The sequence below is a fragment of the Pinus tabuliformis genome, chromosome Q (genome assembly GCF_031772625.1).
Source record: "Pinus tabuliformis cultivar Carrire ecotype Pingquan chromosome Q, CPIR1, whole genome shotgun sequence".
NCBI classification, from domain to species: domain Eukaryota; kingdom Viridiplantae; phylum Streptophyta; class Pinopsida; order Pinales; family Pinaceae; genus Pinus; species Pinus tabuliformis.
This window is the reverse complement of record NC_142296.1, coordinates 254,788,770-254,860,858: the sequence shown is the minus strand read 5'-3', so window position 1 is coordinate 254,860,858 and position 72,089 is coordinate 254,788,770.

Genomic DNA, 72,089 nt, shown 5'->3' with positions numbered 1-72,089 from the left:
TTATCATCCAACCAAAACCTTAAACAAACCTGAACTTATAGCTAGCCTAAAAACACCATCAAAACAGAGACAAATCATAAAGAGAGAGCCCTCTCTGATTACAGTTTGGCTAGGAACTGTGATCCAAAGATTGGTTAGTGGTTACCCCGGCCGTATTCCCTTGGGAGTCATAGGGAACAACCTGGGTGTTAACATATGTGTTTGGGTTGAATATCTCATGAGGGCTAGATCTGGTCTAGATCTAAACAAGGCGAATCTACTGATGGACCGAGATCTCTTCGGCGCATGTTCAGATCTGTAGATCTGACTGTCTGGGTTACTTCTAAAGTCTTGAAATCATCTATGCCCGGGGGTATGTAGTGCAGAAACAGGAGATCTGCGTCGGTACGCAAAGCAGACACAGGAGACTTGCGTCGGTATGCAAAGTAGAAGAAGGAGAGCTGCGTCGGTACGCAGAGCGACTAAGGTTCAGGTGCGTCCGCATAGTAAAAGTACGCGGCGCGATAGTATATTTGGGTGTGTCCCTGCAGTAATAGTACGCAGTGCGGTTAAAGGAACAGTGCGTGGGCACGCAGGCCACAGAAGGGAAAACTGCGTCCCTGTCTTAAAATGTTCTGTTGATTGAATCTTTCTGTTGATAAGGTGTTCTGGGTTAGTTCTGTTATTTCTGATCTGATAACTGTAGTGGACTGTAACCTTTATGTACTTGATGATCATTTGATGCTTTATGAAAAGAAGTAGGGGGTTGTAGCTCCCTTCCAGGAAAGACTGGAAAACGAGAGAGAGTTGTAGCTCTCTGCAGGTTGCAGCCTACGTACTGGTAAAGGACTGCACCAGTACAAAACCATTGTAAAAGGAGTTTCTAATTTGAAAGAAGATAGAGACATATTGCAGCAGGTGGTTTTCTCCCACATTGGGTTTCCACCTTACATCTTGTGTTCTTTGGTGTGACTATCTGTTTTCTTTTGTTCATGCTCATTATTTTATGGTACTGACATGCAAAAATAATTCAAAGAACAAACAAAGAAGATCTATTAAAAGAATTGTATAATACTGATTCACCCCCCCTCTCAGTATTATTTCCAACAATTGGTATCAGAGCAGGTCCTTCAGAGAAGCTTGATCGCTTGAAGGTAGATCGTTCATCATGAGCAACTACGAGAGAGAAGCATCAATCAGGCCACCGGTTTTTGATGGGACAAACTTCAACTATTGGAAGGTAAGAGTTACTGCCTATCTTCAATCTCTTGGTACAGAAGTTTGGGACATTGTAGAGACAGGCTATGCTTTTCCTTCAGCTACTCCTACAGATGCAGCCGAGAAAAAGAAGTATGAAACAAATGCGAAAGCAGTCAGTACTCTATTAGGATGTATATCTCAATCAGAATTCATGAAGGTAATGCACTATAAATCCGCAAAAGAGATATGGGACAAAATTGTCACGAGCTATGAAGGAGACGAACAGGTAAAGCGTGCTAAACTTCAAACTCTCAGAATTCAGTATGAGACTCTCAAAATGTATAATGATGAAAGTGTGGCTAACTATTTTCTTCGGGTAGATGAGGTTGTTAATTGTATGAAAAATTTGGGTGAAGAAATAAAAGAGGCTGTTGTGGTTGAAAAGGTTCTAAGATCATTGTCCCCCAAGTTTGAATCTAAAGTATCTGCAATAGAAGAAAAAGAAAACCTACAAATTCTTACTATGTCTCAGCTACATGGAATTCTAACTGCTTATGAAATGAGAAAGGGAGGTCCATCAGACAGAAGAGAAGCTGCTTTCAAGGCATCAGGCAAAGGAGATTATTATGAAGCGAGCCACGTCCCAGAAGAAGAGGAAGAAGAATCAAATTTTGTCAGAAATCTTCAAAGGGGTTCTGGAAGGTTCAGAGGTAAGTTACCTTTTAAATGCTTTGCTTGTGGAAGAGTAGGTCATTATGCTGCAAAATGTCCTTATAAGGATAAAGGAAAGGAACCTGCTAGATGGAACAAGAAACAGAATGCAAATAAGAAAAGCTACTACACTCATGAAGATAGTGATGGTCTATCAAACAGTGATGAAGATGAACAAGGTAATGAATATAAGTTGTTAATGGCATTTGAAGATGATGATTATATGGATGCTATAGATGTGGATAACCTTTATGATGAAATTACTAGACTCAAGAGATGTATAGAAGAAAAGAACATGATCATTGATACTCTACAATTTCAAATTGATGAAAAGGAAAAACATCTTGAAAAATTAGAAGGTGAAATTGTTGGTCTTAGAAAAGAGATTGAGAAAACAAAAGCTATTAATCTCAAGTTTGTCAAAGGATCTGAAACTTTGGATAAGATTATCAATGTGCAGCGATCTCCTCTAAACAAGACAGGTCTAGGCTATAATGGAGAAACCTCTCAAGCATCCACCTCAAAAAGTTATCTTGTATGCAGATTGAAAAAGGCTCTCTATGGTCTCAAACAAGCTCCAAGGGCTTGGTACTACCGTTTGGACAAATATCTTCATCAACAAGGTTTCTCAAAAGGATCAGCAGATAGCAATCTTTATATAAAAGTTGAAAATGACAAATTGCTAATACTTGTTGTGTATGTAGATGACATTATTTTTGGGAGCAATGAAGAAGCTATGAGTCAAAGCTTTGCCTCGGTCATGCAGAAAGAATTTGAAATGTCTTTGCTAGGAGAATTGACATATTTCCTTGGTTTGCAAATCCAACAAAAAGAAGGAGGAATCTTTTTATCTCAAACCAAATATCTCAAACAGATTTTGAAGAAATATGGTATGGAAGATGCAAAACCAGTATGTACACCCATGGTCACAGGATGTAGCCTCAGTGCAAATGATGAATCTGCAGTAGTACATCAACCAACCTACAGATCTATGATTGGAAGTTTACTTTATTTGACAGGTACCCGACCAGACATCATGCATGCAGTTGGAATAGTTGGAAGATTTCAGGCAAATCCGAAGGAGACTCATCTTCAGGCAGTGAAGAGAATTTTCAAATATCTTCAAGGGACTCAAAATTATGGCTTATGGTATCCTAGAGATACAGATCTTACACTTCATGCTTATACAGATGCAGATTGGGCCGGAAGCGTGGATGACAGGAAAAGCACAAGTGGTGGTGCGTTCTTTATGGGTTCCAGACTGGTATCTTGGTTCAGCAAGAAACAGAGTTCGATTGCCTTGTCTATAGCTGAAGCGGAATATGTTGCTGCTGCATCTTGTTGCACTCAACTCCTTTGGATGATGCAGACTTTGCAGGATTTTCAAATCACTTGTACACCACCTATCCCCATCTTATGTGATAACACAAGTGCAATCAACATCTCAAAGAATCCGGTTATGCATTCAAAAACCAAGCACATACCAATCAAGTACCATTTTCTCCGGGAACAAGTACTTGAACAGAAGGTCAAGTTGGAGTATGTTCCTTCTAAGGAACAAGTTGCTGATATTTTCACCAAACCATTGCCCAGGGACACTTTTGAATACCTCAGGCAAAAGCTGGGGGTTGTTGATGCATCATCTTATTGTTGAACCTTTTCTAATTGATGGTACAGGTTTAGGGGTAGCATATAATGCATTGTTGGCATTATGGAGGATGGTCAGAAGGAGATCTTGGAAATAGCTGCAATATGTCTCTATCTCTTTCATGGTGGATTATGGTTCTTTGCTGCAGATCTGGTTCATTTTCAGGGGGTGCATGATCTTAGGGGGAGCATACCCCTTTGCCCTTGATGTCAAAGGGGGAGAATGAAGCTGAAGTTTGTGAGGTTGCCATCAAGTTCAAAGGGGGAGATTGTTGGCATTATGTTTCTGGTATGGCTATATGTTACAGATGTTGTACTTGATGGCAACTCCCGTGGCAAGGCTCTCAATTTGTTGAAAATTAAGAAGTACGCAGGTAATCAGTTCAGAAGGTGCGTACCCACAGGTACACCATGCAGGGACCGCGTCCAGGCACGCAGGCCAGCCGTTCAGGAGGTGCGTCCCCCCAGTGCACACATTTCAAGGCAAAGAAATTCACATGTGGGGTTTTCTTATGTGTTACTCTTGGTATTTAGCCGACGGTATTGGGTTACTATGGTGTCGGCTCGTGGTATTATTCCATGATTTTAGGAGGAGCTTGCCTATATAAAGCAAAGGAGATCATTTGGCTTGAGTATGTGTTTGGGTTGAATATCTCATGAGGGCTAGATATGGTCTAGATCTAAGCAAGGCGAATCTACTGATGGACCGAGATCTCTTCGGCGCATGTTCAGATCTGTAGATCTGACTGTCTGGGTTACTTCTAAAGTCTTGAAATCATCTATGCCCGGGGGTACGCAGTACAGAAACAGGAGATCTACGTCGGTACGCAGAGCAGACACATGAGACTTGCGTCGGTACGCAGAGCAGAAGAAGGAGAGCTGCGTCGGTACGCAGAGCGACTAAGGTTCAGGTGCGTCCGCATAGTAAAAGTACGCGGCGCGATAGTATATTTGGGTGCGTCCCTGCAGTAATAGTACGCAGTGCGGTTAAAGGAACAGTGCGTGGGCACGCAGGCCACAGAAGGGAAAACTGCGTCCCTGTCTTAAAATGTTCTGTTGATTGAATCTTTCTGTTGATAAGGTGTTCTGGGTTAGTTCTATTATTTCTGATCTGATAACTGTAGTGGACTGTAACCTTTATGTACTTGATGATCATTTGATGCTTTATGAAAAGAAGTAGGGGGTTGTAGCTCCCTTCCAGGAAAGACTGGAAAACGAGAGAGAGTTGTAGCTCTCTGCAGGTTGCAGCCTGCGTACTGGTAAAGGACTGCACCAATACAAAACCATTGTAAAAGGAGTTTCTAATTTGAAAGAAGATAGAGACATATTGCAGCAGGTGGTTTTCTCCCACATTGGGTTTCTACCTTACATCTTGTGTTCTTTGGTGTGACTATCTGTTTTCTTTTGTTCATGCTCATTATTTTATGGTACTGACATGCAAAAATAATTCAAAGAACAAACAAAGAAGATCTATTAAAAGAATTGTATAATACTGATTCACCCCCCCTCTCAGTATTATTTCCAACAGATGGGTAGCTATCTTAGAAACAAACAATGAAAGCTTTTCAAGAGTTCCTTTAAGTGTGATAAATGAGAGGGAAGAAAAGAAGACCAACCTGGATTTTCCGTTTTGATCCTAGCTTGATTTCTCCTTTCCTTGATAGAATTTTCCACTCCTCTCCTACTTGTCCCACTTCAAAGAGTACTTGTAGAGTCAAAGTAATAGCAAACCATCAAAGCATCTCCATCTAAAATATCATAAACAATGCGGAATCAGAAACACATTGACCATACAATTGCATTCATAAACACACGATTATATAGAGGAAAACTCAAAGAACTTTATTAATAGTAGTGAAAGAGAGGATTACAACCCAGCTGTTTGGTCCAGCATCATCCTCCCAGTGTAGAAGCCCTCTTCACCTCATGAACAAGCAAATCACCCAACAATGCAATGTGTCTTCTCACCAACAAACCAACAACACTTCCTTACAAAATACAAAATTCCCGCCTCTAGATCTCTCAGATGAGGGATCCATTTATAGATGTCTTGCAAGGGTGTGAGTCAGCTCTGGGTTTTTGATTAGTGTCATTCCACTGATATTTCTTGGTTCCACTTGGAGATTTCATTGATCTCTTACTCATCCCTGGGCGAATTCAGAGAGGCAAGTGTCACAGGAGAAGTTTCTGGAAGATTCCATGATCATCCACTTAGAAAATTGTCTCTGTCATTTGTATATTCTCGCTAATCACACCCCACAGAAGGCCATTTCAGTATGCATCACACCTGGCTAGTTTGGCAGCCAGTATGCATCGCACCTTGCCCATGGAGCAGTCTGTATGGTCCAGTTTTGGCCAGTTTTGAATGGTTTTTTAGGTGAAACTTCTGGGAAATGATGTAATCAGTTGACCATGATCCTTTAGGGTATGAAACAAAACTTTTAGGGACTTAAGGAGCCCTTAGTTTATGGACATATGAGTTTTGGGTTGCAGTGCCCAAATATGTCTATAACATTGTAGGGATTTGTTTGGCAAACTTAACTCTCAACCTGGGTCAGGACCCACTAAGCCAACAAATGGTTCTGTTGCCGGGACCGAGATTTGAATAAAGAGATGTGTGATGTCACATCACTGGAATCCAACTAAGAAGGAAATTGAAGACTGGCTGGATAGAAAGATCCACGAATTTGTAACAAAAGAGAATATGAACCCACGATTGACGAAAGAACACTAGTTGGACAGGGAAGGTGGAGGCTTGATGGTCCATAGTTTGGACCCCAGAGTTAGTGCAAATATTGGAAGCTTTTGAAGATAGGATCACACACACCGTCTATCACTGGCTTGATCGTATCCTTGGAGGGTTTGTGATAGAGTTTTTGGTCGATACCTTGGTTAGCTACAGTGAAGCAGAGTGACGCTTCTTCAAAGGACCGTGAGGTAAGTATTTAAGGTCTTTGAATACTTGAATTAAAATGATCTTGTGTGAAAAATGGGTTATGCAATTACCTTGATGTTTGAAGCTACGTGAAGTGGAAAGTTATTCAGGGATAGAAAGGGAACAAGTCCTGAATATAGCACGCTCATTGAGCCTCCTCTAAGTGACAATGAAGAAGCAGCACATGCTTCTCCACAAAGTGCTGTCTAGTTAATAAGGCGAGGGTTCCTGTGAATACCCCATCCACCCACACCACCTCCATCCTCACCTCCATCACATACACCTTCACCCACACCGCCACCACCTCCACCATCATTCAATATGGCGAATTCAGTAAAATTTCCTGTTTTCAAGGGCTTGGGGAATGAGGACCCGGACTAGTTTTGGTTCATTACGAAGGCTATGTGGGAAGCCTAGGGCATTACAGATGATTATATGAAGAAAGAAACATTGGTTATTGCTTTACAGGAACGCGTGCTAACGTGGTACATTAAGTACTGCACTGATAACCTAATGGCTGTGTTAGCGGACATTCAGAATGCGTTAAATAAGGAATTCAGCAGGCCAAAATCTAAAGTGAAATCAATCATTGGATTCAAGGAGATCATGATGAAGCCTGGTTAAACACCCTTGGAGCTAGATCAGATATTGAAGTGAAAGATCCGCGAAGCTAACATGAATCTTATGGATGGGCAGCACTCCGAACGATTTGTGGCTTCACTCTTGCCTAATCAAAGGGTTGCTTTATCACAACAAAATATTGGGACCCAGGCGGAGGCCCTGGAAATTGCGATGAGATTGCACGAGACACCAATTCAAGATGTTTTTTTGGGAGTTTAGTAGATTCATGTGGAGTTGCAGAACCTTTTCTTAGAATTCCAAAGTTTGAAGAAGGATAGAGCGGCTTGGCCAAAGGTGCACGAAGAAGTTTGGTGCTTGAAATGTAAGAGTTAAGGGCATGATAAAGATCATTGCCATGTCTTCGCGAATTATTTTGTAGGAGGAGGGCCGATGCCTCTAAGGCTGAGAGCCCAAGCAGGGCCAAGTACAGGGCCCATAATGTGGTGTGTTATTTGTCAAGTGGCCGGAAAACATGCGACAGATAATTGCCTCTTGTTGCAGAAATTTGTACAGACACCGCAACAAATCTTCTGAAACTTCTACCAATCAGTTGGTCATGATGAGCATAATTGCTGTAGTTATGAGTTAATGATGGAGAGAACACTCGCGTATTAGATGTATACAGAAACTCGGCCTTTGGATCAAGGCGCTGGGGGCCGCAAAGAGGATATCAGGGGCGTGGAAGAGGCCAAGGCGGAGGAGGACCAGTGAGAGGTTAGGGGCAAGTTATTTGCTACAATTGTGGGGGGCCAGGACACTACGTGCAAGAATGTATGAACCCGATGTGCCTGTCGTGCTAATACTGTACTCAGTTTGACCACGCAACAGAAGACTGCCCTGTATTAATAGCTAAAATGCGCGAAAAGGGGACACAGCCTCAACAACCTACATAGAACCTACAAATGATGATGGTCGAACCTCATGAAGAGGATCCCAATGTGAATATTGTGCTGCGAAGTGGAATGACGACTGGTAAAGATAAGGGAAAGCAGCTTGAAGAAGGTGAATGGGTCCACAAAGCTCTAGAAAAGAAGGTTGGCTTTGATTTGGAGCGCATGAAGGAAACCTTCATGGAAGCGAAGAAAAGCTTTGCTGAAGCTTCTACTTTAGGAAGTCAGGGTAAGCAGTCTGAATAAATGGACCCATCCATGCTTACTACCTTTTTGGAGACCTGTATGAAGCTTCTACGTGATAGCAAGGTCGTAAAGGGATTACATGAGTTGATCAATAAGTGTGCTAGTAATTCTTTTGAGGGACCACGTGTGGTCAGGAAAATTGGTAAGCATAAGGCAAGAACAGGGCATGAGATGAGGCTCACCACATAGATAGGAGAGTATGAAATGGACCAAGTTATTCTGGACCTTGGGTCAGATGTGAATGTCTTGCCGAAACAAACATGGGAGAGAATGGGGAGACCGATGCTCTAGTGGTCTCCTATTCAATTGAGGATGGTGAACAAGAAAAAGATTATCCCCATGGGAAGATTGTAGGGAGTCACAATATATATTGAAGGCACGAGCGCATTGGCAGATTTCAAAGTGATAGAAATTGTCGATGACAGCAACACCTACCCCACGTTCCTTGGGATCGACTAGGCTATCGACATGAATGGGGTGATCAATTTGAAGAAATAGATGATGTCATTTGAAAAAAAATCGCTCCGCGTAGTAGTACCTTTAGACCCTGCAGAAGGACTGTGCTATGTTGAACCGGTCCGTGATTATGAGAGTGACGATGATTTGGACAATATTTATAAGATAACAATGCGAGATCAAGATTGGGTGAATCTGATGGCTGATGGACATATTGCATTGGACTGCAAGAGCTCCTACACATCAGATTCAGATGAGGAATTGGAACACTAGGAGAATCGATTACACGAAGTATCTACGCTACGATGTAACATGGTGACCAAGTCGCCGCGCTGGTATCGCCAGAGGTAATAAGTCTACCTTATTATGATGGTTTAACTGATGTTGATAAATTTTTGGATGCATTTGAAGGGGAAGCGCTAGAGAAGTAGCGCTTCCAAGCCTTGGACTTGGCGGTACGTGTTACACCCACAAGATGGTGGGGTACGCATAAAGACAATTTCGATGAATGGCGTGAATAAAATATGACTAATGAGGGTACAGTTTTGTCACCCAAAGGTAGTTTTGACAGAGAAATATGATGGAAGGAGTGATCCACACAATCACTTAGCAAAATGGACTGATTCTTATGGAGCAGAACCGCAACCAGAGTGGGTGCATATGTTCTGTCACACCTTGGATGTAATACCAATGAATTGGTACTTGGAGACAGAGCTCCACCACGACATGGACAAATGGGATATTTTGAGGTGGGGATTCCTGATGACATTCAGCTTTGAGGATGGATTCGAGTGCATTGATGAAGCACTGTAGGAGGTCAAGGCAACGATCTTCAAAATCCCACAGGATCCCTTGGATTTGATTCAACCATATTAGACCACCCAGCTGCGCCATGCGCTGGAGTGCTACAATGTGACTGCTGAAGAAGAAGAGGAGGATTAGTGGAAGATTACTGTCCCAAAGACAGAAGGTCACCGCGAAGTTGAAGGGCCACAGATAGAGAATCCTGATATCACCACGCCATTGAAAATGAGACAAGTGAACATTGGGATAGAGGCATAGCCAAAGTTTGCAAAGATAGGGGACTATTGGGATGATGCTATGGTGGATAAGGTCGTTGAGTTGCTCCGAGAGTACCAGCAACAGATCCACCTTCTAACATCTTCATATTAAATAAATGCTTCATAAGAAATACCTTATTTGAGGCTGAGGATTTTTTCATATAGTTTGGCCAATGCCGACATTAAACCCTCTGTTTTTGTTTCCTTTGAAATATTAAATGCTACTGATGCTGCTAGGCACAAATATATTGTTCCAAGTTCCTTTCTGTCGAGACTGTCCCATTCTGTGTCTATCATCCTCGTCGGCTTCTTTGTCTTTCCACTCAATGGTAGGTACATATCTTTTTGACACAGATAATCTTCCATATGCATCTTCCACAACAAATAGTTTGGCCGTTAAATTTTTCGACCCTAAACTTACCATCTTCCGCATTTTCTCCCACTCGAACCAGGAACCCTTCTCTCCTACGGGTTTATCAGCCACATAGACCTTCGACGCTGATACTAGTTATTAGAAAATTATATATTACAGAGCAATGGAACACATTAAATATATTGTAGAAATATAAATACAGAAAACACATAAAACAAGAGAGACACAGATATACATGGTTCACCCAATTTGGACTACGTCCACGGAGAAACAACTAGTCCTTCCTTTTATATTATACAGCAAAATGAAGAGATACAACCTACAATAGATACGCTGTAATTCCCTCTTCGCTCTCACACAATCTCCTCTCTCTTTCTCTCTCAGAATACATATATATATAGACGCAATACAATTCCCTTATATATAGCAAGGGGTTTCCTTCTAGGGCAAAAAAGCCTAAATTAAACATAAATTCTACCATCAGATCTTTGCCTAATGAACGTCCCAGATTGACTACGAAATTACAACATTTTACAAGGAAATTTTACATCTATTTTAGCTTCGTGGGTGCTGCCCCCAATCCTTCGCTGGGTGGGGGCTCCAAATAATCATTGTCGCCCCCTGGACCCCCCTGGCGGTGTACATTTTAAGGGCAGGGTTGCCACCACATTATGAAATGGGGTCCATTGCAACGATACCTCTGAATAAGGAAGATAATCAGACTACACACCCAACAATCTCCCACTTGGAGACTGATTATAGCAACTCCACTGCTGCTTCATTTGCTGGAAAATGACTTCACTTTAGACCTGGCTATTTCTCATCTTCATCATCATACTTGAAGGCTAATTGAAATTGAGCAGAATCTCAGTTTCTTCCTGATTACAACATTTGTTAACATATCTGAAGGATTCTGGCTAGTGTGTATCTTTTCTAGCTTCAACTGTCCATCTTCCAACGCTGATCTTATGAAATGGTACTTAAGTTGTATATGTTTAGTCTTGGAATGAAATGCAGAGTTCTTTGCAATATGTATGGCACTCTAGCTATCACTATATAACCTGCCCAACTCCTGATTCTTACCCAATTCATCTAGAAACCTTTTTAACCAAATCATTTCTTTGCTAGCCTCTGTAGCAGCAACATACTCTGCTTCCATAGTTGAGAGTGCAACAACACTTTACAGTTTTGAAACCCAACTGACAACTGTTCCACCTACAGTAAACACATACCCTGTGGTTCTCCTCCTATTATCTCTATCACCTGCCATATCTGCATCAACATATCCCTGTAGCGCAATGTTTGAAACACCAAAACATAATGCTTGATGTATGGTACGTCTCAAATACCTAAGAATCCACTTCACTACCATTCAATGTTATTTTCTTGGATTGTTCATGTACTTGCTTACAACTTCCATAGAATGTGCAATATCAGGCCTTGTGCAGACCATTGCATACATTAAGCTTCCAACTGCTCATGCATATGGAACTTTATACATATAAGCCGTTTCTTCCTGAGTCTTGGGACACACCTCCTTACTTGGTTTGAAATGGCTAACCAAAGTTATACCACCTAGTTTTGCATTCTGCATATTAAATCTTTTCAATACCTTTTCTATGTACTCACTCTGAGACAACGTTAATTTTCGATTCTTCCTGTCTCTATTTATTCTCATACCAAGGATTTTTTTTGAAGCACCCAAATCCTTTATTGCAAATGAGTTTGCCAATTTTCTTTTGAGAACATTTATTTCCTGCATGTTAGAACCCGCAACAAGCATGTCATCTACATACAATAACAATATAATATAGCTGCCATCATTTTTCCTTTTGAGATAAACACAATGATGATAGTGACATCTAGTATAACCTTGTTCAGACATAAACCTGTCAAATTTTAGATACCACTACCTTGGATCCTGTTTTAAGCCATACAAGCTCTTATTCAACCTACACACTAGTTTCTTCTTCCCTTTTACCTCATATACTTGTGTCTACCACATATATATCTCTTCCTCCAAATCTACATGGAGAAAGGTTGTCTTTACATCTAACTGCTCAAGATGCAAAGCTTCAGCTGCTACTAGACTTAAAATAGTGCTGATTGAAGTCATTTTAACAACAGGAGAAAATATCTCATCAAAGTCTATACCCCTTTTTGTGAAAACCCCTTCACCACAAGTCTAGATTTATACCTTTCTCTACCTCCATCTTCTTCCTTCAACATGTAAACCCATTTATTCCACAATGATGTTTTACCTGTAGGCAACCTGACTAAGTCCCAAGTCTAGTTATGTGCTAAGGAGTCCATCTCTTCTTTAATGGTTTTCTCCCACTTCTTCCTGGTTTCTACATGCACTGCTTCTTCATAACATTCTAGTTCACCATAATCATTCAAAAATACATAATATAATGGAGAGTAATGTTCAGGTGTTCTACTTATCCTGGTAGATATTCTAACACCACTTTCAGGTGTTTGAGGTGCTTTTTGCTGTTGTGGTTGTTGTTATTGTTCTGGATGTTGATCATTATGATTTTCAGGCACCTTCACTTTTTCTGTGATGTCTTAAAGAACTGTGTATTCTTTGTTTTTTTTTCCTGCATTTGATCCTTATACAAAACCTTTTAATTGAATATGACATCTCTTCTCCTAATGATTTTGTGTTTTTCATAATCATAAAAGCGATAACCAAAATCATTAACACCATATCCAATAAAGGTACATTTCTTTGATTTTGCCTCAAGCTTTGTTGTATTTTCTTTATTAATGTGGACAACGGCTTCATAACCAAAAGTCTTTAAAAACGAGTAGTTTACCTTTTTACTTGTCCATGCCTCCTCTAGAATACCACTCTCCAAGGAGCTTGGAGGCCCTCTGTTTATTAGATAAACAACAATATCTACAACATCTTCCCAAAATTGTAAAGGAAATCCTGCATGCAATCTCATGCACCTTGCACGCTCCATGATTGTCTTGTTCATCCTTTCCGACTCACCATTTTCTTGTGGTGTTCCTGGAATTGTCTTCTCTCTGTGAATTCCATTCTCTGAATAGTACCTATCAAACTCTTTGCTGCAATATTCACCTCCATTGTCTAATCTGAGACACTTCAACCTTTTTCCTATCTCATTTTCAACCAAAGCTTTCCATTTCTTGAAAGTATCAAATACATTAGATTTATTTCGAATACAATAAATCCAGGTTTTTCTCATTGCATCATCAATAAAAGTAACATAATACCGAGAGCCACCGAGAGATGATACCCGAGAAGGTCCCCATACATTTGTATGCACAAGCTCTAATTTTTTGCTCTTCTTTTCTTTCCCAACTCTGAGGAATCTGACTCTCTTCTGTTTTCCATAAACACAATTCTCACAGAATTTTAAATCAACATGCTTCAAACCTGGCAACAAATTTCTTGAGTGAAGAATCTGCATCCCCTTCTCACTCATGTGCCCAAGCCTATGATGCCACAATGCTGCATCTTCTCCTGTAGAGGTTAAAGCATTGACAAAATTAGAAATACCATTTCATAAATACAATGTACCAACCTTTTCTCCTTTTTCTATTACCAGGGCTCCTTTAGTGACCTTCTAGGTTTTATCTGTAAAAGTAGTCACACAGCCTTCACCTCCCAACTTCCCTATTGAAATTATATTTTTCTTCAGATCTGGAACATGCCTTACCTCCTTCAATAGCCATTTATTTCCATTCTAATGTTTTATGAAAACTGTACCCATTCCAATGGTTTTATAGGGTTTATCATCACCCAATAAAACCTATCCAAAATATCCTTGAACATAATCATGAAAATGTTTCCTATCATGTGTCGCATGGAATGAAGCCCCTGAATCTACCACCCTGACATCAATAATATTTTCTAATGAAAGAATCAAAGCATCTTGTAACACATCACCTGTCACATTCGCTTCATGACTGTTTTCTTGCTACGCGTCTCCTTCTTTTCCCTTCCGAGACTTGAATTATTTCTTCAGTTCTTCTTTCTTCCCACATTTGTGGCACACTATCCCCAATCTGGACTTGGATCTACCTTTCCTTGACTTATTGCAATATCCTGGGATCTTTCCTCTTTCCATTTTTCTTCCCCTAGTCTCTGCAGTCAAAGCATTACGTAATGTCTCACTGAGATTTCCGTCGCATTTCCTCACTAAGGATTTCACTGACAACATCATCAAACTTTAAAGTACTAGATCTAGAGATAGAGTTACTAAAGGCGATAACTAAACCATTCCAACTTTCTGGAAATGAGCATAGAAATAATAGAGCCCTAAATTCATCATCAAAAGTAACTCCTACAGAGATTAATTGACTGGTAACTATATTAAATTCATTTAAATGATCAGCAACAGATCCACCTTCTGACATCTTCATATTAAATAAACACTTCATAAGAAATACCTTATTGAGGCCGAGGGTTTTTCATATAGTTTGGCCAATGCCGACATTAAACTCTCTCTTTTTGTTTCCTTTGAAATATTAAACGCTACCGACGCCTCTAGGCACAACCGTATTGTTCCAAGTGCCTTTCTGTCGAGAATATCCCATTTTGTGTCTGTCATACTTGTCGACTTCTTTGTCTTTCTACTCAATGGTAGGTACATATCTTTTTTATACAGATAATCATCCATCTGCATCTTCCACAATTGGTAGTTTTGGCCGTTAAATTTTTCGATTCTAAACCTACCATCTTCCCCCTTTGCTCCCACTCGAACCAGGAACCCTTCTCTCCTGTGATTTTATTAGCCAAATAGACCTTCGACTCTGTTACCAGTTGTTAGAAAATTATATATTACAAAGCAATGGAACACATAAAATATATTGCAAAAATATAAATACATAAAACACATAAAATAAGAGTGACACAGATATACATGGTTAACCCAATTTGGGCTAAGTCCATGGAAAAATAACCAGTCCTTCCTTTTATATTATCCATCAAAATGAAGAGATACAAACTACAACAGATCCGTTGTAATTCCCTCTTGGCTCTCACACAATATCCTCTCTCTTTCTCGTTCAGAATACAGATATATATAGACGCAATGCAATTCCCTCATATATAGCAAGGGGTTGCTTTCTAGGGGAAAAAACCCTAAATTAAACATAACTTCTATCGTCAGATCTCCACCTAATGAATGGCCCAGATTGACTGCAAAATTACAACATTTTACAAGGAAAATTTACATCTATTTTTAGCTTCGGGGGCGCTGCCCCTGATTCGCCGCTTGGGGGGGCTCCAAATAGTCGTTGTCACCCCCCTGGACCCATCTGGCGGCGTACATTTTATGGGTGGCGTTGCCACCACATTATGAAATGGGGTCCAATGTAACGAAACCTCTGGATAAGGAAGATAATCAAACTCCACACCCAATAAATAAAAGAAGGAATTGGTGGTGCGCGCGACAAATTTTTCTCTTATTACAGGTCACTTGTATAAGATGGGATCGGATGAGATATTGCGATTGTATGTGCCTAATTTTGAATGAAGCAATATCCTAGATGAAGCTCATGGAGGGGTTGCGGGAGGGAATTATGTAGGAAAAGCAACAACGCAAAAAATTTTATGCGTCGGGTTGTGGCAGCCGACATTTCATAAGGATTCCAAATCGTAATGTAGGGCGTGTGATGCATGTCAGAGGATGAGCAGGCCATCACAGAGGGATGAGCTTCCCCTGAATCCGTGAGTGTCGTTGCATCCATTTGAAAAGTGGGCAATCGATTTTGTAGGACCGATTCAGCCTCCAGGAAAGAAGATGGGTGTGTGGTATATCATCATCACGACTGAGTATTTGACTAGATGGGTGGAGGCACAACCTGTAAAGGATTGTATAGGGGCAACAACAATGAAGTTCCTATTTGAATATGTGCTGACCAGGTTTGGTTGCCCGAAGATTTTGATGAGCGATCGTAGTATGCACTTCCTTAATGAAACGATCAGCGCGCTGACATAATAATTCCAAGTTTATCATCAAAAGAGCACGCCATATCATCCTCAGGCTAATGGGATAGTGGAAGTGTTTAATAAGATATTGGAGAATGTGCTAACAAAGGTTTACAATGCATAGAGGAATGATTGGGACGTGCACGTACCAGCGGTGTTATGGGCTTATAGAACTACTTGTAAGAAGCTAACGGGACAGGCACCTTTTCGACTGGTCTATACATAGTGGCGTTCACAGGCATGGTGGATCGCGGAGCCTTAGAAGATAGGCTCGCGCAGCTAACAGAGCTGGAAGAAGATAGATTCTTGGCTGGATTCCATCAACAAGTTCAGAAGGAGCGCGAAAAGGCATGGCACGATCAACACATCAAACTGCACACCTTCAAGGTAAACGATTTAGTTTTATTATATGACAACAAGTTTGATAAATTTCTAGGAAAATTTTAGATGCATTGGCTGGGGCCATATGTGATCAAGGAGATTACCGATGGTGGAGCAGTTAGCTTGTGAAATTGAATGGAGATCCATTTCTTGGGAAGGTAAATGGTAGTCGATTGAAGCCATACACTGGGGATCCGACCAGATGACTATATGGCGGTAGCACAGTCTTAGCACTCCAGGCAGCTGCAAGGAGGTGCGGGACTATAAACTACATTGCCCGGGTTGTAGAGCTACGTGATGAGGGGCCTGCGCAGAATAGAAGGGTGTCATAGAGTCAGCAGATGTGTAAAGGGAGCTGCGCTATAGGATGAGAGACTGCACAACATAGCCAAAAAGTGACCGTTACCACCACTGTTCATGATTTGAACAGTGATAGATGGCCATCCAACGAGAGACACTTTGCATTCTAAGCATTAATGTGTCGTGCTGTCTTGTGTGCATGAACCATGCATTCTTTGAGGACTTGGTGGCTAGTTCTGTGTTTGACAGGTTACCTAAGGAAACCCAACAACTCATTAACAACTTCATGTCTACACCCATGGAAAATGCAAGTGCTGGAGGGTCTATTGCCTCTGAGGGAGCTGCCCCTGAGGTCGTAATTATGGAGGTTCTTGCAGCAGTGCCGAAGTCGCCGAGGTCACCTAGGCCAAAGCCTATGCCAGTAAGCGAGGTCCCCAAGCTGAAGAAAGATAAATAGAAGAAGACGTTGCCAGTGCGCGAGTCACCAAGGAAACATCAGAGAAAAGAAAAGCCAACTGCGTAGGAGAAAGGCAAAGTGGTAGATCTAGAGGCCGACAAGGGCACATAAGACATTGATATTGAGGGGGTAGACCCTATTTCGAAGCTGCCAAAATACATCCCTTTGCGCCAGGGCAAGGTGAAGGTCCCAAAGGACCCAGATGAGGGAAAGTTTCTCCTTCATACACCCTTGCTACCAGAAAATATCACGTTTGAAGGTCCACGCTTGGCGCACATCCCACATCTAAAGCTTGAAGATTGGGACTTGGGGGACACTTAGCAATTCTCCCACCTAGCTACCGATAATTTCATACAGAAAGTATTCTACAAGGAGTCTGGTGTCACCACTCTGGAGCTGGTGAAGTGGATTCGTGGGGTGGAAAAGGCATGATTGTTGAATCTACTATGGGTGACGCATTACCACTGTGCTCCCATAAATTTGATTGTTATCAAACGATTACTGTTCCTAGTGCACGAAGGGTGCCTTTGGTTGGGAGAGACGATCCCTATAACCAACATGTTAATGCACATGATCACCTTACTACCACATTCAGGGCTGAATATAGCCAAGGCATTTGGTGGAAAGATGGGTGAGCGTGACCTCGTCGAACAGATGAAGGACAAGTTTAAGCTTGTCAAGAAGTCGCGTGGGTATTCAATTTCGAGCATTACGGACCCCGCGGTGAAGGTGGCCACCCAGATATTAGCTGGGAAGGTAATGAGGAAGTGTCATGCAGATGAGGTGTAGACACCAGTGGTTTCACTAGCGGCCCAGTGCGCGGAGGGCATACAGTTCAACTGGGTGCGCTACCTGTGCAATGAGTTCCTCGCGAACTATAGAGAAGCACAGGACCACAACAAGACATTTCACTACTCATGGCTCTTAGTTTCAATTGTGTTGGTCACGTGGGAGTTTCCAGAGGACAGCCAATTTCCTCTGATCACGCCAGATTTTCCAGAAGAAGCGAAGTTTGCTTCGCTATGGGCCACAAAGGACGCTGAGCGGGTCTGGGAGAGCAAGGTGTTTTGGGTATTGATGGAGATGAGCATTAATATGGCCATCAACCGAAAGCCACGTTTGTCACCAACCGTATTCGAACAACTATCTAGTTACGCAGAGTTCAAAGTGGACTTCCACTGTATCTCCATTAAAAGGATCCAGAATAGAAGCAGTATGATTTACCATACCTCATGACAGATGATGCCATTGTAGTGGTCCTTGAGCATTGGCCAGCAGATTGGCACACAACATCTGATTTGTTCGCCGGGTCTAGTAATTCCGTGGAAAAGCAGAAAAAGGAAGTGGCCCAGTTGAAGGTTCCGTAGTTGGTTGAAAAGCGGAAGGAGACTGAGGACAAGGCCTAAGCAGAAGCGGAGCGTGCTGCAAAGGAATAAGCATAAGAGCGCGACTCTGACAGAAGTAAAAAATCTCCTTCACCACAAACAAAGGAAGAGGAGCAATCAAAACAGGGTGGTGGAGATCTGGTAAGCACTCCCTTTCGAGCAAAGCAGAATAGGGAGCACGAGAAGGAAGGGTTGCGCAAAAAGACCATGGCCACTAAGTCATCACTCGACCTAATCACCTTAACAGAGGGTGACTTGGATGACATTGGGGACAAGGTAAGGGACACAATAGCGGAACTGCTACAATAGTTTGAGCAACAACAAAAGCAGGCATTAAGTGCCATTCATACGGGTCTGTGCGAGATGCGGATCCAAGCCACGAGATTACAGGCAGGAGCAGGGTAGTGCAGCACGACCTCAACTAGTTTAGTGTTGGGGACAACAGAAGTGGCAAAGTTGGTTTGCTCTTTGGATCTTAGGGCAGTCGTGCTACCTGATGGAGCTCTAAGCACAGACGCAGAAGTTGACAAGACTACTGTTAGTGTGCCGAGGAATTAAACAAAGTCTTTCGGTATAAATCACATGAGAGAATTTTTTGGCCGACGCGTTTCGAGCCAACAAGTGTGGTTCATCATCAGGACCAGATCCCAACAAGTGTGGTGCTAAGGAATGTTGGCCTCAACTTGGCTGCGATCCCTGGTGAATTCCTTCACACACTACAAGCAGGTGTGATTTAAGAGCTTATAGCCTGAGAGTAGAGCGCGCTGAGCATGATCAACGAGCAGAAAGTCAACAACGAATAGATATTCATTGAGAAGATAGTCACGCTAGAAGCCTGGAAGAAGGTTCATGAGAAGCATGAGCACACTGCAGTAGTGGTAGCTGAAGCATGAAGAACCGTTTCAGAGCTGCATATCCCAGAAGAAGCGCTGGTGGAAGCCAAAATCAAGAAATTGGTTGTAGGTGTGCGCGATTCAGATATAAATATGACCAAGGTTCAATTTGATTTGAACCTAAAAATTACAGACCTTGAATTGAAGACACAACCTTCAACTCCACCAGAGGTCAAAGAATAATGTGAAGCTACTGTGAGGGATGGAGTCGCTATAATAGATGTCGTAGTGGCAGAATGAACTGCGTTCTTCGAGTAGTCTATGGAGCTAATTACGAGTCTGCAGGAAGATCCTAACTTGCAGAGGTTGAAATTAGAGGCTCGGGAACTGCAACAACATTATGACAAAGCATAGGCGACAACGTGCACCGTCACTATCATGCAGAGATTGGAAAAGCTGTAGGAGGCAAAGCAACTGCAATAATAGGTGGAAGAAGGGCAGTGGAAAGAGGAAATCCTCAAGGACAGATTGGGGCCTTGGACAGATGAGGCCTATGTGATCTCTGCCACCATCGGGGAGAAGTTGGCCAGCCTACAAAAAAAACAATAGAATATCTAGGAAGATAGCGCAGTCCCAACAACTGATCAGCTAATGGAGCAGGTCAAGCAAGCAGCTACCCAGTGCACAACTAAAGTTACAGTAGCTTAAGTGGTGTTGGGAGGTCTTCGCAGTAAGATCTTTGTGCCAACAGAGTGACTTGGGGGTGAGTCACAATATTTGTGTTGGGGGCCTGTTGGGATAGGGTCCCCAAAGGTCAATTTTGGGGCAAAAGCCCAAGTTTTTGTATGTAAAGTGTAAAGTCTCTGCAAGTTCTAGTCATGGAGCATGTAGATGTCAAGGGTCATAAAAGGATTTTCCCTTATTTTATGTAAGTTGTGTCGTCTTTAGAAGATCTACCCATGGTCCGTGGACCATGGGATTGCATAAAAAGGAAAGTCTTAGAAGAGTCTAAGGTAGTGTTTGGTAGTGAATGATATGAATGTAATGGGTTAGTAGAAGTGAAGAGCGAAGAGTCTTAGAGTAGAAGAAATGCTCTACAGCTGTGTGCATAGAGGCCTAGAGTAGAGTCCGCAACTGAGTACGTAGACCCCTACAGCTGAGTGTGCAGGGTAGTTTGAGTCTGTAAGAAGATATGAAGTGTCAATAAAGAGATTGTTATAGAAATATCTATGTTTTGTCCTTTTACTTCTGTTATGAATGAATGTGTTTATGTTATGATGAATATTGGAGTTATGATTTAATACTGTATTGATCCACGATTCTGCATGGTTTACATTGTTATTTTAACGCAAGTAATAATATCTTTTTATGTGAAGAATATCTTAATGCATGCTAAATATATCAGACACTTAAGCCAATCTGGGTAATAACATACTTAGGGGTGATTACAGAGGATTGTAAGTGGTTGATTTGCCTGTTTAGGGTCCGTGAAAGACAGTCGTAGACCTTCACGAAGGTCTAGAGGCTAGTAAGAGGAAGCTATATCGATAAGCCTCAAAGGCTTATCGCTCTATGGGAAAGCAGATAAAGGGTATAAAATGACATCATAACCATCTGTGGGTGCAAAAACTTGGTTCTAGCATCCCCCCATACTGCTTCGGGTGAGACTTCAATCCACGCTCTGTGGGTTGATGCCGAAAGGGCCAGTAATGTAGGGATTTGTTTGGAAAACTTAACTCTCAACCTGGGTCAGGACCCACTAAGCCAACAAGATGCCTTGAGGGTAGAAGGATTTGTAGAAAAGATTAGGAAAATCAATATACACGTATAAGAGACACTACAAAAGTCATAAGAAAAATACAAGTCCAGGAATGAATTTCACAGAACAAAGAAGTCATTTAAGGTAGGAGACAACATATGGTTACAGTTGAAAAAGTAGAGGATACATGGTATTGGTAATAAAATCAAGGATATATGGTATGGTCCCTTTGAGAAATTGGAAAAGGTGGGAGACAATGGCTATAGACTCAATCTACCCCCATACATGCATATTTACTTATTTGTGAATGTAAAGAATCTGAAACTCTATGAGCCTTCCATGCTAGATCAGGAAGAGGAACAAGTTATACCTTCTATAGAGGATATGGTACCAGATGCTTAGGAAAAGTTGATAGAGGATACAATTTTACATAAGAGGTTCAAAACTACAAGACAAGGGGGATCATGACCTTTGGTAGATTGGGCTAAAAGGATAACTTCCAAGAAAATCTAAATGGTACACCCAGGAGAAGGAGAAGGAAAATTTCCTCACTTCATTTAGTATAAGTTTTTTGGGACCAAAATCCTCCCAAAATAGGGGGGTGTGATTTGGATTGGATCATCATATTGTTTTTCATACATCTCGATGTTTTCAGAGTGGAAAAAGTGGAGGAATAAGCTCATAGGACAATTTTTACTTGTATGACCCAGTTTGGCTAATTCAAGTTGAAACCTTCCAGGAACATTTTGAGGCATTAAATGAAATTTCTTGGGAAGAAAAACTTATATACTTTATCCTTGCACCTTTCTTTCATATTCTTCACACAAATATCTTTCCAACGGTGCAAGAATTACATCAATGAGAGTTTGTATGCAAAAAATATGCCACTCAAAAGTTGACCTTCCTATTTTAGCCACGATAATTCGAGAAGATACCACGTCAGCCCCCATTATTCATTGAAAATGGGCTTAGCCACATGATAATTATAAAGAATACTCTAAAATACTCCATTTTGTAACTCTAGTTAAGAGTTGAATGAGTCAAAACTAACCACTAATAGGCTATTGGACTGTGTTATAACCGAGCCACTAGGATGAAATGGGGTTCCATTCCTTTTTAACATATATTGTTCCATAGATGAGCAGAGTAGTCGAGAGTGATAGGGAGAGAGCACATAGAGAGGATTTGTGTATTGTAGTATCCCATGGGCCACAAGCCTTACTTCTTTGTACTCATAGCCATTTTCTATTTAGATAAAGAGAGCATAACAACCTCACCTTCCAACTGGGTTTTCTCTTGAAAGGGTTTTCCAGGATATATCTTATGTCAATCATGGTTTTTGAGTTTTTATTTTTTTTTTCTTTGTTTTCTGCATAATTATAATTTAGATGCATATGCAATAAATATTAATTTATATATCCAGAAATCTAAAGATAAATAAAGCCTCAATGTAGATTTCAAATTATTAAGAATAATTTATCAGATTTGTTGTGACGAATTGTCTAGTGGAACATTCACAACAGTGTACGAATAAAAAAAAACAAAACCATGCATTGTACTAAGAAGAATAATAATTATTTCATGTATGCCTACCTATGGATTAACAACATAGAATATTCAATTCAATGTCCTTATAGTTATTTAAATTTAGCTAGTTGTTTGATGTGCTAGTTATACTAGGAATAGAAGCCTTGGAATCACTCTCAGAACAATGATCTCTATAGAAATTTGAGACCAATGGCCATATTAAATTTACGTAGAGGTTTTGTGTTGGTGAAACATGTGGGATTTAAGTCTCACACTTACAGATCATGCTGGTATGAAAAAAATTGAATCATTTACCTTGAAGTAGCTACTAGTGTCTTAAGGAGAAAAGAGACCCATCATGGGAAAAGCAGTAAAGAGATAAAGGTTAGAAGACCTAAGGGAAAATAATGTCTAACTCTAAGAGGAGAATAAGAACTTGAGGGAACATGTTGAGATGTTTGACCAAAAGATAACAGTGTTGGAAAAAGACCTTAAGACCTTTATAAAATTATTGTTGTTGCTAGAGAAGACTTTGTTGAATGTCAAGGCTCCCTCACCACGATTATGGTTATAAGAGTAGGGTTCAACATGTGTAATTGAGAGAGAATATAATTTTGTTGGATAGTTAGCAACATGAAAGTTTCATTTAAACGATGGATAAGATAATCAAGAGTTTATATATAAGGAGGAGGCATTGGGAAAGCTACACGTAGCTATCCAAGACAACAAGGAAGAAAAGCAACCTTCCATTGCTTCTATTAAATATTGAACCATGTCAAAGGCAAGCATGGTAAGTTAATATATTTCAAAATTTCTCACAAACATTTTAGATATTTTGAAATCCATACTTGAGATATTGGTTCGAAGGTATTAAAGTAAAAGCACTATGATGATCAAGGGCTAGGAAAGAGAAGTTATGGCATCACAATCCTCCCCCCACATTGTAGTTGAACATAAGGACAAGCATGATGGCCCAGGTTCTTGTGGCATAGAAGAAAAGGCCATGTCCACCAATATCACATTTTTGAAAGAAATAAATGTTTTAGATTTACATTTTCATTAGAAGAAAGAGAAATAAAGAATGAACATGGAAGTCCACTACCATTTCAACCCTCTTTTTGTTGATTATATAAATCCAATGAAGAGAAGAGTTCAAATACTTAATTAACACCAAAAATTCAAGGAAGTAGTAAGCTAGTCAATCAAAACAAGAATAATAAGAACATGAGGTATGCATCTGGAAATATATCCCTTGTATATTATTACTACAAGAAGAAAGGTCATAACTGATGTTGGTTTTTCAAGTCATGTTCTTCATGTGGGAAGAGGGGCTCTTGTGAAGCATTTTTTTGGGAGAAGCAAACCACATTCTATAAGCCCAAATGTGTTCAAAGGAACAATGGAAAAAATATTTCCCTAATACAATAACAAAATTAGAGGTAGATGGAGAAAAACAATATGCTAAGCAATGCCCATAGCAATGTAAATAAGTTTTGCCAACATTTCAAGTTGAATAAGCATTAGAAAGCAAAGGGTTAGAGCCTTCATTTGAACTTTCATTAGCTAGGAGAAGAATGCAGAGAGTGGAGACTAAAGAGGATTAAGAGTTTTTGGCACTTCTGTAACATACCCAACATCCTTTAAACCATATTGAGGGTATGGAGTATCAAAATTTCACCCTTTTTATTCAATTCAAAACTTTGTTTTGAGATTGTTTGTCTAGGTGGATATTGGTGGCCACCCACCTATTCCACTGGCTCATAGCACAATTTTCTATTTTGGGAGTTCTTTTCTACAATTTTTAGGTCCTAAAATTTGAGAGTCATTTTGAGGCCCTAAACGAAGTTTTTTGGGGAAATGAGCTAGGTCTATGTACTTCTCAATTAGACCTTTCCAACAAGAAATCATGTGGGCCAAAGGAAGATTGTATGCCAAATTTATGATCTCGGGAAGTTGACATTCCAACTTACCCCATCAAGGCCCAAAATCCTTCGGTACTTCATCTCCTAGGGTTAGGTTTTTGGATGTTTAGGGTCTCTTATTACTTATTTATGATAAAAAGGCATCTAAGCCTCATTGTAAGATAGTTCAATGAAGGAGTGTAGTTGCCACATCTCTTCTTAGAGATAAGTCACCACCATTTGAGCTAGTATTTTTTTTTTTTCATTCTGCATGTATAATGTTTCAACTTTTTCCATTTATTAATTGAAGTCAAGTTTCACTATATCTATGCATTTTTCTTATAAATATGTATATCATTTAGTTCACTTCATAAATTCAAATTAGTGGTATCAAAGTAGTCTACTCTTTATCTGTTTTTCTATGCATGTCCCCAACGATTTCAGGGTATAAGGTGTAGAAATTCCCAATGTAGATCAACATATTATGCAATATACTAAAGAAAAATACAAGATCTACTTCTACAACAAACTTTGTGGAAGCTTAATCGAATATGAGAAATATCAATTACAACACATATAACTGATAATGAGAAATAAATCACACATGAACACAGAAGAATAACCCAGGGAAAGCCTCAGCCTAAAACCCCAATCTCTGTATTGTCATACAAGTGGAAATATGTTCAGATTACAAAAAGAAGCATCTCATAAGCTATCCTGCTCTCTCTGCAATCAAAACAAATACAACTCATAGACTGAATAGACACAAGATATGCCTTCCCTCAGCCCTCCAAGGCTCCTATTTCCTTGCGCAGTTTTTCTTGGGGTCCAATGATGCCACCTGTGTGATTGGCCTCATCACACACTCACTAAACTTAAGAAGTAACTGCGCAATCTCCAAGGAATGAATTCCTTTTGCATGCAAGAGATATCCTCCAAGGAATATTCCTGCAACTGATAGTATACTGTCCCATCATCTCATCTCAACTAGGTCTCTATCTGAATTGACATGCATGAGTTATTTATGAGAGAATATTCAGTTATTTGAAGTGCAACAGTTACATGCATGAATGCATTAATTAACTGAACTCACAATTAATTCAACAAACAGTTTGAACTAATCTAATTGGAATTAACTCAGTTAACTGAGCTAACTAATTACAACTCAATATTACAACTCATCCTTATCTCTTTAACTGAGGGATAAATTCCTCAATCAATGGGATAACTGTTGCATGTCCCCACATAGACTTCATGTTTTATTTTCTACAACTAATTAACTCAAGATGAATTAATTACTTATTTTACAAACAACTGCTAAGATCAAATTCGAATTTTACTTCTCTATTTTAGTTTAGGGACTAACTAAAATAGGAAGGTATCTCGAAATGCTATTTATGGCAGTGCTATTTTTAGCACTTCTATATTTAGCATTTATTGTTGCTATTTTCAACACTTCCTCTAAACAAGAAAGGGATTATCAGTAACCCCAATCCTGTCTCTATGGAACTTGAACTTGCATTTTGACAATGCCTTAGTCAAAATATCTGCATCCTGTTCCTCGGTCGAAACATACAACAATAACATGATCCTCTTGACCACATAGTCTCGAAGATGGTGATACCGGATATCAATGTGCTTAGACCTGTCATGAAAAACTAGATTCTCAGAGAGTTTGATACAACTCTGATTATCGCAGTAGATCACGGTTGGATCCATCCTCTGACCAAACAATCCCACTGTTATAGACATTTTTGTGCCTTACAGATATAAGCATGAAATGTCCATAATCCAAGGGATCCAAAGTCCCTAAACATGTTGTTCCTACCCCTAGAGGAACAAGGCTAACAAACCACAACAATTCACAGAAGTTCTCCACCAGAAACTGATAAAAAACAAGTCAATTCAGAATCAATTCAGAGGCTCCACTAGCTGCCTGTGTTGAAATGCAGAGGCTACACTGGCTAGTTGCATTGCAACGCAGGTGGAAGCACTACCAGGGTGCGCTGAGCGGGGAATGACAAATGGCAGGGTCCTTTGTGTGAGGTGTAAAGACTGTGGAAGCTTCCAGAATCTTCCTCCATGACACTTGCCTTGATGAGTTCCACTAAGTGATGAGTAAGAGGCTCTTAGTCTCCAAGTGGAAGCAAGAACTGACAGAGGGAGAGGAAACTAGTCAGATCTCAAGCTGATTCATCCTCTCTCCAAACATCTATATATGGATCTCTCCTCCATGAGATCCAGGAGGCTGGAATTTTGTTATTGCAAAGAATTGCTGTTGGTTTGAGATTGGAATCATTGGGTGCTTAATGCTTTGAAGGGAGGTGAAGAAAGGATTTCATTCGCTGGGAGGTAGATGCTGGATTGGAACTCTCTTGGTTGTATCTCCTCCTGAACCTTGTTATTCATCAATAAAGCTATCTTGGTTTCTCCTATATACTGATGTATCTTTGATGTATGATTGCATTAGTATGTTTAGTTTATTTCTAATCCTGAACTAGTTATGAATATGAATCTATGTCTTTGTGTAGTGTTCCCTCCTTGTGATCTTGTAGGAAACTGTTGAAGCTGGGCGAGCGAGAAGGAAAGTAGCTGGGAACTCTCAAAGAGAAGAGAAACCAGATCGAGGGACAAACGGAAGACACCGGTTAGTCCATCCATCTCTCTTCATTCTTAATTCATAAAGGAAGAATACTAGAATAGCTGTTTCTGTTTGTTGCTAAGGCACTGTCACACCTTAGGTGGATAGGATCGTCTTGCATAGGCATTTTTCCCCACAACAAATTGGCGACTCCGCTGGGGAGATATTTTTAGTCATTTTATTTGTGTCTCTATCATTGTTTGTTTCATAGACTCAAGGGCAGCAATCGAACTGCATCTGCTATTTTCAGATGCAAAGTAGACAGCCGCTGCTTTGATCCAATCACTGGATTTATCTATGATCTGAACAATGGACTCACAAATGATTTGATGATCCTTTGTGATAGATCTTAGCCCTCCTTCAAATCATCCCTTTGATTGTACCTAATTGATAGCTTTGATCCGGCCAAAAACTGTTGATTTAACTGCAAACCGTAACCCACCCAGAAACAACTCTCGTTTCTGCTTCAGCGCAGACTCTGTGAAGAGGTTCTGCATTTCAACGCAGGTCCCGTGAAGGCTACCTGCGTTGAATGTCAAAACCTCTGTGTTGGGAGTGCGCTGATCAGTCTTTGCCTTGAGCAGCTGTGGTTCTCTGTTTCTTTTAGCTCAGTTTTATCTCTGTTTTTTGCAGCCTGTTATCAGTCAGTATACCTATCTGAAACTCCTTTTCTCTGCTTTAATTCCGCCTCCTTTTGTACAAAAAGACTGTGAGTGTTTTTATGTGTTTGTGGCGTCATTTACAGTTTTCCTTTGCAAGAGTGAAATAGTCGACCTGTAGCCCTTGAATCAGATTTGTTGATTTTGATCTTAGGAGAGAGTTCATTGGCTGATTGACAGTTGATTATACGTTTACTTTTGCTTTTGGTTTGATTTTGTCTCTTTTAAGTGTCGAAACAAGTGTTCATTTCGAAAGTCGTAAAGTGTTGTATTCTCTTCTACCCTTTCTGATTTCGAAAAGGTAAACTTGTTTGTATTTGTCATTTAAAAGCAAATTCAAAGTTGTACAAAAAGCTTTCTTTTTAGGCATCAATATTAAGAGAGCGGAAAACAAACACCTGCATTGTGCATTTGCATCTTGATAGTTTGCATGCTTGATTTAGGAAAAGTGCATTTAGAGTGTGCTGATTGCTCTTTGAGAAAAGATGGTGTCTTTCTTTTCCCTTTGTAGCTAGGATTTTCATTGTTGAAAAAGAGATAAAATTTGCTTATCATCTTTTAGATTGCATTTAGGAGTTGTATCTACATCTCGTGGTGAACCTCAAAAGGCAAACTTCTAAGAAAGATCAAACTAAAATAAATTGAATGAACTTAACAATGCTTTGTAACTTAACGCACAACATAGAGGTCTAGGTTAGAGACGTGTTGCGGCGTCGTAAAGCCTGGTGACTGTCGATCTCGCTGATGGTGGGTGATTCCTCTTGAGGGACGATAGCGCCAGTACAGATTGTTCTCCCACGTATCTTCGAGTATATATTGGGAGACCCCTATAGGCATAAAACCTTTATCCTTAGGAAGCCGTGTCGGCCACCCTACTGATCGCAATGCATTGAACACAGCATTCAGGAAGATTGACCGCCCGTACCTTAAAAAGTATTCTGCGGTTTTGCGAAAATTTTGGCACACCCTCTACCTAGAACTCCAGAGCAGTTCCTTTTGGCATTTTTCAGACTCTATAACGGAAAAAGTCCATCCGAGCATTTGTCACTTCGGGCTCATTAAAACATCGAAGGAGACTAGAGTCATCTTTAGCTTTTTCTCGACTCTTTAAAATTGAAAAAGCAAGTTGTGTCTAAAGCGTCTAAAAAATTCATTTAATTCGGAAACACACTTTCCCCTTTTGTATTTTGGTTGATCGAGTAATCTGCAATCATGGAAGAAAGTCAATTGAAACCCCGTCGTTCACGGAGGCTTACGAGTCAACCGTCTTTGTCTCCGGAATCGAAAACAGTACAGACAAAGCGAACTCGTTTAACCAGTTCGAAATCTCCTATCAAAGTTAGAACAAGTGTTCCAACAACATCTGAGATTCCGGTTACTCCAAACATTTCTGGAAACCCTGCCTCTACAGAAGAAGTTCAACAGCCACAGAGGGACAGTGATACTGATCCTAGTCTGAGAACAAACACTTGTGTTACTGAACTAGTTCCATCTGTAACTAGTTCAGAGAGTCTTGTTCTTCAAACATCTGTCGCTGTTGATTCAACCCCTTCTTCAGCACCAGAAATATTTTACGGACCTGACGGTCTTCCCCTTCCACCTGGTTTGATTGCGATGGAGGAAATTGTAGAAGATCCGCAAGCAAGTACTCCAACATATTTTGGAGTCGGGGTCACTCTATTTCCTTCGACATCAGAAGTTAGTCTACCACCAGTGGAAGTTCCTGTAGAATCGCTAGGTAATCTCTTGGATAGACTCAAAATGTTTGAACAACCGTCAACATTTAGGACTGTGTCGAATGACACAGCGACAACAGAACTCCCTGCCGTCACTCCGACGATGTTTGCCGGCATACCATCTGTCCCGACTAGCTCACAACCGCTAGAAGGAGTCCACCCAGGGACTATTTCGACAGTGTGGTCCGTTCCAGTTTGTTCCTCCGGAATAATATTCGGCAACTCTTATGTTGAGACTCGCCAGATTGATCCATTTGGAGGTCAATTTGGGCAATCCAGTCCCCAAGGACAAACAATCCCCTTGAGTTCCGGATTGCCACCGTATGGGGGGCAGTATGCCCTTTCATTACCCCCTCCGGGAGGATATCCATACGGGAGTTCACAACAGTATTCAGGTTATACTGGAGTTACATCAAGTGGTTGGGTACCTATGCTACCTCAACAACCAAGGGTTGTGTATTCTATGCAACAATGTGTACCTATGTCGAACATCCCGACCACACCGGCTATTGTGACAGTGTCGCAAGTTCAAACGTTGCCTGTTGTATGTCAACCTTAGATTTCTCAGGTTGTAATGCAACCACCCCTTGACCCTGTGACTCAACCACAATCGCCTACTGGTGGGGCGACACAGGTCCAAACGGGTACAATTACCCCACACCTTGGTCCAACGGTTAGTATAGCGCAACAGAACATGGCTTCGCAACCATGGTTGGTGCAATACCAACAACCACAATTCCAACAAGTATACCAAGGTTCTGAGCAGCAGATCTTTGCGAACAATGGACAACCGTACATTCAAAACGGTCAAAATCAACCACTTTACGGTGGTCATGTCCACCAACCGTACCAGTCATACCAACATCAATTACATTATGCTGGTATGCAAAGGCCAGCTGCTCAGGCAATTCCATCGTATCCTGGGTATGCTTCACCTAACCTGAATCAACAGTTACCATTCATGGCAACTTTAGAGTTACCCGATTTACACCGGTTAACAAATGATCCAATTGCTTACGCCCCTTGGTGGCCAGCGATTCCTCAGAAACTTCCTTCAGACATTCCTAAATTTAATGGAAATCCAGGTGAGGACCCATCGAATCACGTGATGACATTTCATCTATGGTGTTCATCAAACACCCTAAACGATGATTCGATAAGGCTTTGTCTTTTTCAGAGGACGTTAACGGGTCCAGCGGCTAAATGGTATATTGAATTACCTAGAGCTTCGTTCGAGAATTTCAACACCTTAGCCACCACCTTTTTAACCCATTTTTAGTTACCTATAAGGTATGAAACGGGAACGGAAATCCTTACCAACTTCAAACAGACAACGGCCACTCACATATCTGATCATATACATGAGTGGCGACGTCGTCGTAGGATGGTAAAAGCATACGTTCCCGATCAGCTGTTAGCTGAATGGTTTATAAAGTCATTACTTCCTACCATTACGAAAGATGTGGCAAAAGGGGGGGTCGTAACGGAAGAGCAAGTTATCACTCGTGCGCAATATCTGGACTTAGTCTATACTCAGTCTGGCACGCTCTACGACAAAATACCTGACGCCCCTAGACCGGAATTATCAATTCCTCCTCCTCCTAAATCAAACAATGACTCTCATGTCGGTGATGGCGTGATTGGCACGACAAACGCGAAATCGACAGAGGCTACATCCAAGAAAGCCCGTAAGGTTTCAAATCAAAATGCAAAAGACGAAATTCTTGCTTCGGAAGTAAATGCCGTATCGACAGATAAGGGCAAAGAAACCAAACAACCAGGAAGCAAGAAGAAACAAAACAAATGGAAGAAGAAGAAACAGGATGAACCATCCCCTGAAAAAACTTCTTCAAACCCCCCTGGAAATAGGAAACTAAAATATCCATGTCAAATATGTGATGAGGATCATCGGACAGGAGATTGTCCATACAAAGCTGAGCTTAAAAGATTCTTTAAGAGTTCGAAAACCTCAGCTGTGTTAATTGATCCGTTTCCAAATCGAGGACAAAATCTGGTTGATAGTGGAGATGCTTCCCCGTCTCAAGTGCTAATGTTTTCGGTTTCAAAACAACAAAATGATGCTTTGATCTCGACAAGGAACAAAGATTACGGGAATCCACAGCTGTCGAACAACAAGGATAAAGATCAACCAAGTAGTTCGACAACAACTTCGATAGAAGTTGTAATGCCACCAATAATACCTGAATTAACAATAAAACCGCCAAAGGGAGTAGTACACAAGTCGACATTTAATCCTCACGCTAGGGCAACGCAGCATTATAACATAGTGGAAGATTTGGCCCAATCGCCATCCGCTATGTCGACTCTTGAAGTACTACAGAATTGCCCATCCCAAAGGCAGGCTTTGTTATCAGCTATCGGTGGGGTGGACCCAAGGGATTCCAATCTTGTATCCTTCGATCATAAAGGATACGATCCTCAGTTACCAGCTCAACTAGCTTTCCTTATTCAAGTGAAAGCCCTCAACAAAACCGTTCATCGAATGATTATTGATGAGGGGGCATCCACATGTATTATGTCGATGAGTTGCTGGAAAACATTAGGATCTCCAACCTTGTCGCGATCTTCAACAACATTAAAAGCATTTGATGGACGATCGTATACCCCATATGGTATCCTGAATAACTTAAAAATTGAACTAGGAGGGAAAACAGTAGAAATAGATGTCGAAGTCATTGATGGGAACCTTGACTACAACATCCTACTAGGAAGACCATGGATCTATGCCATGGCAGCTGTCGTGTCGACCTATTTTAGAAAGATTGCATTCCCTTTCCAAGGAGGGATTACAATCGTCGACCAGCAAAACTTCCTCCCCAATGGTTCTCAAGTTACGGGAAGCATTCCAATGATCCATGGCAGCAACCATTCGCTTCAAAATATCGGAGTAGGCCTACTGAAAGACCCCACATTAATGGGAACTTTCGCACTTCCACCTCCAATCTATATAGGAGAAGTAGCGTTGGTAGGAGCCTGCAACATGATATCTTCTGCACAAAAGATTTCAGAAGACGATATTGACATGGATCATGCAATGGTTTTACCCCCAAGCCCAACGGAGATATTGTAGCAATCAATGTTCCTAGCTTGGGAGGCAAACCCAAATCAACGCTCATCGTGCATTTGGGTAGATAGGTCTAGAGAGTATGGTACCCCATTAGATCCTTGGTCGTGAGTGCATGGAACCGACGAAGGAATCATACAATCAATGTTGATTGAGGGGGCATCATGGAATGATAGCCACCATCGTTCCTTTCTTCCGGATTGTGAAGAAGATACTCATGATGACCTTTATCACCCTTCAGTCTTTGAATTCCTATCAAATACTATAAATACGGTGGATTCCGAGCGGAACCTATCCAATATTGAAGAGACTATAGCCATAAATATCTCAACCAAAACAGATGTTGTAGAGAATATTTATGTTGGCAAATGTTGTTCTCCTTCAGAACTGGAAATATATAACGCTCTTTTTTGCGAATTCAGAGATGTCTTTGCTTGGTCATATGATGAAATGCCAGGCATCGACTCGAGTATCATTGAACATGAAATTAAGATGTATCCTGATGTCAAACCAGTAAGACAACGGCTTCGGCAGGTGCACCCCAAGAAAGCTGCTGCCATTAAGGCAGAAGTTGAAAAACTTCTCCATGCTGGTTTCATCTACCCGGTTCCTCTAACCGATTGGGTATCGAATATTGTCCCTGTTATGAAGAAACAAGGGACAATTAGAGTGTGTGTCGATTATAGGGATGTAAATCAAGCTTGTCCAAAAGACAACTACCATACACCCTTCATTGACCAGATAATTGATGAATGGATGTGAAATCTTTTCATTCATGGATGGATTTTCCGGGTATAATCAAATAAATATCCGCCCACAGGACCAGTCAAAGACTGCATTCATTTGTCCGTGGGGCACATTTGCATATCGAAAATTACCCTTTGGTTTAAAGAATGCAGGGGCGACGTTTCAGAGGGCAATGAATTATGCCTTCCATGACATTAAGAACATCGTTCAACCATACCTCGACGACCTTCCAGCTCATTCGCGAAAGCGGACTGATCATCCGCAGCATTTAAGAGCGATATTTCTACGTTGCCGACACTACAAGATACGACTCAGTCCGCACAAATGTGTATTTTGCGTCAGTTCTGGTTGTTTACTTGGCTTTGTAGTCTCCAAGGATGGGATTCGTCTCGACCCTTGCAAGGTTCAGGCAATCATCAATTTGCCTCCACCTTCAAATTTGCTTCAGATTCAGAAACTCCAAGGGAAAGCAAACTTTCTGAGGAGGTTCATTCCAAATTACACAGAACTTGCTAAAGGTTATACTCGTCTTTTGAAAAAGGATGTACCTTTTGTCTGGGATCAGGTGGCGCAAGCTTCCTTTGACACTCTGAAAGATTCTCTAGTAAAAGCATCATTAATGTATGCCCCGGACTATCAAAGAGATTTTAACCTGTATCTGGCTGCAATGGATACGGTCATTGTGATGGTTTTAGTTCAAGAAGTCGATGGAATCGAACACCCTATATATTATTTAAGTAGAAACTTAAACGATACAGAAAGTAAATATTCTTATGTTGAAAAACTAGCGCTTGCAGCTGTTCAAGCGATACAAAGGTTTCGACACTATGTCCTCTTTCGGAAAACTACCATTTTGTCTGATTGCAACCCCATGACTTATATATTGTCGCGACAGTTGCTGGGGGGAAAGTATTCAAAATGGATAGCAATCCTTCAAGAGTTTGATCTGGAATTCGTAAAATCCAAATCAAAGAAAGCTCTAGTTTTCGCAGAATTATTGTGCGATCTCCCATCGTCGTCCAACGATGAAACATCCGAAGAATCAATCGTGGACGAGAATTTGTTTATGATATCTACAAGCAATGAGTGGTATGGAGATATAATAACTTATCTCCAAACCCAAAATTTCAGGCCTAACACCTCTCACTCAGAACAAAAAGGTATACGATACCAAGCAAAAGACTACATGATCGTCGGTGATATGCTTTACCGTCGTGGTATCGATACAGTTTTGAGAAGGTGCCTCACCCATGAGGAGGCCGAAAAAGCCTTGAATGAGTGTCATTCAGGCGCGTGTGGGGGGCATCAATCTGGATATGATACAGCACAAAAAATCTTATGAGTAGGATACTTCTGGCCAACCATGTTCAAAGATTGCATAACCGCAGTCAGAAGTTGCCACGCTTGTCAAATTTTTGATAACAAAACCAGAAGACCACCCGCACCTTTACAGCCAATAGTTGCTGTTGGGCCTTTCGCCAAATGGGGCATCGATTTCATGACATGTAACCCCACCTCGACCGGGGGGCATGGGTATATTATAGTCGCCGTTGACTATTTTACCAAATGGGCTGAGGCGATGCCTACATTAGATAACACTGGTGAAACAGCTGCCCTTTTCTTTTTCAATCATGTAGTCGCCAGATTCGGCGTACCACAGGCTATAGTTATGGATCATGGATCGCATTTTCGCAATCACATGATGGTTGAATTAGCTGCCAAGCTAGGGCTATCTCACGACAGCTCTACCCCGTATTATCCGCAAGCCAACAGACAAGTTGAAGCGATCAACAAGGTCCTGAAGCGTATGTTGCAAAGGATGATCGGGGTTCACAAAAGAAGGTGGCACCTAATCCTGTACTCAGCCTTGTGGGCCTACCGAACATCGGTAAGGAATGCGACCGGGTTCACGCCTTTCCAACTGGTATATGGCCTGGAAGCAGTCTTACCAGTCCAGTGTGAAATCTCGTCTCTTAAACTCGCAATTGATCTCCTCCCCGGAACTTCAGAAGAAGAGGCCCGTTTCTTGGAATTAATCCAATTGGATGAAACCCGTCGTGATGCCGCGTTGGCTAACGAAGCCCATAAGAAACGAGTCAAGGCGCAGTTCGACAAAAATGTCAAACCCCGTGTCTTCTCAGAAGGTGACTTGGTCTTGCTTTACGACCAAGAATCCGATAAATTGGGAGCAGGTAAATTTAATTCTTTATGGATGGGCCCCTATACTGTTAAACGAGTGTTAGCAAAAGGAGCCTACGAGTTAATGGATTATGACAGAATTCCACTGGCGCAACCTCATAATGGGTTGTACCTCAAGTGTTACTATGCTTAAATAGTAACCAGTATGCTTTTGTTGTATTTTGTTTTCGCTAAAATGTTTGTTTTGGTCGAGTAATCCACCTTTTTACATTTATTGCAGATGTCAAACCTTTTGGAGACATGTGTTGGATATGCCGACGGAGCGAGTCGTAGTTCACGAAACCTGTTCTCCGCAGCCTGGGCCATTTTTGATCCAAGCGACGAGTTAGTAAGTTTCAGAGGTGTATGTATTGGGCAATCAACGAATAACATTGCTGAGTATAGTGCGTTGATAGAACTGCTCTCTGATGCCATCACCCATGGTATACGCCGACTAATCGTCAGGCTAGACTCACAACTCGTAATGCTACAACTCAATGGTATATATTCCGTCCGAAATCCAGCCATTTATCGCATGTTTCTAAGGGTTAAGATTTTTGAAAGACAGTTTGATTTAATTCAATACCAACATATTTCCAGAAACTTAAACACATTAACCGACTCATTAGCAAACTATGTGTTAGACAGACATTTGCGACATTTATAAAAAGAAACACATCATTAATGTTGTACATGTGGATCATATAACTCAACCAGAATAAAACCCCGAAAATCAAAATATATATATATATCTAGATATATATATATATATATATATATATATATATATATATATATATATATATATATATATAAGCTATTTATGGTTTACATATAATGTTCTGTAACCAAGACAAAATCGGTCGCATGACCCAAAAACTCAAAAATGCTAGGGGGCACCCTAGTCTAGTGATGCTCATGATAGCACGTCACAGCCTGTGCGATCATGCGTAAGAGACGAGTCCATCGTCTAGGCACACCAGTAGTATGCCGCTGTAGCTGCAACGGCAACTCGTCAATCCTCACATTTGGAATACCGAGAGTAAGGCTCTCGACCTGCTCCTGCACAGCTGAAAGAGTCTCAGCCACATCAAGATCGCGAAGAATAACTCTCCCGACAGCCTCTCCTGCTGGGGCGACAGCTGGCACTCTCGGACGGGCTACTGGGCCAACAGGACCAACATCTGCATGTACACATGAGTTTGATTAAAGTCTTGATAGGATAAAGCACATGAACATTATAAACAAAAACAATAAACAGTGGCATGGTCAGAGATTTTACCAATAGCACCCCACTGCTCGCCAGCCGGCAGTACTAAATCTGGGTCACCCCGGAAATCCATGCCAGCATATGGATACTCGGCATAAGCCATCTCCTGATGATCGAACCACCTGAAGAAGGTATCAGAGAAAGAAATCTGAGATTGACCGGCATGCCTAAACATGTGATCAACCCATCTCTGCATCCGTGGTTCGGTAGGAGAAGGCAAGTCGAGTGCAATGTACTATGGCTGCATCAGTGGTATCTTCTCCAAGGCAAAGGCGGTCAAAATAGAACCGAACCCAAAGTTCTTCAATCTTCCGGTCTTTACCTTGGTCAGCTGTTCTTTCATCACCAGAAGTACTGCATCACACCAGTTGAACAATTTCGGTTGGAGGCATTCCAAGGCATGCTGCATATAGGACCTGTTGGCTACATGAAGAGACGCGCTCCCGGCCATCCTACCAAAAGTAAACAAGATGGTCCTGAGGGGCCTGTCGGTGACATCGTGGATGACGATCCTGCGGTCTTTACTCGGCTGAGATCCTTCCCTACAATACTGGCAGACATAATCTCTCACAGAATCGCTCCCCCGGACCGAACCTGACAAAGAGATGGTGACACCTCGCCTTGACAAACCAGTCAAGAAATAGATGTCCACCGCTGTCAAGGGGATAGATTTTCCCCTAATCTGAAAAACTTGGTGGTCGGGATCCCAAGCATCGAGCAAATATTGCAGTAGGGTGATCTGCTGTCTCATGCTAGAGATGCGGAAGAACTTCAGCAAGCCACAGTTCCTCAGCACGTTCACGGTAACTGGATCATGTAGGGAAATCATGTCCTCTTCTTCATGCTCTCGTTCTCGCCATGTAAGGGTCATTTTTGCTCAATGGCCCCTGCAAAACAAACAAGAGAAGGAGTAAGATCCCGATTTTGATGCAAAACAGGCAAAATTTTCATCAAAAACTATGCAACAAGTTCCTCTTTTTCGCTCAACGCACCTGCAGGAGTGATCCACCTGCGTTGAATGTCAAACTGTCTTCATACTGGCTGACATTCAGTGCAGGTTTCGCTAGGCACAGGGTGCGTTGATAGAAAAACGAGCCCATCAAACCCCAGGGGCTCAGAAAAACAAGAAAAGAGGCACAGAATGCAAAAAGGAAACCATGAAATGAAAGAGCTCGGGTTTAGCTCCTACCTGGTCCAGACGGCGCCGAGAATCGTCCACAGAATCTCCCGAAATCAGCTGATGAAAATCAAAGAGGAAGAGGCACCTCCAAAGCTCCAACAAACCAAGTGCAAATGAAATGGTAAAATGAGAGGTAAAAACACTTTTTAATTGCTTTTCACGCAGTTCAAAGTAAAATATTAGTGTTTTCAATCTCATTTTCAAGAAAATATTGTTTAGTTATACCTCGTTTGATGAAGCAGTCGAAGATACAATACTATCTGTTGGAAGAACAAAGCTATTTATGGTAAAAATAAAAAACAAGACCATCATCGAGCAGTTTTAGCACACAGTTCATGCTCGTTAAAAAATAAACGCAAGATTCGAGCAGTTTTAGCGCATAGTTCATGCTCGTTAAAAAATAAACATAAGATCGAGCAAATGTTTCCACCCGCGTTTAAGCTCGTTAAAAAATGAACTATTCCGGTAAATAACCACCGTGAATGTAATATCATCAGCCATTAAAGCCTTGGTTGTGTTTGCCCATCACCTCCACTTTTCCATTGGCCGATCATTCACCTCCATATGATTGTTTACCCATTTTGAGGAACAACTGCGAAGAGTGATTTCATTAGCCATCCTTGTGACACTGCCATGATTTGGAAATTCCAATCCTTCCCTGGAATCAACTGCTACCCTTTTTATCACTCGTTCCTCAAAAGACGAGTCTTCTTTAAGCTCTTTTCATCTGACTCGTGAAATATGAAAAGATTTCCGAGTTTTGGCCTTCCAGCTCGATAAAGTGACCGGAAGAGCTATCCCTCCTCTAGATTTTAATCTTTTTGGACCTGAGGGATTATTGCACAAAAAGATCGAGCGCTTGTTTTATTCAGCTCGTTAAAGATATCGAAAATTCATCCCTTCTGTATTGTTTTATACTTTTTCGGACTTAAGGGATTAGATGACGAAAAAGGACTTTTGGAGTTAACTTTATGTACCTTTTCAGACTCTCTAAAAATGAAAAGGACCGAGTTATCCTTGTCGTTAGACTCGTTAAATGCATGAAATAGCGACAAACTTGTCTTTATATGAGAACGAGTTTCACTATCGCTAGGCTCGTTAAAACATAGCGATGGGCTTGCCCGAAGGGCAAGTTATAGAACAAGCATATGTTATCCTCCTCAAGCTTGACAAAAATAAAGAGGTACTGGTCAGCAATGACTGGGGAAAAATTGGGAGAAACTCAAGAAAACTTTGATGGTAGCAAGTCGCTCTTGAACATGACACTTTTCCTCCGTACCACAATCGAGTTGGGTTGTTTCATTCACCGGTCACATCGCCATGGTCTCGCCATACCATCCATATTTGGGGTAATGCTACTGATCCATCGCATAAGTGTCGCCATATGTTCAAGAGAAGTTGTTCAGAGAAGTCACCTATGTCCCATCCACTACCATACATTATACTCTTTCATGACCGCCAACCTGAATCATATGTCATCAGATCATTTTCGCCTCCATCAAAATCATTAGCTCCGTTCCGTGTCATTGATGTGGGATTCATTAAGGCCCTCCTTTGACGGATCACTTCTTGTCGACATCAGCTCATTATCCAAGAAGTTGATCTAGGAACACCCCCTTCAGTACTTTGAAGCTTGCATGCCTCAATGGCAAGTTTCTCACTTCCGGCGACAGGTACACATCAATGACCTTCGATCGAAAGATTTTGCGTGGTGTTCGACGCCAAGTCCTCTATTCACACCACGTGAATTGTACTGCAGTACCTTGAGGGTCATCTTCATTATCGGTGATTCCTCTCGTGCTTGTTAACAATTTACATCATTGACTGGTAATCAAGCGATGTCTTTCCATGTTCGACTTTGTCTTTCCATGTTCGACTTCAGAGCAATTCTCACATGGATCGACTTGTACTTAGAGTGAAGATCGGACGAGATTGAAGACCCCGGATCTAGTTTCATCCATCCGCGTTGCGATATATATTCAGAAAATAAAGAAATAGAAATGTATAGCTTTACCGCACAGATAATCATCCTTCCAAAAGGATGATGGCTCTATCAGAATCATCAGTCTATCATCAGACGATTGTCTGTTATATGTACATGAAAATGAATTTATAAAGCTGAGCATGGGAATGCCCGTCTCAGCTAGATCGTGAAAAAAGTATGAAAATAATGTATTGTATTGTATTGTATTACAGGTCTCCTCCCAGCATTGAAAGAACTTCGGATCCTCCTAATAAAGCATTTCACCCGATAAACGGCCTCATACTTTAGGGGGCAACTGTTATAGACATTTTTGTACCTTACAGCTATAAGCATGAAATGTCCATAATCCAAGGGATCCAAAGTCCCTAAACATGTTGTTCCTAGCCCTAGAGGAACAAGGCTAACAAACCACAGCAATTCACAGAAGTTCTCCACCAAAAACTACTCAAAAACAAGTCAATTCAGAATCAATTCAGAGGCTCCACTAGCTGCCTGCGTTGAAATGCAGAGGCTACACTTGCTAGTTGCATTGCAACGCAGGTGGAAGCACTACCAGGGTGCGCTGAGTGGGAAATGACAAATGGCAGGGTCCTTTGTGCGAGGTGTAAAGACTGTGGAAGCTTCCAGAATCTTCCTCCATGACACTTGCCTTGATGAGTTCGACTAAGTGATGAGTAAGAGGCTCTTAGTCTCCAAGTGGAAGCAAGAACTGACAGAGGGAGAGGACACTAGTCAGATCTCAAGCTGACTCATCCTCTCTCCAAACATCTATATATGGATCTCTCCTCCATGAGATCCAGGAGGCTGGAATTTTGTTATTGCAAAGAATTGCTGTTGGTTTGAGATTGGAATCATTGGGTGCTTAATGCTTTGAAGGGAGGTGAAGAAAGGATTTCATTCGCTGGGAGGTATATGCTGGATTGGAACTCTCTTGGTTGTATCTCCTCTTGAACCTTGTTATTCATCAATAAAGCTATCTTGGTTTCTCCTATATACTGATGTATCTTTGATGTATGATTGCATTAGTATGTTTAGTTTATTTCTAATCCTAAACTAGTTATGAATATGAATCTATGTCTTTGTGTAGTGTTCCTTCCTTGTGATCTTGCAGGAAACCGTTGAAGCTGGGCGAGCGAGAAGGCAAGTAGCTGGGAACTCTCAAAGAGAAGAGAAACCAGATCGAGGGACAAACGGAAGACACCGGTTAGTCCATCCATCTCTCTTCATTCTTAATTCATAAAGGAAGAATACTAGAATAGCTGTTTCTGTTTGTTGCTCAGGCACTGTCACACCTTAGGTGGATAGGATCGTCCTGCATAGGCATTTTTCCCCACAACACCCACTAGAATCTTTTGCATCCAAATGGCCTCACATGCAGCCTGACTAGCAGCCATGTATTCAGCCTCTGCTGAGCTAAGTGCAACTGACCTCTGTTTCATGCTGTACTAGGAAACTGTAGGTGAACCAAGGTTGAAGATTCCTCTAGAAGTGCTCTTCTGGTTTGATGGACTCCCTCCCCAATCCGCATCTGTGAAGCCCTGAAGCTTCACTCGCTCTGTTCATTCGTACCACAATCCAAACTGGGATGTGCCTTTGAGGTATCTTAGCACATGCTTCGCTACCTTCCAAAATAGCTTGGTAGGCTGAACTATAGCTTGACTTAGCTAGTTCACCGCAAAGCATAAGTTTGGTCATGTGTTCACCAGATACATAAGTGAACCCACAAGCTGCCAATAAACAGTAGCAACTACTACCTCACTTGAAGTAGCATCCTCCTTCCTCCAGTTCCCAGCTAGAGGAGTCTGCATGGGCTTGCACTTCTCCATGTGAAAGCACCTGAGTATCTCATTGGCATACTTGCCTTGAGACAAAAATACTTCACCATCTTTCTGCCACACCTCCATGCCTAGAAAGTAGTGCATAAGACCTGTGTCTTTCATTTCTAACTCTCCTTGCAAGACTAGATCAGCTTATCATCACCTGTCAAAATCAGATCATCGACATAAAGAACAATGATCAATGGTTTACCTTCTACCATGAAGTGGTAAAGGTTCACATTTGCTTCACTCCTGGTGAAGCCCAACCTGATGAAATAGCTGTTGATCCTGGTGTACCAAGCATGGGGGCTTGCTTCAATCCATATAAATTACTCTTGAGTCGGCACACATGCGACTCACAATCGAAGGTCTCGAAACCTTTTGGCTGCTCAATGTACACCTCCTCCTCAATCTTCCCATTGAGGAATGCTGTCTTCACGTCCATCTGATGGATCTTCCAACCCATCTGAGCTGATAGTGCCAACATCGATATGATAGATGAGTACCTTGCTACAGGAGCAAAGGTGTCATCGTAGTCGATCCCCTCGACCTTTGAGAAACCACATGCAACAAACCTTGCCTTATGTTTCTCAACACTACCGTCAGCTGCTTGCTTTACCTTGTAAAGCCATTTGGAACTCACCACTGACTTTCCCTGAGGTCTTGTGACAACATCCCACACACTGTTTCGAATCATAGAGTCGTACTCCTCTACCATTGCATCAACCCAGACTGGTTGCTGCACTGCCTCCTCGAATAAACAAGGTTTGAACTCTACACACTCCCAAACCAGGGCCATGTACCCAGTGTACCGCTCGGGTGACCTTCTCTGTCTGCACTGAGAAGATGGTTGTCCCACATTCTCCCACGCATCCAGCATCAACCTGTCAGCTTGCCTTGAGCATTTCCGCCCATCTATGGAAGTCTCAGCATGAGTGGATGTCTCCACTCCCGGATCCTCTGCATGCGGCTTCTCCACATCAATCTAAGGCTCCTCCTCCTTAGGAACTGAAAGTTCCTCATCTGCATGCAACTTGATCTCCCTCTCATGTGATACTCGCATGGATTTCTACTCGTCGAACTTCAGATCCCAGCGTACCACTGTCCTCTGACTGGTATGCAGGTACACCCAATAGTTGTGGGGTGTATCCATGTACCCCACAAGTATTCCCAACTCAGCTATTGGATCTAGCTTCTTCCGAGAATATCTGGTCACATGACAGTAAATTGATGATCCAAAGATTCAGAAGTGACTCACATCTGGTCGCTTCCTGGAAAAGGCCTCTATAGGTGTCTTCATTTCCATTATATGGTGCAGGATTTTGTTATGCAAGTATACTGTTGTATTGCATGCCTCAGCCCACAAATACAGTGGTAGGCTTTGGTCATGCAACGTCACTCGAGTTCCTCCCACAATCCATCTTTTCTTCCTTTCAGCCACCCCATTTTGTTGTGGGTTATGGGGTGCCGTAAACTCCCGTTTAATTCCTTCTGCAGCACATAACTCCTTAAACTGTTGGGAGACATACTCTCCACCATTGTCACTATGAAAGACTTTTATTTTCTTTCCAGATTCTTTCTCTGCCAAGGCTTTAAACTCACAAAACCTCAAGAAGGTCTGATCCTTATTTTGCATAAAGTAGATCCAGCATCTACGAGAAAAATCATCAATAAAAATAACATAGTACCTTTGTTTAGTGGTGGAGGCTATAGAGAATGGTCCACAAACATCTGAGTGAACTCGCTCCACGATTTCTCCAGCTCTACTGTCTCGATCTAGAAAGGAAGATTTTGCATACTTACCTAAGGTACAACATTTGCATGTATTTGTATACTCCAGTTTTTCCTTAGGAAGTTCGGTAGAAATCTGCTGCATGATCTTCAGGGCTCCATGGTGCAAGTGGCCCAGTCTTCTATGCCATAGCTTGCCAACATCTTGGATCTGCACCATCTCAGCTTTGGAACTCAATGAAGCACAGTCGTCTACCTCCAACTTGTAGAGATTCTTTACTCGAATCCCGATTCACTTGGTATGTCCAGTACTGATATGCCTCAAGAATACTTTTCCTTTACTAAAGACTACATCATAGCCTTTATCTTCTAGCATAGCAACAAACACAAGATTCTTCTTCAGACCTGGTACATACTTTACATCAGTCAGGGTGAGGGGAGCTCCATGCTCCCTCTGAAACACAACTGTACCTTCACTTGAAACATGGTACTTTCCATCATCGCCCATCTCGATCCGCATCTGGAGATCCTTCTCCTCCAAGGTACTGAAAAGATTCTTGTCACCTGACATGTGGAATGAAGCTCCACTATCTAGGTACCACACACATCCCACCATGGATGAAACCATGCATGCGATAAGAGAGAAATCCAACTCAAACTATGAGGCCAATGACTCACCATCAAATCCCTTCAAGGATCCCTTCTTGGATTTATTATATGGACAATTCGTAGCATAATGGCCCACTTCATGACAATGAAAGCATCACAGTTTCAATTTGTCAAATTTCTTCCCACCATGGGAAGAACTGGATTTGGGATGGGATGCCTTCCCTTTCCCTTTCCTCGCCTTACTCACTAAGGCTAGATTTTCCTCATCATATTGCTTTGATGAGGATCCATCTTTGGTGCTTCTTCTTATCTCCTCCTGCATCAGATCCTACCAAAGTCGTTACCAATTTGGTAGTTTTTCTCTTCCATTAATCGAGTCTTGGTATCTATGCCAGCTCTTAGGAAGACCGAGGAGTGCAAGACTCACCATGTCATCATTGACTGTCGTGATCCCTACACTTCCAAGCTCATCCCTGCAAGTGGTGAGCTTTTTCAGATATGTAGAGATCGTGTCACGCTTTTCACACTTGATTTTCTTAAGATTGTCTTTCAGTGCTAGCTTCCTCTGATTGCTTATGTTCTGATATAGATCTTTCAATGTTTTCCACATCGAAAATGGTGTCTCCTTCCCATGGAGGCTTGAGACAATGTGGTATCAAGCTCCCTCTAGGAGTATTCTCCTTGCTCTAGCCACACATTTCTTCCATTTCGCTAATTCTGTAGCATCAACTACTGCCATCTTGGGGACTTCTTGATCAATGAATTCCTTTAGACCATTATCCTCTAATACTGCTTCCATGTGATCCTTCCGGGCTATATAATTCGAGTTGCCATCAAGGGAATACTCGAGTCTTAAACCGTTGAATGCCATTGGTGAAATTGAGATGTGATAAGAACTTGATTTCTATATTCAGGAATCTCAAACTTCAAACTTCTCCCTTCTTGTATACTGTTCTCTGCTTTGATCACCTTCGCTCTGATACCATGTAGAAATTCCCACTATAGATCAATAGATTATGCAATATACTAAAGCAAAATATAATATCTACTTCTACGACAAACTTTGCGGAAGTTTAATTGAATATGAGCAAGATCAATTAGAACACATATAACTGAGAATGAGAAATCAATCACACATGAACAAAGAAGAATAACCCAGGGGAATCCTTAGCCTAAAACCCCAATCTTTGTATTATCATACAAGTGGAAATATTTTGGATTTAAGAGATCTGTGGTTTGTGTCTTTTGAATCAGTGATCGGAGAATCCACAGTATGAACATTTTTATACCAACGTTTCAAATCCCAAGTGGGATCCATCATCAGGGTTGAAGAATGATGATAAAAGAAGAGCAATAAGGCAGAATAAATACTAATGAGGAAGAAATTTAAGGAAGAACACACTGTCGGCTAGAATTTTTATTTTATTTTATATAATTTTATTTTTATTCATATTAATTATTATAAATAATTAATATTTATAATAAATTAATATAATAATTCATACATTAATTAATAAAATAACTAATATATAAATTAATATAATATTAATATAATAAAATCAATTATTATATAATAAATAACTAATTATTATTATATAATAATAATTAAATATTATAATAATAATTAAATATTATAATAATAATTAAATATTATAATAATAATTAATTAATATAATAATTAATATATTAATTAATATAATAATCATTATATAATTTAATTAATATATTTTTAATTCATATTAGTAATTATAAATGATTAATATTTATAGTTAACTAATATAATAATTAACTAAATAATATATTTAAATCATACTAACTAATTAATAAATTTAAATCATATTAGTAAATATAAATAATTAATATTTATAGTTAACTAATATAATAATTCAAATATTAATTAATATAAAAAACTAATAAATAAATTAATATAATAATAATCAATTATTATATAATTGATTATTATTATATTAATAGGGACAAGAATTAATACCATATGCTAATATCTATATAAATTAAATTAATATATTTTTAGTCATATTAATTATTATAAATAATTAATATTTATAATAAATTAATATAATAATTCATATATTAATTAATAAAATAACTAATATATAAATTAATATAATACTAATACAATAATAATCAATTATTATATAGTAAATAATTAATTATTATTGTATAATAAATAATTAATTATTATTGTATAATAATAATTAAATATTATAATAATAATTAATTAATTAATATAATAATTAATATATTAATTAATATAATTATTATATAAAATAAATTAATATATTTAAATCATATTAGTAATTATAAATGATTAATATTTATAGTTGACTGATATAATAATTAACTAAATAATATATTTAAATCATATTAACTAATTAATTAATTATTATTATATAATAATAATTAAATATTATAATAATTAATTAATATAATAATTATTATATAAATTAAATTAATATATTTAAATTATATTAGTAATTATAAATAGTTGATATTTATAGTTAACTAATATAATAATAAATATATTAATTAATAGCTATATATAGATAGAAATCAAATTATTATAGTACTCTAATGATATAAAACTGGGTCAAAAAATAGAATAAGAATAGGAGAGGGGACAACATACCAAAGGGATGCATTACCTGGGGATGGGTTGGCGACTTTTAATTTCTTTGATCAAGGGGAGCCAGCTTCCGCTAATTTCCATACCATTGTCTCTGTTCAGATTCTGAGGATGCTTAATAATTTCAAGAGCTTCTCTGATCTTTCGTCTTTGATGATGTTCCTCTCTTGCGATAATAGATGCGTTTTCCAGGCAAATATGGTGCTTAGTCTTCAAGGAGTGTTCTGCCAATGCTGAGGTACGAGATCTTCCATTCCTGATATCAGCGCCATGTTCTTTGAGCCTTGTTTGGAGGGAGCGACCAGTTTCACCTATGTAGCTTTTTCCACAAGAACAGTTTATTTTATAGACTCCTTTAAGCTGAAGATTGTCAATATCATCTTTAACAGACTTCAAACCTTGTCTGATGGTACCGGGGGCTGAGAAATGAGTGATAATGTTTTTCTTTCTTAGGATTTTAGCGATTTTGCCTATAACACCAAGGATATAAGGTAGAAAAATCTTACCCTGAGGTTGATCTTGCGCCTTATGCTCATGAGATGACAACTTTATTTCAGCTCTCTCAATGGCTTTTTTAATCTCATGCTCTTTGTAGCCTATACTCTTAAAAGATGAAACCAAATGCTTCTTTTCTTCATTCAGATGCTCTGAGTCGGAAATTCGAAGGGCTCTGATGGCAAGGGTGTTTAGAACACCAAACTTTTGGGTCGGGTGATGGTGGGAATCCGCATGGAGGTAACTTTCTATGTGGGTTGACTTTCTGAAAACCTTGTGGCCTAGAGAGCCATCTTCCTTTCTGATGATTAGAACGTCCAAAAATGGGATGCTCATGTTTTCTTCAAGTTCCATCGTAAATTTTATTTCCGGAGAGATGGAATTTAAGTGAATGAAAAACTTATCAAGTTCTGCTTTACCATGCGTCCATTTTATGTTGGTGTCATCGACAAAACGCTTCCACCATGCCGGCTTTAAAGGATAAGATTCCAGGGCCTTCTTTTCAAAGTGTTCCATGTATAGGTTGGCTACGATCGGTGATAGGGGTGATCCCATTGCCACACCTGAAGTCTGCTCATAAAATATTCCTTGGAAGGTGAACACTGTTGACCTTAAGCAGATTTCAGCCAGCTTTGCAGTCCCTGGATCAGTAACATCTTTTATAACCTGAATGGCTTCATCAAGAGGAATCTTCGTGAATAAGGATACCACGTCAAAGCTAACAAGAATGTCATCACGCTCCATCCTTTCATTTTTAATTAGATTCACAAAGTCCTGGGAGTCTTTGATGAAGGAATCAGTATTTCCGACAAGGGGTTTAAGGATTTTAGCAACATATTTAGCAAGCTCATAGGTTGGGGAGCCAATAGTATTAACTATCGGTCTGAGGGGAACCCCTTCCTTATGGATCTTGGGTAATCCATAGATTCTAGGGATGGTTTCACAAGATGGGGTTAATTTCTTCTTTAATTTCTCGTCGAGGTTAGAATCTGAGATGATCTTTTTTACATCCTTCATGATTTTGGGGATGGGATTACTGTTCAACTTCTTATAACTGCCACAGTTTAGGTGATCATTCATTTTGCGCACATAGTCTTCTTTATCTAAGATGACTGCTGCTCCTCCTTTATCTGCTTTAAGAACCACCACCTTGTCATTGTTCCGCAAAGATTTGAAAGCTTTTTGTTCTTCCCTACTCAGGTTGCTTTTGGGAGCAATGGCTTTTCTCATGATGAGAGAAAATTCTTGCCTCAATGCTTCTTTGTCTTCCAAAGGGAGGTTACTAATCCCATCTTCTATGCTACATATCATGCTCTCAATGGGGAGGCTTCTAGGAGCAACCGCAAACCCCATACCTTTGCTGAGAACATTGGTTACAAGAGGATCTAATTCTTGGGAAGATAGGTTGACCACTTTTCTATTTGATCTTGACTCCCAGGTGTTTGTTGAAGACATAGTTTTTTCTTCTTTCTGGACACTTATGTCTAAGCCTTGATTTCCATTGTTTCCCATGCCATCATCAGAATTCTGAATGTGCTCACAATTGTGCGACAGTGTGTTCTTCCTTAAATTTCTTCCTCATTAGTATTTATTCTGCCGTATTGCTCTTCTTTTATCATCATTCTTCATCCTTGATGATGGATCCCACTTGGGATTTGAAACGTTGGTATAAAAATGTTCATACTGTGGATTCTCCGATCACTGATTCAAAAGTGGAAATATGTTCAGATTACAAAAAGAATCAGCTCACAAGCTATCCCGCTCTCTCTGCAATCAAAACAAATACAGCTCATGGATTGAATAGACACAAGATATGCCTTCCCTTAGCCCTCCAAGCCTCCTATTTCCTTGCACAGTTTTTCTTGGGGTCCAATGATGCCACCTGTGTGATTGGCCTCATCACACACTCACTAAACTGAAGAAGTAACTGCGCAATCTCCAAGGAATGAATTCCTTCTGCATGTAAGAGATATCCTCCAAGGAACATTCCTGCAACTGATAGTACACTATCCCATCATCTGATCTCAACTGGGTTTCTGTTTGAATTGACATGCATGAGTTATTTATGAGAGAATATTCAGTTATCTGAAGTGCAGTAGTTACATGCATGCATGCATTAACTAACTGAACTCACAATTAATTCAACAAACTGTTTGAACTAATCTAACTAGACTTAACTCAGGTAACTGACATAACTAATTACAACTCAATATTACAACTCATCCTTATCTCTTTAACTGAGGGATAAATTCCTCAGTCAATGGGATAACTGTTGCATGTCCCCACATAGACTTCATGTTTGATTTTCTACAACTAATTAACTCAAGATGAATTAATTAATTATTTTACAAACAACTGCTAAGATCAAACTTGAATTTTACTTCTCTATTTTAGTTCAGGGACTAACTAAAATAGGAAGGTATCCTGAAATGCTATTTATGGCAGTGCTATTTTTAGCACTTCTATATTTAGCATTTCTTGTTGCTATTTTCAACATAAGGAGTTTGGACTCAACATGCTTGAGCCCTTGCAGGACCGTCCTCGTTGACCCTGAAAACCTCCCTATGGTGGAACAAAAAGAAAGATGAGGGAGCAAGAGATCCTATTAAATTGTTGCTTGAAGAAGCCATCGTGTGAAAAATGAAGAAGATAATGGATAATTTTTCCCATCTCCTTGGAAAGATTCCAATAGGAAACACATCTTCATCAAGTGGCCACTTCAGAGGAGCCACCTCCTTTAATGTACAAGTTAATTTCGATATTCCTATATTTGAAGTCCAAATATATGTAGATGATCTAAATAAATGGTTAAACATGTTAGAAGGATATTTTTGAGTCCACAATTTTTTTGATAGATAAAAGATTATATTTGCACTCCTTAAGGCTACCTCCCATGTCAAGGATTAGAGGGAAACTTACAGTGAGTAGAGAGACATGGATGAATCGACACTATTTTTAGTAACACCCATTTGGGACTCTTTTAGGGATGTTGTTCAGGAAAAATATTACCCTATTGAAAGCTACAAAGACTAGTACGTGAGATGTAACACACTATGAAAAGAAAGGGACCAAGCAGTGTTAGAGTCAACAAATATCTTTCATACCTTGCACGCCAAGCTGGGTATCAAAGACTCTAAGTGACATCTAGTGCTCAAATAATGTGGTTGTTTACATAGATACATCTAGATAGAAATGGAGTTCCTGGACATCTCCTCGCTTGGCTCAACGTATCAATATGTTGTCAAAATCAAGAAAAAAATTAAATAGAAGAAGCGGGACTTTGGATTTGTGAGTCCTTCACAGTAGAAGCAGGGAAAGGGCATCCCTAATTTTTAGAAAAAAGGATAGAGCTAGGGTGTACCAACCCAGAACAACCCATCTAAGCCATAAACAAAGAATGGTATGGGAATATGAACAAATACACAAGAAATTATTGCAAGTTCCACAAGAGCCCCTCTCAATACAAAAATGGATGTCAAAGAAAGAAATCACTAGTGGCCAAGCTAAAAGATTTAGAGTTAGATGCAGGTTCTAATTTTGAACCAGATCTAAACAAGGGGAAACAAATCATTGATGCAGAACCCATTGACACCGTTTCCACCACAAGGTCCAACAAAGTGAGCTAGAATATATAGAGGAAGGTGAGTGCTTCTTTCATTCACAAATGTGGGTGAAAGTTGCTCCACTGTGTTTCACTGTTGCTAGTGGGAGTCAAAAGAAACTCATCTTAGCAAAGTTCATTAAGCAGTCGGTCCTTTAGACAACACCACACCCACATCCATAAACCATTGGGGGGCTCTAAGAAGGGTGATATCCTCATGTCAACCAATAATGTTGCATGCCCTCTAACATCAAGCCCTTCATGGATGAGGTATTATGTGATGTTGCTCCCTTTGAAGTTTGTGATGTTCTATTAGGCCAACCATACTTGTGGAAGTGTCATGTTATGTATGAGTCTAGATCTAATAAGGTTATTATTAATTTTGGAAAACAACTATACAGGATACCAGAGGTTCCCTTGCCTATTTCCATTTCTTTGATCTCTTTTAAGCAATGCATTAAGGTCATCTCCCAAACTAGGAAAAATATCTTCTTCTTGATTTTCTCTCAAAGCAAGGAGAAGATTGTGGCCACATTCATGGCCTCCATGCAACAGAGGAAAGTGGATAAGATCATGGAATAATAAAAAGACATATTCTCCTCACCCACATGGGTACATATGCATTATCATGTCAAGCACTCAATCAATCTGACCCCCAAAACACCTCTATCCAATGGGACAATCTATCATTGCTTTCTTTTGGAAATTGAGGAGATCAAGTAACAAATCTAAGAGCTTCTCTAAAAAGGGTACATTTGAAGAAGTTCCTCACCTTATGGAAGCTTGATTGTAATCATGAAAAATAAATGTGGGACCCAATGACTTTGCATTGATTATCAGGCCCTAAATAAAATCATAGTTAGGAACCGAAACTTGCTTCCCTGACTTGACCAACTCAAGGGGGATAAGTACTTTAGTAATATTGATTTGAAGTCCAACTATCACCAAATCAATTTCCTTCCACCCCGAGACTGAGGGCTAGATAGAGGTCGTCAATAGGATGATCGTGAACATTTTGCACATGTAAAACTCCAAGCATCCATACACATGGAATGAGAGTCTCCCCTATGTTTAGCACAACTACAACATAACTCTCCATAGCTCAGATGGCCACAACCCCTTTCAGGCGGGCCTAGGATTTCAACCATTAGGTCCCATTGATGTCACACTGCCCTTTGAAACTACACAGGTAGAATATGCACATGTTCAATTTGAAGCAAAAAAAACTACCAAGTTTATTGAATGAATTTAGCACATCCACCAGTAGGTCCATGGTATCTTTCAAAAATCCAAAACTAAGTATGTCATGATCAACACCGCGTGCCACACAAGTTTTAAGTGGGAGACAAAGTTTGGTTGCATTTGTAGAAGGAACACCTTGTAGGGGCCCATTAGAAGCTCCAACCACTCTGATAGAGACCCTACACCATCACCAAGGTTATGGGTCACAACAATTTTGAGCTAAGTATCCCCCCCTTCCTTGCCTTGCACCCAATGTTCAATGTGGGCTGATTTCGACCATACTTTCCACCATAGTTGGATACATTAGAAATCACTGAGAAACTCACACTAACATAACTCAATCCATATTGCATTAAACATGCAATAATTGGTAAGATCATGGACACATAGATTAAGAAAAATTTCCAATAGAGGATCCAACTATATTGGGTTGTCAAAGTAGGGTAGCTCTTGTAGCAATGCAAGTGGCTCACTATGGGCCAATTTCACAGAATTTTCTCCATCTCCTGGAGGAACTTAATGCAATCAAGACCATTTATTCATAATGGGGGATGAATGAACTAAGTGGATATTAGTGGCCACCCACCTAACCCCCTCATGAGTTCCCACTTCTGGTATCATAGTGTGTATTGATGCTCACTTTCCTAGTTAGTTACTCAACCTTTTTTTTAATTTATCAAGAAATATTTACATATGCATCATTTTAAAATGTTTAGTGTGGTTCGTTGCCATTATGGAATTTAAACGTCACAATTATCCTAGGGTTCGAAATGGGGTTGTTACAATTTCCACCCCTTTAAAGGAGCATTATCCTTGTTGTTTTGCTATGCACAATAATGTCTTATATAGTAAACAAAAATGGATATTTCTACTCCCATGACATCCTCTAGTTCCCATGTGGCTTCATCCACTCCATAATTCTTCCACCACACCTTGACCTATGTGATGGCTCAGTTCCAAAGCATTGTCTCCTTCCTATCTAGTATGTATTAAGGCTAGATCTGGAATTCTCCTTTTGGTTCTTCTTATATCATAGCCCAATCATTGATGTGATTATAGTCATAAACCTATTTATTAAGAAAAGATAAATTGGATACTTCATTTTCTTTAACATTAGGACATAAGGCAAGCCTATATGCCATTGGTCCAACTCTTTCTAGGATCTTGAATGGTCCACCATAGTTGGGTGCCAATTTGGTGCAAGTTTCTATTCTCAAGGAGCTTCTTTTGGGTTTGAACTAGAGATACACATGATCTCCTACGTTTTATTCCATATGGGTTCTCTTTTTATATGCATAGCTCTTCTAGAGATCATGTGTTATTTTCAACCTTTACTTGACCTGTAGGACTCCACGTTCCATTTCCTTTAGAATGTTAGGTCCAATTGTAATCCAATCCACTAGAGGGTCTGTTACATAGTAATTTGTCACTGCCTTCACCCTAGTCCTTCTACTGTGCCATGTGTCCCAGTGAAACATGCTCATGTTGAACAAATGCTCTCTTATGTTGCCAAGTGACCCACTTTTCCTAAGTTTTCTGCCTCATCGCGACTATGGACTTAATATACTCGATTAACAACGGTTGTAAATAGTCCAGTCGCGCTTCCAACGTGGAAGTACATTTGTTTCCCACGACGGTCCGATTTCATGCTCCGGCGCGGGGCTACTTTCTATCTTTAGTGATAGTCTAACTGGCTACATTGCCTATTGGCGATGTCAGTGCTAAAGCTTAGTTATAAACTCGTGATGATCCAGATTGGGCGAATTTGTTCCAACAGTCGGCCTTCTGGATGTCTCCAGACCTGGTTGTTGGCATAATTTGTGTCGCCCTTCCTCCTCTGGTATGGCAGTTCTGTCATTTGTGCTACCTTCCTTGGGGATAAGCTCTCTCTTCCACTTTTCATGGAGACTCCTTCTCCTATTTAAACACTCACCATTGCTATGATCAGCTAGTTGGTAAATTCTGGGATTGAGCAGTGCTGTTAGTGTTTTTGAGTTTGATAGATAGCTAGTGTGGGTGTGACAAGTGTGGGATTGTTGATAGCTTGTGGAAGGATGTGAAGTGGTACGGAAAGTCCTTGGTTTTCATATGACTGCTAAGGTGTATATTCAGTTTTATGGGTTTTTTGGTAAACCTTTTGCCTAGTTCTCCAGAGTAGTCACTTTCGTTCATTTTCAAACTCCCTAAAAGAAAAGGTCCATCTGAGCACTTTTCACTTCTGGCTCATTAAATATTCGAAGGTGACTAGAGTCATCTTTTCGTCCTTTTCTCGACTCTTTAAAGATGAAAAGGTCAAGTTCTATTCCTGTGTCTTAAAATTTATTTGGCCACATTCACATTTACCCTGCTAGATCTTGTTTACATTTTAACTTGTGTAGGGTTCTTTCTCATTAGTTTTCCTAGGATTTTGAATTAAATCATCCTAGCAGAATCACCGATCTCGTCTCCTGTTCCAAGTGACCAAGGGTCTCCATCCTCTGTAGCTTCTGAAGTACCGACTATTAGTGATACTTTTCCAGTCATACCGAGTATCCAACCGCTTAACTCTCGCACTCCATAGGACGAGTCTTATGATAGTAATTGGAACCCCATTTGGGAGCCTTCCGAAGAGGATATTCCCATAAATCCTCCTAGTGTCTTAGTCCCAATGTCTTCTTCCAACATGGATGAGACGAATCCCATCCTGGGCGAAGAAACCCTCATGGCCAGTGGTGAAATCCCTGTGTCGCCAGAAACTTCGCCCTTTCGTGTCACTCCGCTTGGTGTCACGCTGCCTTTATGCTATAAGGCTTTGGAAGATATTATGGGTTCTAGATCTCCCCTTACGAGTTCCATGTGGTCTCGTACTGTCACTCCGACTTCGGAGCCTTTTACCCCTCAAATTCACAATGTGTCTGTCACCTCAGTCCTGACTATTCCAACTGTTTGTGTGGCTTCTTCAGCCCCTGTTGTTAGTGCCGTCACTGCATCTTCAGTTGTGACCACTGTTGCTGGACCTTCGTCCGGACCTGCGAATAGTGGCCCATCAGCATCTACATCCGGAGTTGTTGATCCTACACTAAGTACCCCACCTTCTTCTGGTTCCATTCCAGCAGGGGGGCATATGATCAGTATTTACAAGCTCTTCAGAATCCGGATCCCCAAAATCCATTTCATTATTACGATTCTCGAGGAGCTCATATTTATTACCCCAGACCTTTGCCATCTCAACCTGCGGTTGAGGTCTCGGTTCCGTTGTCTGTTGCTTGGGGTACCACCACTTATCATGGTGGCCAAGTACCCCCTGCAAATTTTCAAGGACCACCCTATCAAGGTCAGCCGTCTTACAAACAACCTTATCCAGGGAAACCTGGAGGCCCACAAGGACAACCCTTCCAGGGACAACCTTCGGCCTTTGGTGGTTCCTCCTTTACCTATTTCGAGCAACCTTCTGGTAATCCGGGACAACCTTACATACAACAAGGCCAACCTAGTGTCCAACAAGGCTACCCTTCTGGGCAAGTCGGTCAACCTTACATTCAGCAAGGCCAACCCACCGTCCAGCTTAGTCAACCATCTAGACAAATTGGTCCGCCTCAAAACTAATCGGGCTAACCAACTGTCCAGTCTGCTAATCCATCCGGCCAATTAGGACAATCCAATACCCAGAAAAATCAGCCTTCTGGGAAAATGGGTAAACCTCAATCTCAACTAGGTCAACCTTCTAGCCAGATTACTCAGCCTCAGTTCTCTCAAGGACATCCGTCTGGGCTTGCTCAACCGGGCACTCAAATTATTGTTGCTTCTCAAGCTCCACTCGATTTTGAGTCCCAGTCTAGGTCCCAGACCCAATCCGGACCTAAAATTCAGGTTGGATCCCAATCTCAACCTGCTTATCAAATGGAGCCTGGCTCCCAGGCTCAGTTTGGAGCCCAGTCGCCTTATGGTTTTCAACAATCCCAAGGGAAAACCCAATTTTCCCCATACCAAAATTATCAACAACTGTAGGTGAGTCCTTACCAGAATTACCAGCAACCATATGTTGCTCCTGCGGGCCAAGTTGGTAATCAATGGAATGCTGGGGGGTAGATCCAGGGTCAACCGTCCAGTTACAGCTATAACCCCTATGGACAAAATCCCTACGGACAGAACCCTTCTGGGCCAAATCTATCCGGACAAAATCAATGGGGGCAACAAGCAGCTGGCTAGAACTCTGGTGCTACCTCCTACCCGCGGCCTCAAATGTCCTTTAACCCTCAATTACCCTTTTTAGCAATGTTGGAATTACTGGATGTGTCCAAACTGACAAATGATCCTATTCTTCATAATCCGTATTGGCCACCGGTTCCAACTAAGATTCCCGGTGATTGTCCCAAGTTTGATGGTAAAGCTGGAGAAGATCCCCAAGCCCACGTCATGACTTATCATCTATGGTGTTCATCAAATTCATGGCTTGATGATTCAATCTGGCTCCACCTTTTTCAATGGACCCTCACTGGCTCTACTGCTAAATGGTATATTGAGTTAGCTCGCGGATCTTTTCAGGACTTTAACTCGTTGGCTATGGCATTTTTAACTCATTTTCAGTTGTCGATTCGATATGAGACGGGCACACATCTCCTGACATCCTTAAAACAAACAATGGCCATGCATATCTCTGATCATATCCATGAATGGAGATGGTGTCGCCGTTTGATTAAGTTTTGGATTCCCGATTAGCTTCTGACTGACTGGTTCACAACCTCATTTGTCGGTCTGATAGCGCGGGACATTGCTATGGGGGCATGTGTAACTGAAGAGCAGGCTATTGCGCATGCTTAGTACCTTGACTTGGTTTACTCCCTGTCTGGTACACTATATAATTATTTTCCAGATGCTCCGAGGCCCGGAACTTCCAAAGCCTTGCCAACACCATCTGTTGATGGCGTCATTGGTTCTGTTAATCTGTCCTCTAAGAAATCTTCCGCAAACCCTGGGAAGCAAAAGTCGAATGCTTCGAATGAAAACACTTCTTAAGTTGTATCCAATTCTAATAACACTTCCAAGGTTAACGCCATCTAGTCCACCACGACGGATAAAGCCTCGAAAGGGAAAAAGAAGGGAAAAGGAAAGAATAAGGTTGATCAACCGAAGCAGGATTCCCCTAAACCTCCACCCGAGGAAGGTGCCAAACACAAGCCTAAGTATCCTTGCCTTATCTGTGACGAGGATCACTATACCAAAGACTGCCCAAGGTGGTCTGAAGTTAGTCGTTTGTTGAAAGGTGCCCCCGGGACTCCTGCCGTACTCAAAGAACCTTTTCCCTCGCAGCAAACTCAAATGGTGGCTGATCCATCTCAATCCTCTTCTCCCTTTGGTTCTCAGGTATTTATGGCTAGGACGATTCCCATCCACATTAGTACTTGGGAAAAAGAGTATCTGTCGCCTTCCGGAAGGAGCCTGAGGTCCCGTCTAGTGCTCCTCCGTCCAGTTCTGGTCCCCTTCATATTGAGCGACCTAGCACTGAAGCGTTCATTTGACCTCCTCCTAAAGGCGTGCTCCAGAAGTCTTATTACAACCCTAATGCTCGTGCTGCTTAGCACTTCAACATCATTGAGGACTTAGCCCAGGCTTCGTTAGCTATGTCCACATTGGAAGTTCTCCAGAGCTGCCCCTCTCAGAGGAAGTCCTTGCTATCAGCCATCAGTGGCATTGACCTGACCTATTCAGATTTGATCACTTTTGACCTAGACAGTCATATACCGAGACTACCTCACCAAATTTCCTTTCTTATCCAGGTCATCATCAATTCTAAAATGATTCATCGTACCATCATTGATGAAGGTGCTTCTACTTGCATAATGTCTGTTGCTTGTTGGAAGTCTATTGGTTCTCCGACTTTGAGCCAGTCTCCTATGACCTTGGAAGCCTTTTATGGGAGAGAGTTTCATCCTTATGGTATACTCCAACACTTGATTATTACTCTGGAAGGGAAGACAGTCGAAGTTGTTGATGCCAATTTAACTTACAACCTCCTTCTAGGACACAGCTGGACATATGCCATGCGAGCCGTGGCATCATCTCTATTCTATGTCATTCATTTCCCTCATCAGGGGAATATCGTCACAGTAGACCAGTTGTCCTTATTTGCCTCCTCTCCTCTGGTGGAAACACGCCTTTTGTGGAGCATACCTCCATTCCGTGTGAGAATGTGGGTGCTGGGCTCTTTAAAGATCCTTCCCTTATGGGTATTTTTTCACTCCCACCTCCCAAAATTGCTCCCATTAATATGATTTCTGTTTGCTCTGATCCTTGGGTTCTCCCCCCCGCTGATCAAATAGAATCCTAGGGTGATGAGATGCCATTGAGTCCTGCTGAGCTCAAATACATCAAAATTGTTTCTGCATCGGCTCCCTCCTCTGAATCTTCTCCTTCGAGCAGAGCTCTCGACTCATACGTTCAATCCCCTTGGCTTGGAGATGGCACTTCTTCAGACCCTTTAAAGGAAATTTTTCCTTCTGATGAAGTGATTATTGAGACCATGTCTTTCAAGGAACCCCCGTGGTCTGATCATCACCATCGTTCCTCATTTCTCCCTGCCCATCGGGAAATGCTTACTTGTCTCGAGCGGTTTGCTCCTTGTCTCCCATCCCAACCCCTTTAGACACCCATCCAAGTTCATCAAGTGTTTTCTGAAGGGAATATGGGAAACATTACGCAAACTCAGCCAATCGACATCTATGTTAAACCAGGGGTTTTTGAGCATATCCATGTTGGAGTAACTTGTACTCCGGAGGAGATTCAGCTTTACACTGATCTTTTTCACGAATTCCGTGATGTGTTTGCTTGGTCTTACGAAGAAATGCCCGGCATCGATCCTAGCATCGTGGTGCATGAGATACCTACCTATCCAGGTGCTAAACCTGTTCGGCAGCGTCTATGCCCCGTGCACCCCCGAAAGGCTGCAGCTATTAAAGCGGAAGTTGAAAAGCTTCTTAAGGCTGGTTTTATTTACCCCATCCCACTCACAGATTGGGTCTCTAATATTGTCCCTGTGACTAAAAAACAGGGCACTATTAGGGTATGTGTTGATTATCGTGATATTAATCGTGCTTGTCCCAAAGATAACTACCCTACACCCTTCATTGACCAACTCATTGATGAGTGTGCCGGGAGTGAAATGTACTCGTTCATGGATGGTTTCTCTGGTTATAACTAGATTAATATTGCACCTGCAGATCAACACAAGACCACTTTTATCTGTCCGTGGGGCACTTTCGCTTATAAAAAGCTCCCCTTCGGTTTAAAAAATGCCAGTGCCACCTTCCAATGCGCAATGTATTATGCGTTTCATGATATTCGACACATTTTGTAGCCCTACATGGATGATCTTTCGGCTCATTCAGCAAATCGCCAGGACCATTCAGCTCACCTTTGTGAAAATTTTCTCCGCTGTCGACACTATCGTATCCGGCTGAATCCGCATAAATGTGTCTTTTGCGTTGAGTCAGGCAGACTTATCGGGTTCATCGTCTCCCAAGAGGGTATCCGTCTCGATCGCCTTAAAGTCGAAGCCATTCTGAATCTTCCTCCCCCTGCTTCTTTGTAGCAATTGCAGAGTTTGTAGGTAAAGCAAATTTTTTACGACGATACTTTCCGAATTATGCTGAAGTGGCCAAAGGCTATACGCGGTTATTAAAGAAGGATACCCCTTTCCTTTGGGATGCCGCTACACAAGAGTCATTTGAGCACCTCAAGACCCTCCTTGTTTCTGCTCCGTTGTTGCATCCTCTTGATTATCATTGTGACTACACTCTGTATTTAGCCACTGCCGATACCACTATTGGCATGGTTCTAGTTCAAGATGATGACGATGACACTGAGCATGTCATTTACTATCTCAGCCTCAATTTACTAGATACCGAAACTCGATATGCCTATGTCGAGAAGTTGGAATTGGTTTCCGTTTGTGCCGTTCAACGTTTTCGCCACTATATTCTATTGCGTACCACGATGGTGGTTTCTGATTGCAACACCATGACGTACATCTTGTCACGTCAGTTACTGGGGGGAAAATACTCAAAGTGGATTGTCATCCTCCAAGAGTTCGACTTGGAGTTTACCACTACCAAGTCTAAGAAGTCCCTCGTCTTTGCTGAGTTTCTTTTCTCTCTGCCATCTGTTACCTTGCCCTCTCGATTAGAGGACTATATTTTGGATGAAACTTTGTTCTTGATTAGTACCCCCGATCCTTGGTACAGGGACATTATTGTCTATCTTCAGATGTCCTCTTTTCGTCTTGATTTGTCCAAGGATGCTCGACGATGGATTCGCCATAATTCTCAACTCTATTGCATTATTGGGGACACCCTATACTGTCTCGGTGTTGACTCTGTTCTCCGCCGATGCTTAACATTCGAGGAAGCTGAATGAGTTCTAAATGACTGCCATTCTGGTGCCTGTGGTGGTCACATGTCTGGGTATGCAACTGCTCAAAAGATCCTCCGTGCTGGTTATTTTTGGCCCTCTATCTTCAAGGATTGCATTCTTGCCATCTGCTCTTGTCATGAGTGCCAAATCTACCAACGGAAGATGCACGCGCCTCCCGCTCCATTGCACCCTGTCGTTACCGTTGGCCCTTTTTCCAAATGGGGCATTGATTATATGACCTATAACCCTCGCTCGGCCAGGGGGCATGGGTATATCATCGTTGCCGTTGATTATTTCACAAAATGGGCCGAGGCAATGCCTACACTATCTGAAGATGGTCACACAGTGGCGCAATTTTTATTTAATCATGTTATCTCATGGTTCGAAGTCCCTCAAGCTATCGTCACTGATCACGGCAAACATTTCCATAATCATATGATGACTGAGTTAACAACCTAGCTAGGCTTGTGGCATGATAGCTCGACACCGTACTATCCTCAGGCCAATGGCCAAGTAGAAGCCATCAACAAAGTTCTAGTTATGATGCTTCAACGCACCATCGGCATGCACAAGTCCAACTGGCACTTGATGTTGTTCTCCGCCTTATGGGCCTACTGAACTTCAGTGAAGGATGCCACCGGGTTCACCCTGTTCCAATTAGTTTACGGTCTGGAGGCTACCCTTCCGATTGAGTGTGAGATCCCTTCTCTGAAATTAGCCGTCGAATTACTCCCCAACACTACTCCGGTATAAGAACGTATCCTCAATCTAGAGCGACTAGATGAGACCCATCAATTAGCCTCTCTAGCCATTGAAGCACAAAAGAAGAGAGTGAAAACTCACTTCGATCATACTGTCTGTCCTCATTCTTTCGTTGAAGGAGATTTAGTCCTGCTTTACGATCAAGCAAATGATAAGCTGGGGGTAGGAAAATTCGAGCCTATGTGGCATGGGTCTTATATTGTAAAGCGAGTTTTGCAAAAGGGGGCCTATGAGCTGATTGATTATGAAGGGAACCTTCTAGATAAGCCCCGAAATGGGCTTTATCTGAAAAAAATATTATGCATGAACCCCATGCATTCTGATTTGTACATCCATGTGTTTTCAGCAGGTGTGTTTTCAGGTTTGGCTTGGTGTGTAGGCATAATTGCCACTTATTGTGTCTTTTGATTCTTGTGCAGATGTCTGGTACACCTTACATTGGTTTCGCTGATGGTGCCTGCCGCAGTACCCGCAACCTTTCTTCTATGTCATGGGTGATCTATGATCCTCACAGTGAGTTAGTTGACCTCCAAGGTGTTTATCTGGGTTGTACCACAAACAATGTCGCTGAATATAGTTCTGTTATTGAATTATTGACCAAGGCTATCAACCTTGGTATTCATACATTGGTTGTGAATCTAGATTCTCAGCTTGTTGTCCACCAGCTTAATGGGTGCTATTTCGTTAGAGATCATCGGATTTTAAGGTTGTATTTACGTGTTAAATTGTTAGAAAGGAATTTTGATTTTATTACATATCGACACATTCCAAGAAGATTAAATGCGTTAATTGATGCATTAGCAAACCATGTATTAGATAGACATTTGCGTAACATGTAATCAAAAATAGCATATAGAAGCATTCAAAACACAATAATGAACTATAGGAATATGTATATATATATATATATATATATATATATTGTGTGGCGCACTGAGGCGCTCAAAAAATAAGTGTATATAGAGTCTGTGTTCTACGTACATCCGAGACACATGTCTCTCAAAAAAATCAGCAGGAAATAAAACCTAGGCATCTACTGCGGTGGGTTATGCTCCCTATAACACACCACCACTCGTGTGACTTGCCTCAACAGGTGGTGCACCCTGGGTATCACTCCTACTGTATGTATCTGGAACTCTATGGGGACCTCCTCGACTCCCATGTAATCAGGGATCCTCGCCGTCAGGCCCTCAAGATTTTGGGCCACTGTCTCCACCAGATCGCTAGCTGGGGGAGCCAAGGCCAGCTCTCTGATGCCCTTTGGGTCCCTCCGTGCCTTTGGAGCCAGTCCTACAGGCTTCACTGGTCCCACATCTGCAAATACCATAGAGTACTTCATTAGGACATATGCATGAAAAAATATAAAATAAACATCATAAAAGATAAAATACAAAAGTAGTATGATCAAGTGCTTTACCGCCATCGTCCCACTACTCGCTAGTGGGCAGCTGCATGTCGGGGTCTCCATGAAAGTCCATACCAGCATATGGCCAGTCCTCGATGAATATTGTCTGGCGATCCAACGACTCATGGAATAGTGTCCCTCACGACACTGGTCATTCGCCACCTCCTCGTGGCATAACATGTGCCCACTGTGTGATCCTAGTCTCCCATGGTCTGGGCACATCCAAGTCCATATCCTATAACTGCAGTGCCAACACCCGCTCTAGCATGAGCGAGATCAAGATAGACCCGTAGCAGAATTGTTTCGTCTCCCCACAATGATAGTTGGTAAGCTGTCTCTTCATGTTCGCCGTCACTGTTTCCACCCAGTTAAACATGGTTGAGTTGAGGCATTCAAGAGCCAATTGGAGTTGGGTCTTTGATGCCTTGTGTTGGGCTTGGGAGCTCGCTGCCCTTGTCACCATAAATAGTACTGCACGAAGAACCAAGTCTTCCACTATCGGAATTGCCACCTTCCCGCTTTTTGATTTTCATGCCCGTGGGCACACTCGTGCCATTAGCATGTCTAGCGATTCGTTCCCAGTCTGTTGGCCCTCTAGAATTAGCCTCTCATCGTGATGGGAAAATCCAGTCAGGAAATATATGTCTGTAGCATCGAACTCAATGTCTCTGCCACAGATGATGAATTTTCCATCTGTTGGGTTCCAGGCACGAATCAACAGCTCTAGCAAATCGGGTTGGGCCCGAAGGTGTGGAGTAAGGAAGAATTTTAGCAACCCGCACACACGTAAAGCATTTCAGCACCCAGCATCAGCAAAGGCTTCCTCATCGTTGACGTCGTGAGTTCGATCCTGCCAAACAAATGCCATGATGCCTTGCATGACAAGAAAAATTGAATTAGAACTCCTTCTGTAAATTTAAATTCATAATTTACGTAAAAAATTAATTTTACGTCGCCATCGCGACTGTTTTTAAAACAGTCGCGATGGCGCTCAGTTCACAGTTCATTTTTCTTGCGATCATCGCAAGAATACATCAGTTTCTCGCGACGATCCGAAGGTGTTATGTGTAAATCACGCTCGGTCATCGCGGACCCGAGCAGCTTTCCCGCGATGACCGAGAGGTGGACTCCGATTCAAAAATCCATCTAAATTCACCTACCCAATGCCAAATTTCATGGAAAAAACTACTAAAATGCAGCACAAGATGAAATGTACTTACTTGGCGAAGGTTTCAGGACGAACCGTGGATGGATGAGGCCAGAATCAGCTTGAGAACTTTGCTCAGGTTGGTGCTCCAAACGCTCCAAGGTAAAATGAATAGTGCAAATGGTAAAAACAAATGAATTACCCCACCCTTTTTATAGTAATTTTTGAAAATTAAAAAATTATATTTTAGAATGTGGGTTTTTCTCATTTTTATCACATGGTTAATTAAATTTTTGACTTTTTAACTATGTTTCCGCATATATTAGTCATTTTATGTCGAATGGGTTTTACGTTTGACGTGTCTTGTGTAGAACTACAGGTAGTGGGGTTATGTCATGCTTCGTGTACACTTGATCTGTAAATTCCTCTTTAACGTTCTTTTCCAACTTAAAAGATGAAAAGATAGCCGGGTTGTCCCTTTCGACTCGTTAAACAAAATACGAGATGGTCTGCTTTAAGCTCTTTTTCGACCGTGTAAAAATGAAAAGGTTGCCAAGCCTTTGTCGTTTTGGGTTTTTTATTGGTTACGAAATGACGTGGTTTTGATCACTTTTTTACTTTTTCGGGTCGAGATCACTAATCACGAAAAGTAATCCTTGATTGTAATGGTTAAGCGGTTCTTTTGAGTATCGTTTTATACTTTTTCGGGCTTGAGAAACACAAATCTATGAAAAAGGACCCCCCCAAAGTTTTCTTTTCCGTGTCTTTTTCAAACTCTCTAAACATGAAAAAGACTCCGAGTTTTACCTATGTCGGACTCGTTAAACCCTGACGACATTGGACTTGTCACCATGATGAGACTCGAGCTTCTCCTCCCTAGGGCTCGTTAAACTATTACTAGGTTGGATTCAACCGAAGGTCGAACTTATATTACAAGCATATGCTATCCCTTTTAAGCTTGTTTTCAAAAATAATTGGGGAACTCGCCAACAATGGTGGGGGAAAATTTGGAAATCATCATTAATCATCATGGCAGCTAGTCACTCTTGAACATCGACACTTTTGCTTCTTGTCAGGTTGGGACATCCATACATCGTCATTTGGCCTTTTGTGGGTTTGGGTTGCCATTTAGCCTCATTCCATCTGATCCATGCTGTCTCCATCAAGCCTTTGATCCCTTGGTACCTGAATGCTACCACCCTCCGGAGTCGTGTCGCCGACATGTTCAAGAGTATAATCCTTCTGTAGTTTACATCCCTGCCTCCTCTTTTGATACTCTGTTTCACCATCTACCACTTGTTCCTTATCTCATGTCGTTGATGGGGGAAACATTATGGCCCTCCTGCGATGGATCATCTCCTATTGACATCAGCTCATTATCCAGGAGATTGATCTAGGGATCCCCTTTGGTACCTTGGAGCTTGCATGCCTCAATGGCAAGTTCTTCGCACCTGACGGTTGACTTTCATCATTGGTCGTCGATTAGGTGATTCCACGAATGTTCGACTCCAGCTCATTTTTCACACTTCATGGATTGTACTAGACAGTACCTTGAGAACCATTGGCATTATTAGTGGTTTCTCTCGCACTTGTTAATGGTTTTCATCATTGACAGGTACTCAAGCAACTTTCTACCATGTTCTACCTCAGCACATCTATTTGCATGCTAGAATTTTTACTATGATCGGTTGGATTCAAGACCCCAAACTCAGATTACACATGTTCAAGTTGCGTGGATTGGTTCATGATTGCATGACTCACTGATGGATGGCTGCGACCATACCTGAGTCTTCATGGATGGTTGTGACCATACCTTTATCATTATCATGGTCTTCTTAGCTGGATGGCTATGTCCATATCACAGACCTAGTTCGTATGTCTTTTGGATGGCTGCGCCCATGCCTAAACTACATGTGTTTCACTATCAGAGATATCAGTTGTACTTGCACCTTCAAGTTCTTCTAGATGGTGCTCCAGCTCAGTTAGTTTCGTAAAGCATTTCACCCCTCCCACTCTCTCGGGCTTCATACTTTAGGGGGCATCTGTAACACAGTAATTTGTCGCTGCCTTCACCCCAGTCCTTCTACTGTGTCAAGTGTCCCAGTGAAACATGCTCATGTTGAACAAATGCTCTCTTATGTTGCCAAGTGACCCACTTTTCCTAAGTTTTCTACCTCATCGCGACTATGGACTTAATATACGCGATGAACAGCGGTTATAAATAGTCCAGTCGTGCTTCCAGCATGGAAGTACATCTGTTTCTTGTGATGGTACGATTTCATGCTTCGGCGCAAGGCTACTTGATATCTTTAGTGACAGTTTGACTGGCTACATTTCCTGGTGCGATGTTAGCGCTAAAGCTTAGTTATAAACTCGTGATGATCCAGATTGGGTGAATTCGTTCCAATAGTCGGCCTTCTAGATGTCTCCAGACTTGGTTGTTGGCATAGTTTGTTTCACCCTTCATCCTCTGGTATGGCAGTTCCCTCATTTGTGCTACCTTCCTTGGGGATAAGCTCTCTCTTCCACCTTTCATGGAGACTCCTTCTCCTATTTAAACACTCACCATTGCTATGATCAACTAGTTGGTAAATTCTGGGATTGAGCAGTGCTGTTAGTGTTTTTGAGTTTGATAGATAGCTGGTGTGGGTGTGACAAGTGTGGCATTGTTGATAGCTTGTGGAAGGTTGTGAAGTGCCCTTGAATTTGTGCTAAAGCTTATGAGTGAGAGAGAAACTTTGTATGTTGGGAGATCCATCTTCAAAGAGTGAATGCTTGAGAAATATACTGGTTGGACCCTCAGAGAAGGCTTGCGATGTCAAGACTTTGGTTGTAAGCTTGCTCTTATTTGCTTATTAATACAATCAATGATGTTTTCCTATGTATTGTATGTAATTTATTTGATAGCTCATGACTTCTTGACTTTGTGAGTAAATAGATCATTGTTGTTTTCCGGTTACGTGCTTTGTTGTATTTCCTTTACATTGTTTCAGTTTGATCACTCATTGAGGAGAAGGAAGCAAAAGCTGGAGCAGCGCAACGGAACTCCATCGACCACCAGTTGAGGTAGGCCTCCAACTATGACTGTTTAAGGAAATCTATTGTTGATCTATCCTTGTTGTGACTAGACCCACTCTAGGGCTAGAGGGGTTGCCTCTGTCCACAGAGGGAACACTTTCCTGCATCACAGGGTCCCAATAAAAAGGAGTATTACGCTTCCATCCATATAGGCCTCAAAAGGAATCATTTTCAATGATTAGTAGTAGCCATTATTATATTTAATATCTAGTAATGGGAGATAATCCTCCCATTTAGTAGGTTTATTATCCATCACATACACGCAAGGCATATCTTCTAGAATTTGATTATCCTTCTCTATTTTCCCATCCATCTAAAGAATGTAGGCAATATTGAATGCTAACTATGTTCCAATTGCTTCAAACAATGCTTTCTAAAATATTGAGGTGAACCTAACAACTTGATCAAATATTATTACCTTTGGGATACCATGTAGTCTAAATATTTCTTTAATGAAGATTTCATCAATATCAATTGTCTTGTGAGTGGATCTCATTGGGATGAAATGAGCTTCCTTGCTTAGCTTTTCCACCACTACCATTATTGCATTGTTCTATCTCATGATTTTTGGTAGTCTTATGATAAAATCCATAGTGATGGTTTCCCACTTCCATTCCAAAATCAAAAGGGGTTGAAACAACCCTGCCAAATTTCTATGCTCAACCTTGACTTTCTATCAATCTAAACATTGAGTGATGTATTCGACAACTTCCTTATTCATCCCAGGCTAGTAGTATAACTTCCTCATGGTTGTAATCATCTTTTGATAACCAAGGTGTCCAAAATATGGTTTTTTTTATGTTGTTCATTCGTGATGAGCTTCTTTAGTTCAACAACATCCAGTACGTAGAACAAGTCTTGGTAGATCAATAACCCATCTTCAGTTAACTATTATACTATACACATCAATTATTTAATCCTTTGCTACAAGCATCCCTTGAGATGCTTAAAATGTGCATCATTTTGCAGAGCATATTTTATCTTAGTTCTAAAATCAATCTCATATGTGTTCATTACTACCATGTGTAATATATACATGTTGCAATTCAATGCATCTTCCACATGAATTTATTTTCCTTTTATGTGTCAAACCTCAAAGTCATACTCATAAATGAGTGCTAACCATTTGGATTGCCTAGCATTCAGATGTGGTCGTTCAAACAAGTACTTCAATCCATTGTGGTTAGTCATCAATATGAATATACATCCAAGCAAGTAATTTCATCACATCCTAAGGGTGTGGATAATAGCTACGAGTGGCATAATTCTTTTCATGTTCATTGAGTTTCCTATACTTGTAGCTAATTACATATCCATCTTGCATATGGACTCCTCCTATATCTTCTTTTCATTGATTAATGAACACTATGAAGTCTTTATTTGGATTTGCAATATTCAATTATTATTCATTGGTAAGGAGATGCTTTAGTTGCTAAAAGCGTTCTTCACATTCCTTTGACTAGAAAAACTTCACTCCTTTCTTCTATAATTAAATGACAAGATGGATGATCTTGGATTATCTTTGGATAATTTTTTTATAGTATCCTCCCAATCCCATGAATGATCTCACTTTAGTAACAATCCATGGGGTGCGCCAACCCACGATGGTATTTATTTGGTTAGGATCGACCATTATCCCTTTTTCGGAGATCACGTGACCCACATAGAAAATTTGATTTTGGTAGAAGTCACACTTTCTAAACTTAACGTATAACTGCTGATCCTCATTACTTGTAATACAATCAAAATGTGTTCTTCATGTAATTAGGCTTAATATTTGAATATATGAGTATGTCGTTTATGAATATATATATAAATTTTTCCAAGTACTTACAAAGGATTCTATTCATGAGGCACATGAATGTAGCCGAGGCATTAGTAAGCCCAAACAACACAACCAAAAAGTCATAGTGCCTGTATTAGGTCTGAAACGTTGTCTTATGAATATATTCATCTTTTATCCTAACTTTGTGGTATCTTTATCATAATTCTATCTTGGATAACATTATATCTCCCCTTAATTCATCAAACAAATCAACGATTCATGGAAATGGATGCTATATCCTAATAGCCACTTTTATAAGTCATCTGTAGTGGATGGAAAATCTAAGAGTACCACCATTTTTCTTCATAAAAAAGGCCGATGCTCCCCATGGGGACACAATTGGCCTAATATATCCCTTGTCCAACATCTCTTTTAATCACAACTTCAACTCCACCAACTTGTGCATTCTCATCCTATAAGGTACTCGAGATAATAATACTACCCTTAGCATGAGCTCTATCAAGAAGTAATTATCTTTCTTAGGTGGTAATCCTAGTATCTATGTTAGAAATATATATAGGAACTCTTACAATATGGGATAACCCTCAAGCTTCAACACTTTTCTGTCTGTGGATTCTACTACATGAATAATATGCAACTAGCATCATTTCCTATAGTTTTTCTTCAATTACATCGATAATACCTATTTTACAACCTGTTGACAGTGCTGGACCTATCAACATGTCAGGGGATCTCCCCAGTAAGAAGTCCCAACTAGGCCTCAGACCGTTTGGTGTAGGAGTCCCAGTAGTGGGTCATACGGTATCGCCTTGAATGCGGTTGCATGCAGAGGTGAGTAAGATGTCCTTGTTGGTAGCAAGGGTGTGACATGCGCAGCAAGCCAAGGAAGGTGCATGAAAGGTTCTAACACATGGAAAGTGAGGTGAGTGCGCCCCTTGGAAACCTGTGGAAGCATGCAACTTGGAAGGGAACACACGAGCAAAGATGCATCACAAACTGGAAAACAAGTAAGCTAACAATCCAAAATGATGGTTGAACCAACATCACATCTCAGTAAGATTCATACATACTTATACAGAAAGAGTACATACATGCATGCGTAAGCAAAAATATCATATATCATTAGAGTAACCAAGAAAGATGAAATATAATAACAACATATGCATGAAACGTGTTGGATCTGTTATATTAAAAGTGAAAGTTCCAATCATATAGTACAACCATGACCAACCACTAGCCCTGGTAGTAGAACATTACGGTCACTACCACTTGCTCCTATAAAGCGATGTACTAGCTCTGCACTCTGGAGAAGCCAAGGCTCATTACAATACTCTCCAAGCTTTCTCTAAGATACTTTTATCAGAAGATTGGCTAACCAAAAGCCCCTACAATGAGTTATGAGGTACTATAAATAGAAAAGGGTGGGGAGACCCTTGTCATTCCCCTTTGTGACTATTCATCTACCCTCATGAATCTTTAACTACTCTATGACTGTTACATTCAACTACTGACACTTGGACTTCCACTTTACAAGATGTTACATACAATCTGCACATGTATCCATGTGAGACAAAATGGCTTGAGCAAGCCATGCAAAACATCACTAAGACTCAGACAACTATGGGAATACCAAATCTTTGACATCCTCATGATGGTCGATGGTGGAAAACTGATGCCAAGCTTAGTTGTCCATGATGGTGTCCGTTCGCTCAAAGGTGACATCTTGCTGAAAGCGAACTCTTGCCTCTGTTGCATCCGGGTACACTGATATCGCTCCTCTATCCAACTCAACTGATAACATGCACATCATCATCTTGAGTGCAACTGGACCAAAAACACACTGATGCATAGTGTCTGTGCTAATCTCCAAGTGTGTGCTGGTGACCATGTACATCAACTTGTCGAAATACATGTTCAGCTCCAGTTGGAATTGATTCTTGTCTTCGCCTCAGTGAGTGTGCCAAATGGGTGGGATCGCATGCATGCGCACAATGACCTCCATGCCCCTGAACAACCTTGCATGTGATTGACAACACTTCACACCTTGTCTACTCCATGCCAGCTGATGGATGGGTCCATAACCTGTATGGGTGTAGTTTTTTCAGTCTGTGCATGTTTCTTCTCCTGCTATACTTGTTCCTATTGCAACTCCTTCTCTCCTCTGTGCAGCTCTTGTTCTTCCTTGAGTTGTCTCTTTAGCACCTGCAACTCATTCTCTTTTGCTCTCTCTACCTTTGCGCGATCCTCTTGTCACTATGTCACCTCATAGCCTCAATCTCCAAAGCTGCTTTCATCACAAGTGGATCTACTTGAACTTGCAACTTTGCTTAGCCTCTACGCTGTCAAAAACCTTCCTCTTGCATTGTTGCACACAAGTCTTCTACCTTCTATTGATGTTCATGGTGCTGCTTGCTATGATGTCGCCACCATTTCATCTTGATATCCTTGTCCATGAACAATTTCATGTCTTCATAAATAAGTAAGTTCATAGACACTTCATCGAGTTCATCCCAGTTGCGCTCTCAATGGTGTCTTTGACTCTACTCTCCTGGAAGCCATTATACGTGTGCTGCTGAGAGGCAAACAAACACATGTGATACCTTGAGACATCGCAACACTCATGGCAAGTAATATGTCAGTTGCAAACCAAAACAAACTCGAGGAATGACATGCAACATACCTATGTGACTGTCTGTGAATATTGCACAATTTTCACTGGGAGACTGACTACCAAAACTGTGCAAGGCACAATCTAGGCTATTGGGAGGCTAACTAACTACTGGAACTGCGCAATGCATAGTCCAGTTTGGCCTATTGAGGACTGAAACTGTGCAATGTGCAATTTCAATCAGCAGTGACATGTAAACCAGCAAACTGCATTGCATAGTTTCTCGGGCCAGCAAGGCACTGCCTCCCAAAATTGCGTAAATCAAGCCTGGAGGTCAGTGCTGGGCTAGTGTTGCTGAATTTCTAGAGGGGAGGCAAAGCTTTCATTTCCAGAAATGTGCAATGCTAGCCGAGCAAGGCAAGGTCCGGGCCAAGGTAGCCTAGACTCGCCAATGGGTGACTAAAAACATGAGAAGTATGAATGTAGGGTGGTACTGAGTGTAAACAAGAGTGAATGATCATGCATGCAAACAGTAAGTGTAGGAATTAGAAAATGGGAAAGCATGCGTGTGTGTGAAGTGGGTCTTCACAACTGTGACCGTCGATGCAAAAAAAATGTTATGCATGCGACAATAGTGATATGCAAATGAAAACTAAAACGATGCTTCGA